This window comes from Anguilla rostrata, chromosome 14, assembly GCF_018555375.3.
Source record: "Anguilla rostrata isolate EN2019 chromosome 14, ASM1855537v3, whole genome shotgun sequence".
In the NCBI taxonomy this organism is placed as follows: domain Eukaryota; kingdom Metazoa; phylum Chordata; class Actinopteri; order Anguilliformes; family Anguillidae; genus Anguilla; species Anguilla rostrata.
The window spans coordinates 18501265-18573353 of record NC_057946.1 but is presented as its reverse complement, the minus strand read 5'-3'; the positions used below and the strand labels follow the sequence as shown (position 1 = coordinate 18573353).

The window sequence follows — 72089 nt, the reverse complement described above, 5'->3', positions numbered from 1 at the left end:
TGCTGGATCCAGCCAGTTTGTTCCTCAGTGGTACAGAGTGAGGGGGGGGGGGGGGGGGGGGAGACAGAGAGAGGGCGAGGGAGAGAGATGGAGAGAGAACATGGTGAAGCAATGCAAAATCCACTTAACTCAACTTGGTGCTGTGCATCTGTACAGGACTAAGAGAGGAGGGAGATGTGCACAGCTCTGTATTTGTATGCACGTGTGCAGTGTGGAGTGCAGGCTTGCAGTACTCTGGCTGTAAGGTTCAAGCGTATGAACGAGTGGTGGGAGAAATTCTCAAGCCAACCCAGTGTGGTCAGCGAAACGCTGACCCAGCACCAATGCAGTGACCCAGCGGAGGTCCCCCCTTAAACACACACCCCTGCACACCAATAGAGGGACTCTTCTTTGTTATCGGTGACTTGTTTTGCTATGAGCTGCCCGTTCAACTCCAGCACACACTATTGTTTGTTCATTCTTTTCATACGCTCCAGCCTCTCTCCCTCTCTCTCTCACACACACATACACACACTCACACCATTACCATCAGAAAAAACCATTGTGATGTCATCAAGATCGCTAATTAAACAAAGGCTCATTTGTCACGATTTCAATTGTTGAGACCAGACAAGGTTGATGATGATGGTCATCTCGCTGACATTTAAAAAAAAAAACAGAAGGGTTGCGGCTTTGGTGTACCGAGTCTTTGAAGCCCCATGGCTACATCCAGATTCTGCTAGCCGCTGCCGCTACAGTGGGTCCTGGCAGCCATTTCTGATGTAGCCACAGGAATGGTGCGCTCATGATGCGGAGGAGGCGCTGACGCTCACATGACGGGTCAACGTGACGCCATACTCGTGGGCTCCCCCTCACCCGCAGCCCGGGAAGGACCGTCTCTCCGGCGCTCCGACTCCATTTTGAACACTCGGAAACGGAGCGTTCCTCACAAGCAAGGGGAATTTTAACATTTTAACTATGATGCAGGCGGTTAAAGGTCTTTGGAGATATGTACTGCCACAAGATGGGGTTTAAGGGGTTTATGATGTGTATATATGTATATATGCATACACATATGTGTGTGTTTGTGTATGAGAATATGTGTGCTTGCTTGTGTATGCGTGCATATGAGTATAAATGTGCTTGTGTGCGTGTGTGAGTATACATGTGCTTGTGTGCGTGTGTATGAGTACACGTGCTCATGAGCATGCGTGCATGCGTGTGTGTGAGCGTGTGTGAGTACACGGGTGCTCATGTGTGTGTGTGTGTGTGTGCGTGTGTGTGTGTATTAAATCTCAATGCTAACCGAGGCAGCACAGGATCTTTCTATATGTGCAACTGCACGTAGAGGGAGGGCTATTCCAGACCACTAGGGGAGAAACTGTGTTTCATAAACAGAGCTGCTTACATCACTCCAGCCGGGCGATTCTCAAAATGGAGTCACTGTGCACAAAGAGAGCCCAGACGCAGGGGAATGGCACACAAGGCATGCGGTACGTACTGAGGCTAAAACGCTGCGTTCTCCATGTAACCACTGGAGGTGGTCACATGTGGGATACGTGTGGCAGTAACCCATCCGTGGTTCGGGTCTATTTCTAAAGGGACGTCAGAGACGCTGTCTCAGGTTAATTGGATGGTTGTCAAGCTCTTCTCTTCTGTAACGATCGCCCTCGCTCCCAGCAGCCGAGACAGTTCCCTCCAAACCTATAAAGAAGAATGATGCTCACTTCTGTGTGGTGCAAAGCAATTAATATTGACTTACACAATGACAGGGCTAAAAACAGAAGCAATCACTCCGGATTCTTCATTTCCGTATGTAGTAACTTCCACACACAAGTCAGGCTGCAGATATCCCTTCTAAGAGCTACGAGGCAGAGAAAGGTTCTCCCTTTGTGCCATTCCACTGTGACGTCCTGCAAGGCTGATGTGGGTGGGGCAGAGAGAGAGTGCGTCACTCTCGCCCGGTGCATGCTGGGATAGTTCTGCGTGGGAGGGAGTGTGTCTGCGCAGTGACTCAAAAGCACTCCTTTTTGCATTATTATCATCGTCTGCATTATTTGTGGGGAACCAAGTCATTCATCTTCCTGAGGTTCCGAGCGGGAACGTTTCTATGGCGTGGGGGGTGGGCACATTTCAGTGATGGGGGTCTGGCCGGGTCATCAATCACTTGGAGGTTGAAATGAAAGGCTGGGACTATGGCAGGGATTATTTCTGGACTCCCATGTCACCCCTAACCCACGGAGGGTAACGGCCCAAACCCCTCGCACCCCTGGTCACTTGTTCACGATTGACCGCGGGGTCCAGCGGTCCTTCAAGGTCGTCCACTGCACCCCATTCTGTGCCCCTCCCCACATTCCCACCATCGGTCACCTTTTGTGCTCAGGTCGCCGTGGAGACTCCACTGCCACAAAGGCGACCCCCTTTGTTGCGTGCGGTGGTTTCACTGAGGTCAGCGCTGAAGCTAAAATAACACATATCACTCACTACTGCCAACTGGAGACTGCATAACTCAAGCACCTCCACACACACAGGCATATACGCACACACACACGCACACGTGTACACACACACACACACACGCACACGTGTACACACACACACACACACACGCACACGTGTACACACACACACAAATACGCACAAACACACATGTACACACGCACACACACGCAGGCATATATGCACACACACACACGCACACGTGTACACAAACACACACACGCGTACACACACACGCACACGTGAACACACATACACACACACACACAAATACGCACAAACACACATGTACGCACGCACACACACGCACGCGCACACACACACACACACACACAACCAGCACGCATGTGCAATACGAAGAAACACAAAACACACACACCAGACCTCCATCTGTCATACGCACGTACGTAGGAGCATATCACCCAGGCAGCGCTAAAGGCTAAGGCTAAGCCGGGCAGAGAGAGAAGCACGGGGCTCTAAAATGGAGGGGGAGCCACAGACAGGCCGAGTGCCTGTACACAGCCATCCCCCCCCGCTTTATGCTCTGTGTTTATCAGCCAATATAAACTGCGGAACAAGGCTGTAAAAAAACAGATGTCACATTTGTCTTGTGCAGCCATTGAGACTGGCGGGAGTGTGGGTCTGGCTACAGAGCCTGGTGCTGGTCGTGATCCGTCTCTCACCGAAAACCGCCCCGGTGCTCCCCGAGCGGCAAAAATGAGCCCGCCGCTCCCCCGGCCCCCGTCTGCACCGCACGGGCCAGTGTGTGCGCGTCGCACAGTCCAGCACAGGCTGCTCTGACTGTGCTGCTACAGTCGCACAGTAAAGGCCTGCTCCTTCAGCAGCCACACACAGGCGAGCCCAAACACAGGAGGTGGGGTGCTAAACACAGGGTACGGACTGCCATATAAATAACGCCAGAATGTTCACAAATATTCACAAAAATGGCTCCATTAATGAATTCATACTTTGCTACAAGATAAATTGAGAGTTTGCACTGGTGTTAATATAATCCACTCAAAAAAAGAAAACGTTTAGTTAACAGTCAACCACTGGGGAATGGGCTAAAGAGAAAATGGGTCAACGGTCCAGCCATTCGAGAATTGGGAAACTCTGATGTGGACTGAAAACAGCAGATAGAGAATGTGAGTTAAAAAGTACACCCATCTGCCGAGGTTGGATGCCCTGGCCCAGATTGTTCTACATATTATTAAACATCTTAACTGTATCTCAAACACCTGGCCGTGTTGCATCAGGCTTTCTGTGCTCTGATATGCAGATGGGAGCTCAAGGAGAGAGTCAGAAGGGTTTCCCTGTTCTTCACAGATGTGATGCCAGAGCGGCGTGCTTCACAGAGGGAGCGGCGCAGACTGAGGGACCAGCGGAGAGAAGGGTCGCCCGGCAGCGGATGGAGCCCAGGGGAGCCCGCGGAAGCCTGGGGGACTCGTTTGCTGGGCCCAGCCGCACTTCCAGCCCACGTCCCGCCCGGAGGGTGCAGGAATGCGAGCTGCAGGGAGAGTCGTTTGTCCCGCCAACCGTCCAAAATGATCGCACACAAAAAGGATTTAACTCTTTGTCGCGATTGTCCCCCTGCTTCCCCCCACACCCCCCCCAACCCCTACCTTTCCTCTGACCCTGGTGCTGTGGATAAAAGACCCATCAACAGTATCACTAGCTGCATTTACAAGTGAAAGGGGGGCAATAATGGAGCAGTTAGAAGAAGAATGGGGAGGCAGAGGGGCGCTCACAGATGTTGGGTGTGGGGGGGCCGCAGCCCATTGTCAGAGCGGGGTGAGTGGAGGAAGGGGGGCCCGGTGCTTTTTTAAACCCGATTTGTGACGGAGCGGCAGAGCTGGCCGAACAGAGGAGCGAGGGCCGTGCGGCTCAACAGCTGTCCGGGGGAGCGTGTGAACACCGGCTCTCAGGGGTCAAACAGAAAGTGGCAGAGGGGACAGAGGAGGGCCCGGGCGGCCGGGGGGGGGCGGGGGGGGCAGGTTGGGCTGGGGGCACGGAGACGGAGGGGGGCAGGATTCTTCGGCTATGATTTGCGCTACTTTTTGTCCCCTGAAATTGCAATGCAGAAAAGCCTTCCTTTCGGCTCCAGATGGGGTGAAGAGGCCACTGAGAGCACTGCCCCCCCGTCAGCTTCCTCACACAGAGAAAGAGCCTGCAGATGCAGCTCTCTAATGAAGCCATCACCGGCCTGTCTGCCCAACGCCACTCCGCACCACAGACGCAAGCCATAACTTTCTAAAGTTCTGCGGGAGGGGGCCGTGAGTATCCATCAGAAAGCCCAGGAGTTCAGCACCTCACACAACACTCTGCTCTCTCTGGCCTGCACTACATGTCCCAGCCGCCGTTATCTGTACCTGAACCCAATTCAACCGCCCCAGTTAAAAATGGCAGTTTGTATTCAGATTGACTTTGCCTCTACTTTCACTTCACGTTGTAAATGCCTTGGTATTTTGCACTTGACTACTATGCAGACTAGAACAAGTACTGTCTAGGATATGGCCACATAGGTTACCCTCTGTCTCACTGAATGCAAACACAAATTTTGCAATGTATCTGAAACTTCAAGCAGCGATACAAATGATTAATGTAAATGTTAATATAAATAGGCAGTTGTAATCGAATGCACTGCAAAATACAGAAAATAATAACAAGTTTCCATTCATTAATGTTTTCAGGCAATTCGCTGTAAAAACCTAAGCATAGATCCACAGCAGGGACGTTTTGACTCCGAAAAGTGTATCATGTTATATCAAAGGCATTTGAAACAACCCAACATGGTTTATTAAGCAAATTGCAGTATGTCTGCTATATTGTTATGAGTTCAAGGGCTTCATTGATACAGCCTTAACATTGAACAAATAAATGTAAATTTTCAGTGAAGTATTAAATATATTTATGTTCAATGTTTGGGCTGTATCATTGAAGCACCATAACTTGTTTTGACAAAAACCACAGCGCCATTTCACTAATTTAAAAACAGCATAATATAGGCTAACATTAGGCTACATTTTCCAGAACATGTCATGATTAATGACAAGTACACTGACAAGTATTATGTTGATGTATTACACATATTTTAATAAAATGTTATTTGTACAATACATTTTCTGAAAAATAACATCAATTCATTTTTGTTTAAGAAACATATAAGATCATATATTTGAAATGTAATACTTTTATCGAGCACACTAGAAATTTACATTCAACCCAAATAAGTGACTACTGCTTCTCTGCCTGTCTGATGTTCTGACAACATTACATTACATTACAGGCAACTACTCATTTTGTAGAGTGCAGCGTCTCATTTCTAGTACAGAAATTGTAACGGACATATAAAAATAAATAAAACACATCAGATCAAGCTAATTTTTCTAGTGCTTCAACATGGTGCATTCACTGTAGCGCACTCAGCTACTCACATTGGCATTCACAAACTATAATGTTTTTAATAACACAAGCGTAAATGCAGATTTGTTTTGAAAAAGCGTAGGTGAGAACATGAACACGAGAACACAGCTGTGATATGAAATGATATTTATTCATGTTTACTCACAGGGCTGTGATTGGCTGGGCAGTGTCACCTGGTGATCCTTCACACCGTCAAAGAGAAGCTCCGCCCCTCCTCTAAGAAAGAAAGGCAGAGGCATCTCACACCACTGCACCACATTACATAAATAACACAAAAGGTTTCAGTCGGGAAAAACAGGGGTTCCCTCCCCACCAGGTGACCTGGTCCTAAAGTCACCCACAAAGCGCGAGTGCAACAGAGCCTGGCAGCGCTGGATAAACGCTGCTGGAAAAGGCTGTAAGGAAGCGAGATGCTTGCAGAGCACAAACTGGCCACGGGCTCCAGCAGACCTGGCTGTGCAGAGCACAGGCTCTGGCACGCAGGCAGCCCCTACTCTCAACTCGATTGTGAAGAATGCACAGAATCAGCTGCTGCCCATTTCCGATTTACAAAGGTACACGGAAGGCCCCTGCTTGTACTTTTTTAAAGGCCGAATCCATTTCAGTTGTTCTTTTTTTCAAAATCAACTACCTCATGTTTATTAACATAACATAATTATTCGAAAAGGCACCCAAGGAGGTGACAAGAAAATAAAACAATTTATAAATCAGCCGTTTATTTGCTGTTTTTAATATGTTTAGCAAAATAATTTCCCTGCAGTTCATTTTAAAATACCTATTGACTTTTCTCTTATTTCTTAAGAAGAAATTCCTATTAAATATTTATGTAAAATGAAATAAAGTACTGTAAAAAGTACATGGACTCCAGTGATATTACTGTTTACAACACAAACCTTACTCCATTATGAGGTTCCAAATTCCACACAAAAACAGAAGTACTTTAACACTCACTGGCAAATTTGGTTTTCAAAGGTCAATTCTGTGATCATGTCTGTAGTTTGAAAAAATGGAACACCAGAAAACTGAAATGGAGTAAGGGCAGTATACAGATATCACAAGATCCATTTCTGAAACAGTCTTTATTTCTTTACTGATTAATCAAAAACAAGTTGGACACAGCTCAACAGCATATAGGCTATAAACTATCATCTTAGATATTCAAGTTCAAAATTACAATAACAGCATCAAATATAATTCATACAATAATGACATATATTCGAGAGGAATTCTGAGAAAAGGATAATACTTGAATAATGAATCAGCCACCTATTCCTTTTAACAAAAGTTTACATAAAATATTTTTCATGGAATAAATGGTTAGACTAATTTCTGGACAGGAATGACCAACAACTGAAGAGACACAGGTTGATTCATTGATTCAATCAGGCAGTTTTTGGAAAGTACAGGACCTGAATGGTCCCACTGAGTATAGGAAGTTCACCTGTACCAAATGTTGTATTAGATCCACAGATACGACCAAACTAAGATACCAGACACTTAGGAGATCTCTTCAACTGTCATCACAAATAGAAAAAACGTTTTACATACCCGATTCAAATATCTAAATCTAAATCGCTCTTCTATGTTTTTGGTGATGAAGACTCAGACTTGCTGGGGTGGGGGCTAAAAATGAATGAAGTTTTGAGTACTGCTGACCCCCTGAATTGTCGGTCATTCAGGCCCAGAAACCACCATCAAACCATTTCTCTCATGGTCAAACATTTATGGAAACATGCATGTTGAAATAAAAAGGACCAAGCTCAACAGGTGATTGATGAGAATAAATAACCCAGTCTGCAGACATGCATGATATAGCTAAAGAGTTAGCGCCCTCAATGCTGAAACATACAGGGCCTAGCTTTCCCATGGTGGTCTGAGGGGCATCTGCATCTGTGAGGAGACTCAGTTTGTGCTATGATCTGACATACCCGCATGAATACATGGGAGAAGGTCAGGGTGCTGCCCCCTCCCTCTCAAAAAAACCTAATCTTCCCCTGGACGATGACCTTTGGCATTGCCCGTTTGCAATGTGGAGACACCCCGCAGAGATCTGTGTCCCGGGAGGGCTTAGCTATCCAGCTTGGGCATAGGGGGATAATCTCCACTGAGGTGCATGGAGCAGGATATAAAGATTAGGATTCAAGAGGAGTGAAGGAACGAGGAACGGACAACGAGGAGGAAACAGGCCAGCAGGATTTCTAGGGACAAATCTGAATGACCCACCCTCTTTACCCCTCCTTAGTATGATCTGAGTCCTTTATTGGCCTTGCCGTGTGAAGCCTTTTCATCCCTGTCCTGATATTACACTGAGAGAGGGTGCCATTTTGTCTGTTATTCCGACCGCATCACAAATACGCCCTTTCATTCGCCCAGGTTCCAACAGAAAAACTGACTGAAGTGCTGTGAACTTTGACCCTCACACCTCAGTCAGGGCTGGGGGTCGGACGTGAAGGACCGCGCTGTCCCTCGGTCAGCCGCAGCACGAGGAGGAGCAGGAGGGTGGTACAGCAGCCCCGCAGCGGGGAGCGCGGAGGGTTGGGATGATGGCACCGCACAGATGCTCATCCTCCACACAGTAAACAGACCGGCGTTATTTAGCCAGACTCCCACAGTCACACAGGCATTAGTGACAGAGAGAGGGAGTGTGAGGCGGCGGCAGCAGCAGGTGCGAGGGCCATAAAGGGGCCTCACATCGCGGGGAGAATGTGCAGTTGTATTCCAGACATTCCCCTGCTGGCCTTCTGCCCGCGCTCTATCTGCACACAGACCGGCCGCTGCACTGGACCTCAGCTCTGGACTGGTCCATGTGCTGAAGCAGACCCCTCTACCTCTCTCCCTCTCTCCTGCAATCTCTCTCTCTCACGCACACACAGAAGCAGGCCTCTCTCTCTCTCTCGCACACTGTCTCAGAAGCAGCCCTTCTCTCTCTCTCTCACACACACACATAGAAGCACATCCCTCTCATACTCTTTCATCTCTCTCTCACATACACACATCCCTGTCTCTGTATACCCGCTTCTGTTCAGGTGTCAGTGAGGTCAACCAGTACACAGTCAATGAGACATGAGATTCACTCAAATCTATACAAGAGGGACACACAGAATGCAGGCCAGAAAGACCCTACACAATCTAATCAATACGCCGTGTAATATATTACACTGAGATAAAGCAATCGTTCAGGGCCAGTAAAACTGCTTAAGCAAGCAGCACCATTTTCTTTTTTCTATTACTCCTGACTCCTGGTCCTTTTTATGTCAACACTATCACTAACATTTGGAGACAGATTCTTCTTTATTCCCTTGCATTTTAGAATACATCCTCCAAGAATCTGGATTTCCTCTTTGTTCTCAACTGGTTAGACCTGATAGAAAAAGATCTGTGCTGAACTCTCATTTTATTCAACTTTTTACTTTATTCCAGGAGGTTATTATAGCTGTCTGATAGTCATTTTTCCGAAGAAGAAGAAAAAAATCTAATTATGATAACTGAATTTTTCACCACAAACCAATGACAAAGATGAGTGTATTTTTTTCATGCTGCCTGTAAAACACATTCTGCCAGTGTTTTCTTTTGAAATGGTATCGCAAACAACAAAGCTGCAGTATGAAATGTTCTACTGCCTGAAACTTGTGATGTCAACCTGAAGAAACCCGGAAAGTTTCCATAACGGCTGCAATAATTTCTTCATCTTTAACATCTGTTCTTTCAGAGACAGAGTCTCATTTTATTTCTTCTGAAAATGTAACTGGGCACAATAAAGGCATTATATTACACTCCCTGGGAATGTCTAAGTATGGATCAAGGTTAATGACCACATTTATTCCAATCTGGTCCCCTGCTATCCACTCCCCACAGTAAACAATCACTTGTGTGGTCAGAGATTAAAGAGAGGCAGAAGCATCAAAGAGGCCTGACAATGGAACAAGCTTCAGCATCATCAAACCATACCCGTGCACAGCTTATATTCAGGACTGAAAATCAGCAGCTTTAGCTCAATGCATAGCCTACCACTTAGACAAAAGTATGCAAAGGAAGTTAAGCAACACCAAATATAGCCTACATTTTAGTTTAATTTTGATGTGCTAACACCATGAGGCCAATAACACTTTAAACACAAGAATGCAAAAGCATTTAGCCCCAAGAATAGATTAGACAATTCAGCTCAGCAAGGCTTGTCATAGAACCAAAAGACTATTCAGTACCGTTTTCCCGTAGAATAGCCAGTCTCTGCTTCTACTTTGAGTCCTAGTAAGTTAGCTCTCTGAAAAATATGTCCTTGAATCAGTACAAATTTTACCCTTAACTATTTCTGATGCATACCCTAATACCCTGCAGTCAATCTGAAGAAGCTCCTGTAACGCACAGTATGAAATTCTGTCTCTCTTCTAGACAACATGAGGGACCAAGGGAGCAGTCATCAGTACCTGACAGTGGCGTAGGTTTTGTTTGTACATTGGGGGGGGCACATAAAGCGGGGAGTCTGGGGGTCCTCCCCCAGGAAATTCTGAGCGTCAAACACTTCATTTCCTGCATTCTGGTGAATTTTAATGCACCAATTTGTGCCTTTTCTGCATCAATTTAAAAGTCCTCTCCTTCTTTCATGATTTTATTGGGAGGGACAAATGCACTAAATATTGAGGGGGACGTATCCCCTGCGTCCCCCTGAAATCCACGTCTATGGTACCTGACCATGACATCTGCCTTAAAAACAAACAAACTATCATACAGCTAGCTACTTAATACAGAACTGTTAACTGTTAATGACAACAGAGAATCACAATAACCAATTATAAATAATTATTTGATGCATTATATTAATACAATTCAGTCCACCTTTGATAGGCAATGTCTGTAAACTACAAGCATTGTTTCTCCTGATTAATTTTCCTGTTGAACTCAATGAATAAAATATTCAGGAGAAACAATGCTTGTAGTATCTACTGCATACCTGGCAGCAGCACAGTGGTTTGAGGCTCATTGGATACCTTGGACCCTTGATGACTTAAAGCCATTTAGCCAACAAATGTGTTCCATACTGTATCAGCATAATTTACAACTGAATCTAGTCCCACCCCCCAATTCCCATAGAGATCAATTCAAATGCAAAGAGTTTTTGTATCGCTTGTAGGACAACCTGACAATAAGATATCCAGACTCTGATGATGTTGAGAGGAAGTCAGGAAGTCATGGCATGCAAAGGATATGCAACCAAATACAAAACATGACTCTTTTATTTGACATTATGTTAATTTGTCTAAAACACTGAAATGAAAAAACTATATATATATATATATATATATATATATATATATATATATGCTAGCAGTGAAGTCATAGTCTCCATTTTCATCCACACATAGGCCTCAATAGGAAATTACCAATCTGAATGTCAAATGTTCTGTCAAATAAGTATGTTGATGCTAATCTGCTGAAGTATTAATATCATGCCTAGCGAACTCTAAGAGCCTGTCACCACAATTTCAACATTCACGCTTGCACTTTTTAGACCTATCTCTGTACAACTAAAGCATTAGGACAAATGTGAGCGAAGAAAAGGCTCATTTGTTCTCAACTAAAGTGGCAAAAATGAGGCTAGAATGTATATGGCTGGCAAAAAGACAGGTCAAGATTATCTTTCTGGTGAAGAAATCCTGCCAAAAATTGGCAGGACGTTTTTAATAGCCTACCAAAAAAACCCTAGCAGCTCCATTTCGGGATGAGCTGACATGAAAAACATATTCTGTAAGAATATACCATTTCATATTTTAAACAGATTCTACCTGTGGAAATATTACATGAAAAACTATTATAGTTGAAACTTGGATAGACTACATTCTAATAATGAAAACTCATTTTCACATATCATTAATATTGCTCTTAAATTTGCTCATCCATACCTTGGCATAATGCTTAGCCTATTTCTTATAGAAGTGTCCAACTTGTTCTTCTTGGGAATAAAGAACTATTTCAAGGACAGATGATTGCCACAAATATGGACTTTACTGACACATTTCACTGACGTTAGTATAAGGTTATTTGTGTTCACTAAACTAGTGAACTGAAAAAAATGCGTTGTTTCTGTACAAAAAATACTCTCCAATCTCCGGAATGTGAACGCTCCATCAGCTTCAGTATGTTGCTCTTTGTTGCGTTCACATTCTCAGCTATTGTAGCGGCAGTTGCCTGGTTTTACCTTGTCCGTCCAATAACTACTTGAACAAACTCCCCACCCTCTTCCCCTGCCGGCGATACCCAATTTCCGTCTGATACCGGTGTTCTCAAAACACTCATACACACACAGCTGCTTATCTAAATAGCAAACAATAACCAACCACGAGTTTAAAAAATAATTAATTAAACTGAAAAAACGCAACGCTGTTGATAAGATTACTGGATTCCCAAGACAGCTATAAAGCACAGGTGGCAAACACTTTAAAAGTTGACGATAGCTACCTAGCTAACCATTAAGGCTGAGTACGATATTTGCTCCAGTGTCGACAGTTGTAAGCAAGCATGTGCTGGCGTGTCATTTCACGAAGGAATAACGTTAGCTCGAATTACTGTCAATGACAACAAAGGCAGAAATCTTTATCACCAGTACACTGATCTCAAAATTACCCACCCGAACTCCAGGTGCAACGTTATGGGCGCCGCCATATTGATCCAGGAAAACGGAAGTAATCACCATATCACCGGAAATAGCAGTGCGCAGCTACCACACAGTTCTATGGGGGCTACCGTTCATGGGCTGTTCTCATGCCCCTACAAATCAGCGTGACGCCGGGAAAACCACCAAATCTTAAGGGAGCGTCACATGAGAAAAAAAAAACATAGGAATCTTGCCATTTCCACTGATCAGCGATGGAATGAAATTACATTTTAAATCTGCTATAAATTTAACCAAGCAGCACGGATGAAATAAGTTGCATGAATGTCATTTTGATTGAATTAATGATTTTTTTTTTTTTTTTTGGAAAAACATACGAAGAATTCGAACTGCACTTTAGGTTAAGCACCTATTCAAGACATCGTTGAAAAGAACAGTATCCAACCATCCATAATTCAGGCATACATGCTACACAAAGTAAAACAGCAGCCTGCGCCTGAGGTATGGGGGATGTTGAGGCGATGGCTGCTTTGCTCGGCTTGGCCCCCTCCCCCTTCCCCTCTGTCAGGTCGGTGACAGCCCTGTCCCGAGTGGGGGGCAGATTGAATTGCAAATCTGCAGCCTTCTGTCGGCGTCCGAGTTTGCAGTGGCCCTTCCTAGGCATCCATTCATGTGGTAATGGGGTGTTGGGGTGGGGGGTATAGAGGCCATGGGGTGTCAGGGGTTGAGGGAGCGCCGGCCAAAGAGCGTCGGCCAGGGGAAACTGTCAACAGAAAGTATAAGGGGGCTTTAGAGCCGTGACCAGAAGAATTGAACACTGGACTACATCCCCAATCACCCCCCTCACCCCTCCTCCAACCACTGGAGCCATTGGGGCATTGACTCAGAATTATATCCTAATTCAATTAAAAGGAGCCACAGGCAACATGCAGTAGTCCCCCATCGCCCATGGATTCAGAAGCATTGATCTTATGGTTAAAATTTAGTTGGTAAAAATGAATGCTATTTTCAATTTAAGATTAACCAAATGATGTGTAATTGGACAAGAGTAACGTTACTCTGTAGTAAAATTGAAAAACGTTCATTTTAGTTCTCTGTGAATTACCATTACGGTAATACTACATTCAGGCTTTACACCAGATTTCATCATACTCTGCTCTGTAATAAATAAAAATAAGTATTATGTCCTTGCCAGTATGTGAAATGGGTGACGCTGGCCGTTCGCTTGCTGCCTCCTCTCTCTCGTTCTGGGAGCAGATGAGTTAGGAGAAGCTGCTGCACGCGGCCAGTGCGGCGAGGCCGTGAGCGTTCACCGTCAGCAGTTTCATTTGGGACGCAGCTTCCTGAAACTGTCATCACCTGTCAGCCCAGGCATTAGAGTGTCTATTTCCTCTATAGAGCTCTGTCATTTCACAAAGTACCAGACTGCGTGAACTCGCGCCTGTTTTGCAGTTGCAGTGCAGAGCTGGTACAGTCACTCCAGGCACGCACACCGAGGCGCGGGGTGAGAAGTGGGTGTAGCCTCGCGAGTCAAGACAGACGGACGGAAGAGAGACATGGCAGATTGAAATGTGAATCAAGGCTGCTGAACGGAGGTGGGTGGGTGGGTGTGTGGGTGCAGGGGGGTGTCACACGGAGAGGGTGGCGATGCTGTTCAATAAGCCCCCAGGATTTAGACAACAAAGTGTTAGACCACTGGGACATGTCGCCCAGTCACTTCACATTTGCTAAGCTCACCAGAATACGACACGCTGTTCTTCTCCTGCCCCGGGCTCACCAGAGAACACCACACTGTCCATGGTCTGGTGTCTCCTCTCACCAGAACATGTCAAAGTCCCATTTTTAACACAAGAACATGTCATTTCCTCCATTCCCTCACCAGAACATTCTATGTGATTGTCTTGTTATCAGAACACAGCACACTGCCCTTCTCTGACCAGGATATACCACACTACCCTCCTGCCATCACAACCTGCCATGCTACTGTTCTCTCACCAGAACATGCCACAATACAGTTGCATTATAGTACAGTTAGACATTTAGCAGATGGTCTTATTCAAGGTAACATACAAAACTGCCCACAAAAAAGGTTAAGAAAGGAGCAGAGATCATACCAAATTATCAGTGTCACAACTGAGTGTGTTATTACATAAACCTACAACATAAAGTTAACTGCCATATTAGGTATAACAGGGAGACTGAGGATATATTACTGTGGATTTGAGGGTAAAGTGTTAAATGTAGAAAGGATTTTCAACAGTGATTTAGTGTTCTTGACTGTTGTGGAGTGCTTCTTCCACCACTGGGGGGTAGGGGAATCAGAAACAGACACTAATCCAAAGAGGGACCCTTTCAGTAATGGATGGCGACCAGGTTGTGGACAGCAGTCGTCTGGGTCTGGGAGTAGGGTTCGATAATGGATGGCAGGTGAGAGGGTGCAGTTCCTCTTGCTAACCATAGGCTAGGACAGGGGTATTTGTTTTATTGTGGGCATGACAGTTAACCAGTGGAGGGAGATGAAGAGAGGCCTGACATGACACTAGAGTATCCCTCCGGACAGCACAAGGGCCCTGGACAATGAGCTGGATAGCACACACACTGATTGTGTACATATCACAGAGAAAGAATCAACATGTCCGTATAACTTAGCAATGTTCTCTGTGAGCTTGTTACGCAGAACTAAACCAAGATTTTTTTTTGACAGTTATGTTATCAGGGGTAATAGAGAGAGCCTTAAGGGGGAAGGATGTAGGAGGTAGACTCATTTTCAGGCTGTAGCTTTTATGCAACAGAATATGCCACCTTGCTATCCCACACTGCGGCTCTCTCAGCTGAACATGCCAAAGTACTATCGTCTCACCAGAACGCACCAGTCTCATTATGTCACCAGAACGCACCAGTCTCATTATGTCACCAGAACGCACCAGTCTCATTATGTCACCAGAACGCACCAGTCTCATTATGTCACCAGAACGCACCAGTCTCATTATGTCACCAGAACGCACCAGTCTCATTATGTCACCAGAACGCACCAGTCTCATTATGTCACCAGAACGCACCTTTCCTGCCTCACAAGGACACACAACAGCACAACAGGCTCTGAGCTAAGCTCACACGCACTGCTCAGCCACTACAGCACATATAAGCCAGAATAATAAAAATGGCTGCTGCTCTCAGACAATTGTTTGGTTCAGGAGCCCAATGGAATATTAATCTCTTTTAAAGAAGAGAGAAGATAGAAAAAAAACTTTGCTCATTAAAACAAAGGCCAAGTTCAATTCAGCATCAGGATAGGATGAGCAAAGGTTTAATATGTTACCCCGACAATAAAGGAAATGTTTCTATGTTGAAAGATGCATAATTGTACTGGAGAATCTGGTCCAGCGACAATTGCATATATCATGTAGGTTTCATATAAATACCTTTTTAAAAAACTCAAGGATTGAATTAAAAGGTACATAGGGTTCTAAATGAATTGATGAGGGCCTTTGTTTTTAAATAATGTATTATCTGTATCAAGTACGCAAGTATCAAGTATCAAGACATTGACATTTAAATAAAAACTACATCCCAAATAAATGCAATGATTACGCTTTATTCTATGCTTTATTTATTTGCTATATTTAGATATATTTAGATTCTTATGTAGATGACCTTACATACTTTGCATACAATCCATTTATACAGATGGATATTTACTGAAGTAATTCAGGTTAAATACCTTGTTCAGGGCAACAACGGCAATGGTCCATCTGGGAATCACACCTCATAGTAACAAACCCTGTTATGCTACACTGCTATCTGTGCATACAGCACATAAGCTTGCCGTTATCTAATGTTCGAACATGACAACTATTAATACTTCAAAGAAACAATAGTTTCATAGATTTTTGACAACCAGTTCTCTAACAACAGTACCCACTGTGCATCTCTGAATGAAGCTTCACCTCTGAAATGTCTGAAACAGAGGGGTGTAAATGCATGATGGGGCACTGTTGTGCCAGCTTCCTGTGGCACCCAGGGACATTCTGCGCCCGCACCGCCGTAGGACGTCCTGTTTAAAGTCATCAGTTTAAAGACTGAAGATGCCTGTGTTTGCCAGAGCAGCAGAGCGGACCTCTCTCGGACTGGCACACAGCTGTCCTGCACATCTGTCTGACCCCAATCCTCCCCGCCCATTACGCACTTTGCAACCCTCTCGGCCTTGGTACATCTCTCACCCCCCCACCCCCCTGCCACTCTGCCTGACACTCTCATTCCAGCAACGCCCACTGTCGCAATGGGCATGCTCAGTGACTCACAGCTATGGACACAGAGAGCGCTGTCAGGGAGGAAAGATATCACACTACCAACTGTAGTGCATGGAGGCTGCTTGATTCTAAAATTACATAAATATAGGTGGGGATACGATACAGTGCAGCAGGCATTCACACCAGTATGGTCAATTTTAATATGTGTCCGATTACAAAATCAGCATTTACACAAAATATCTATTAATTCCAAATTCCTTTTCTAAATGAAAAATACTAAGATAATCCTGAAAAAAGTAAGTCAAATGCGTACAGGGGTAAAACTGCGGTCTGAAACCAGCGTTTCTGTCATTCTTACGCTGAGGTTTAACCCTTTGACTCCAACAATTCAAGGGTGGAAAATGGCGACTCGGCGCATTGTCCAGCAGAAAGAAAGATGCACCTCCTATTGCCGCAATTGTCCAGTCTCGAAACCTTCCTTGTGTTCATTTATAAATTAAAGCACTACTCTGACAACTTATTGAGAACATTTTGAAAAGATGAAGCAGTTTGTGCGAAGCAAGGACAACCACTGGTTCTCAATAGAAGTATCTTCTCATTTGTATTCTCTTCTTGGTGTCCTTAAGTGATTTTCTTTAGCAGTGCTGCCACCTGCTGGGTGAGTTCTGTAGTTCTAGCTACAGGCACATTGTCGCTCACAACATTTTGAAGTATTTAACTAATTTCCATTAGCACAAGGAAAGGAAAGCTCAGTTGTGATACAGGCAGCTGGAAGGATGTGCAATAACATTTTCAATAGCTGCTTCCACTTCTTCAGTTTTAATGTAGAAATGATGTTAAGCACAGGGAACATGTACCTATTTACTGTCATTTCTGGCCATATAAATTAATTTGAGAATACTCTCTTCAATACTCTCTTCATATGGAGAGAATAATGTTTTTCCACAAACGCTACTTCTAACATTAAGCAAAAACCAATGAAACTTGTAAAACTGTTTTGTGCTTAGAATGCATAACTGAGAATAAGCTTCTCAATGGCTCAAGACACCCACAAATCCTTTATGTGAATGCAGTATAAAATGATTCTCTTAGTTCTCTGATCTATTTAACTAAGAATAGTACATATTTTCAGCACCGGATCTGACTCTTTTGTTTCATTCAATTACTGCATATGCGAAAAATGCGTAGAGCACGTAGTAGCCTTGTCCCTGGGCCTACTATATATATGGACAGTACTATATATCAATTTCAGGTTAAATAAGGCATTCTTGTTGCAAAATCTTCTGTTGGTAAACACAACATATGTTAGTGGATTAAAAATTAGAAATGGTTTTGCCATACTCTGGCAATAAAACTGATAACTAAAAGCTGAATTGTGCTTTCTGCATGTCTTTAATCATTGGTGGTCATCTAGGCATGTCGATATTTGAGAGATTATTGAGTGTGTTCCCTCTGTGGCATGAACTCAAGCTTAGCATATACATTTAAAACCGGAACCTACAAATCTCAAAAACAGGCTATAACTGGAGATAATCCTTCAACTTTTAAGTGACCTCAGATTTAAATGTTTCCAGAAGTATAGACAGAGATATGCTGACTCATGCTAACTAAACAATTTGAGCTGTAGAGGAGAGACCTTCTGGGTCAGTGGGGTCAGGAAGTTTGGCAGACGACAGTGGGCCTCACTTACGACAGCGGCCACGAAGAAACCTGTTCCATCTCAGTGAAGTGCTCAATAAACTGTGCCTTCAGCTAATCGTTGTCTAAATTAACCCAGGTAAGAACACAACCCAAACAATCATTAAAATGAGAAAAAGGGGAGAGGGTCATGTAGGCTATGCCCTGCTCACACCTTACCTAAAGAAGGACTGAAAAGTGTCTCCGCCTTTTCCCTTGGGCACCCCCACATTTCTGTATAGCCGTGATTCTTCTTTTCTGTCAAGGTGTTTTTTTTTTTTTTGTATTTATAGTGGCCTTAAGTGAGATATGGGGTCCATCTGGTGGTCATTTGTAGTACTACATGCTGCTGATACAATCTTGCATTACGTTGTTCTAAAATGTTGCTCATGAAGTCTTGGTAAAGATCTCCCTGTTAATTAACCTCTTATAATTTACGTTATTAACATTTAGATTTTATATATTTGTGTGACTGTTTTGCAAACTGTAGGTAATAACACCGTTCAGCCTTAAACAAAACCTTCCTTGTGTTCATTTACAAATCAAAGCACTGCTCAGACAATTTATTGAGGACATTTTCAAAAGATCAAGGTTGTAGAGGGTTCAACAATATTATTAGCCAGTTTAATTTCAGGCTGCATGGATTTATTCCCCCTTCATATTGTAGGCCATATGCAAACATGCATTGTTATAATGGAAGTTAAGTTCACTAAATATATTAAGTTAAATAAATTTCTGCATGGATTTTGTATGTTCTCCCCATGTCTGTCTAGGTTTCCTCCAGGTACTCTGGCTTCATTTCACAATCCAATGACATGCAGGTTAGGCTACCTTGCTGAAAATTCCATGTAAGACAAACTGACTGGCACTCCAAGCTGGTCATGGCTGGTCAGAGTTGGGATGTGGCTGGTCGTAGCAGATTAAAGCTGGTTAAAATGGCAGAGTAAATTGATGGTCAATCTGGGGGACTAGCTGCCTATAGGCTGGTCAGCTGGTCAACCACCTAAAAACAGCTAGAAGTGTTGAAAACAGCTTAGGCTGGGTTAAACTGGAATTTTCAGCAGGGTACTTGGTAGGGCATTAACAGGGTGTTGTGTAAAGGAGCATGTGTGCTCAGTCAAACTATCCTGTATAAATTAAGATTCATAAATAAATGTCAATTTATGAAAGCTCTAGATCATGGCTTCTAAGTCCAAAGTTTGGAAAGACACAAAATAACTTATGTGTATTTAAGACAAACTAGAACTAAACAAGCGGACATATCCACCATTCTGTAGTACTTGAATTAATCAAGGTTATAGTTAACTGCTTACTTAGTCAAATCTACAGATAATAATAAAAATAATTCTTTTAAAATGCCTGTTCTTGGGGTGATTTTTATTTATTCTTTATTCTACAGAGTAAATCCGCTTGGTTTGAAATAGTTATGGAAACTACTACTACTTTGGTTGAGGAATTTGAGGGAGACTTGCCACTTGCCACTCGACCACTAATAAATTGTAACACCTACCTGGATGATAAATGGGAGCATTTTGCATGAAAACATTTACTACACATATCAGCTGAAGAAGTGGAATCACTAAGAAGAAATAAATAGGCAGATGATTAAATAAATGGCTAGAATGACATGGCCTAGACCCATGGGTTTTAACAATTAGAATCAACTGGAGGACACATTAATAGAAAACTTTTCACTGCAGTGAAGATTACATAAGAGAATAATACTGGATTTTTCCCAATTTGTATATATTTATTTAATTTTGCACTAAATAGTTGTGGTACCAATTACAACCTCAGTCGATGTACATCATAGCCTGAGGCAGCAATACGTGCCTAAACTGGTAGGGACCGCTTGTCTTGAAGCCTATGGTGTGAACTACCAATAGCTGCTCGGACCCTGATTCCTTTAAATGTGACATTTTCATGTCAGTGGTGTAAACAGTCACACAACAACATGTAGAAGTTTAGAGTCCTGCTTACCGGTGAAGAGAAAGTGAGGTGTCTGTATGTTTCCCCCATATGAAACAGATTTATGCAAGGCAGTTTTATAACTGGACGTATACACTTTCCAAAGGCAAGACGTTTGCACCTGGCACAACTCAACTGGCTTAGAAAATCAGATTAGATTGTGTAATATTCAAAGTCATAATTCCACAACCAAATTGAAAATGATAGGAAGGGAATTAAGTTAATGTAATTTAAATGTATGGACATGAAAAACAAAATATTATATGGGCAAAATAATCAACAAGATCTCAGTCTCATGAAACCAACAAAAAAATAAATTAATAAATCACACACTGGAATAAAGCATCCACTCATTACTATATTTTATTTCTTGGAAAAACAATTGAAAAAAATATGACATATGTACATAAGAAACTCATGTGTTCATGTATTGGTTTTGTCATTTTTTTGTTTACAAGTACGAAATTATTCAGTAATGACTATATACAACAGGAAATAAGCACTCAGAATTCTGTACAACAAAAAGTGAAGCTAAGAATATCATCCTCTTCTAGACCAGCAATCTTTGCTTTAAAACACTCCCAGAGACCAGTCTTGTCGGTCTCTGTCGCTGCATGGACACATACTAAAAGGGCTGTGAGCAAACGTCAGACACGTGAGGGTGTGTTGGACATCCAGCTGAGACAGTCAGACAGTGACGGAGGAGTTCTCCCATAATGCCCAGTTACATAATGAAATCCATCAGGGAGAGACAGAGCTGCTTGCAGAGGCTGGCGATACAGAAGCCTGTGCTGTTATCATGTTCTATTGCTACAACTGCAGCCAGGCCACAACCAGTCCAGACTAACAACCAACAGTAAAAACGAGAGACACCCCAGCACAGTTGAAATTAAAGCGAAGAAGATCCATGTCACATATTTGTTTTTTTTCAAACAAATTACTCGACAGAAATAATAAACTGAATTCCTGAAATTTTGGACTGATCTTTTTATAAAAAGCTCCACATTTGTGAACATGGCTTTTCAATTCCAGAAGTAAATCAGGAAATAGGGACTGCTAAAGACAATTTGGCTGAAATCATTTCTTGAAATTGTGGATAAAAGGTGACAAGAACTGTTGGTAAAAACTGTTGGTCCTGTTGCATTCGTAGCAAGAAAATGCAGTCTTTGTCTCAGCTGAACTCCTGAGTTTCACAGACAGGGGCATTGTGGGTACAGGCTCACCTGTGCAAACCTGTAGGACTGGATACCCATGCAGCTGGAATGGATCTTAGCAATGGTGTATAAAATGGATGTTTGGTGATAAAGCATATACGGTATGTGTTAATATCTTTGTTTTAAAAATCCTTAAAATATCAACCGCTAAAACAGTCATGTTTCAATATGCACATTCACATTAAGATCAGGGAAACAGAGACAAAACCTTTGAGAGGAGAATATTGTTTTGAGTGGTGAAGAGTGAGTGACACTGTAGCCAGACATTGTACCCACCATTCTAAAAATGCTCCCCCGCTTCACCGCAGGAATAAACCACTGATGTTTTAATAAACCATTTACCACCGGCATTTTCGCCACAAGTGAACAGTCTGTATTATGCACCAATCACTGGGTCAGTGACCACCACTGTCTGGGAAAGCAAATGTGCAGTGTGAAATGCATGCCCTGTCATTTCTGTAGGCTAACTGCATGACCAGTCCCAAAAACAAACTACACACAAAAAAACTCATTCACAGATCAATTCAACTCATCTCAATTCAGCCTGGGGGGAAAAAAAGAAAAACACTTACACAATTTCAGCAAGAATCATATTAACCTGGACACCACGGCAACAGCAAAATCTCACACAAAAAAAACAACAGCTCTTGGGGTTGGAATTTAGTGAGGATTGGACGACGTCCAAAAAACAAATGTGCTTGCAAATGGGATTGCAACGGAACAAATTAAATACTTTAAACTGTACAGTCATTTACACGCAAGCTAGAGTGCTCATTATCATGCTAGCAGTAGCTTCTCTTGCAGTCATGAGGAAACGTGTTGGCGGCAGGGTGATCTGAGGAATCACGACACCAGCAACATTCGGTTGTGCAATTCCCTGTTCTTCCATGCTGTTTATACAGTGGGAAACTGGGACAGGGCCGGGCTGAAAAGAACAGATCTGGGCTGAGGCTTGTTCATTTGGACAGAAATGTGTGAGAAGTGGAATACTGCGGGAAACAAGCTGGGAGACCTGAGGATGAGGGGGCGAGCGAATGCGGAGCGTCTGTGAAGCGGGGTCCCCGCAAGGCTCGAGGGGACAAGACAATCGCCACGCTCTGGAGCCGAGAGAGTGAGGACGATGACGGAGCATGTGCAGGAAACACGCGCCGTCCTGTGGCATTGGTTTGGCAACATACATTCAAACGTTTTCCAGTCTCTGTGTGAGAGATGTGGTTAAGCGGCAGGGCGCGGCACGGCTCGGACCGCGGGCTGACCTTCCCTGGCACTGTCGTGGGCGGAGGAGCATGGTGAACGTGGCCTGTGCCCGTGCCCGTGCGCTCCTGGGACAGAGCAGCGCCGTCTCTCCGTTCAAGCTGAGATGATGATTCTGCAGCCGTGAGTTCTATTGATTGTTTCAGAAGTGCTTGACATAGCAGCAGGTGAAACTGGGGGGGGGGGGGGGGCAGCGACACCGCAGGAGTGCGCAGGTAAGTGGAGGAAACAGGGAGGGCGTGGCTAATCAGGGGCTGCAGGCCGAGTGATCGGCGGATGGATCTGAAAGACGCTTGATGGCAGAAATATTTACACTCCTCCCGGGCTCTTTCTGCAGGGCAGGTAAAGGACCTCCTCCATTCAGGTTCCTCTGGAGTCACGCGGCACCTCCTCTCCCGGCTCCTCCTCCTGGCAGGGCGGCCGCTAGGCGAGAGGGTCTGTTAAGCCCCGCCCCTAGTGCCTATTACCAGTCCAAAGCTGCTCTCTCCTTTCTCAGCGCTGCGTGCGTTTTCTGAACGCCGCTGCCCCGTTCTCTCTCGCTCGTCCCACCCGCGCAGGACGGGGGCGGGCGCTATAGTTCGCTCTGCCGGATGGGGGGCTCCAGCTTGTTGGACAGGGCCGTCAGAACCTTGTCGAACTTCTCGTAGCGCTCGGCCTGGCTCCCCTCTGCTCCCCGGCTGCCCCACAGCAGACGCATCTGGAACTCGGTGTGGAAGAGCTCCAGCACCTCCTCCCTCTCCTGGAAGTCTGCAGGGACACAGGACCGCGCTGAGTGTGGAAACATGGCCGCCCAGCCCTCTTGCATTTTAACAGCACTGACATTACATTGCAGTGCGTACATTAGTTTCCTTTCTCAACAGTGGCTTTACATCGATCCAGCCATTCATTTATCCTCTATTTCACACCATGTTTATTGCCTTAAGTTGATTTAGATAATTTTTCTTTCAAATTATGTAATTATTCTGAATGAGTTTTTAAAATATAACAATGTTAAATTGAATTGTTCTGAAAATAGAGCATCGCGTAGTTCTGGCAGGTCACGAGAGTCAAGCGCTCCGGCCGAATCAGCTGATGGCTCAGCTGAGTGATGTTAGCCTATCACAGTACATTCACTAACAGGGCGGTCTACTTAAACAGCCTCCCTCTACTCCATGCTGCTCCTCCATCCAGCGCTGCACGTTGTTCGTAACCCCTCCACCCCCCAGCCCTTCCCCAGGCGGCACGCATATTCATTCTGCCACTCCATTGTTGAGAAGCATGCTCCATAACTTTGTTAGAAGTTGTATGCTCCATCTTTGTCGTGAACATTGCAATTGCTCGGATCGTGTGTAAAAACTCTTCTCTGGATCTGCGGGACACAGCCGCCTAGGGGGAAATGGCTGCCGCCTCTGCCTTTTACACACGCAGTCATTGCGTGGTTTGCAGGGTAACTCCAGACTAATCCATTTACCAGTTTGTGCCTTAATACAGATAACTCATGATTGCTATTATTGTGATTAAAGTTAACTGAATTGATGACAATGATGTTCTGAAAGTATTCTTTAAAGGTTTTCTGCTTTAAAATAATGATGTCAGCAATAACCAGTCTCAGTCTTTAAATCACAACTGAAAACATACTTTTTTAAGGTCTTTCATTGAGCTTTGTTTTGTTTATATTTTTGTTTTATTTCTTTTTAGCTATATTTTTGTGCTTATGCAGTTTTATTGATTTACTGTATTTTACTTTTTTGGGGGGGGATTATTTCTGTTTATATTATATTACTTTGTTTCTGTAAAGCACTTTGTTTTGCAGCCATAGATGAAAGGTGCATTATAAATGAAGTTAGTTATTATCATAACCCCCCACCCCCTTACCCTGTAGCTTGGTCTCTGCATTGGTGCGGTAGATCCCCCCGTGGTGTGCAATGGTACGTGCCGCCTCCAGGTGACTCATCACCACGTCAACCCCCGACTCCATACTCTCCCATGGCTCCACCGCCTCGCCAATGGCCACACCCCTCTCCAGCAGCGACAGCAGTGGCACCACATGTGGGAAGGACGTGTTTGACAGCACACAGCTCTCTGTGACAGAGAAAGAGATCGAGAAACATAGACGGGGAGACGGATGAGAGCTTCCATTTTGTACACAGAACAGCCTGAATGCAGTGAGTCTTCCTCAAATGTGACTCATCGCAGGACAAAAGACAATGCGCCACCTTGTCCGTCGTTCATGGTCTTCATGAAGGGCTTCAGCTTCTTCTCGTACAAGATGGCACCCTCCGTGTGTCTCTGACGCAGCGTCATCCAGGTCTGCTCCAGCCGAGAGATCTGTGAGAGAGAAGAAGCACACCAGTCGCTTATTACCGGCTCTGTACGTTACTATGACCACCACCCCTGCACCCTCTCCATTCTCCCAGCATTCCCTCAGGAGGCGGGGCCTACCTGCGGCAGCTCCAGAGCCCTCATGACGGCGGCGAATCCAAACATGTTGCCGAGGTTGCTCTTGAGTTCGGCCGCCAGCTGGATGGTCTTGTGCAGCAGGGCGGCCCTCTCCTCTGTGCTGCCTGTACAGCCCAGCAGGTCCACGGCCATCATGATGGACATGGTGTAAAACCTGGAGGCGGAGCCAAGGGGGCGGAGTGTTACGGCTGGGCCCAGGTGACATCACAAGGGACTTTCTGACACTGGCTGACTTGGGGCAGGTGACATCATGGCGGGTGTAACCTGACACTAATCATCAACATTACAGCAAAAGTACGTATTCTTATACATGAGTAATACAGTGCATACAATTCCCTTCATCGGAGAGGAGAGCAGTGTGCTGCAGGGAGAGAGTGCTGTGCTGGATTAATGCTGCATCCCCCACCACTCACCTTTCCAGCAGGTCCAGACGGAGCTGGTGTCCGTGCGGCAGAGTCAGCAGCTCCAGCCCAGAGCCAACTCCCATCATCCTCTGCATCTCCTTGGTAACACCCAGTATCCTAGCAACCTGCGGACCACACGGGGAGGACAGGTTGAGCCGTTTTTCTCCGGCGGTCACCGCGAAGACCGGTTAATTGGCTTTTAATTTGCGCTCTGTCAAATAATTATGGCAATAAATACTGGCGTGTACGGCGTGTCATCTGCGGCATTAGCTGCAGCCGCCCGCGCCGGCCGCCTCCGCTTCGGGAGTTAATTGAGTGGAGCTGTGCGATGCAGCTGCCGCTCTGACACCCGAGAGTTACCGCCACCGTCACGTGGCGGCATCCATCAGAGCGCCGCTCCTCCGCGACCCGGCGGAGGTCAGGGGTGGCCCCACAATGCCCCATCAATAAAAGCAGAAACGCACAGAGGCCTCATTTGGAGCGATCGGCGCTACGCTTTGCAGCGGCTCTGTGAAATCCCCTCGTACCTGCAGCGCAGCCGCTGTAGCTTAAATATCTGGGCCAGCAGAGGTGCGTGCCGTTGTTTTCCAGGAGGTTCTGCGATGGGCTGCCGCTCCAGCCCAACACGGTTCACGCTCCAACAATACGCAACACAGCCTTGTTAATGTCAGCCGCTGTAAGCTAATAGGCCTCGGATGTCCGGGCGAGGGTCGATCGGTATTGAATCAGCGAAACTGTTTTCGCCACAGAACAGATTCGACAATCTTGTTAGAGCAGATTGTCTTTGGCAAGGATTACAGGAGGTGCACGCGTGTGTGTGTGTGTGTGTGTGTGTGTGTGAGCACGTGCGTCTGCGCTGGTAATGCGATGCGGAGCTTCCGGGGGGCTGCTTCCAGCTCGGGGCCTTACCGTGCAGTCAGCCTTGGTCATGTGCTTGGCGGCGGTCTTAGCGTCCACTTCAGCCAGCAGCTCCTTCACCCTCTTCAGGATGCTCATCTCCAGGGGCTTGTTCTCCGCGGGCATGAGCGGGGACTGGTACGTTCCGGGCCGGAAGGAGGAGGCGGTCTCCACCAGGGGGGCCACGAAAACCTCCCCGCCGTCCTCCCTGCCCGGGGGCGCGCCCCGCCCCTCCTCCGCGCGAAGGCGCTCCACGTAGCTCTTGGCGGGCGTGGCCGGGGCCGGGGCGGGGTTGGGGCCCAGCTCGCAGTAGCTGCCCCCGGCCCCCTCAGGGTAGCCGTGCGCGGGGGTGGAGCGGGCGCTGGGGTTCAGTTCGGAGAAGGGCACGTTGTTATTGGACGAGGGACTGAGCTGCGGCTCGCTGGAGCGCCGGAGGACTGGAGAGGAGGGGATCACACTCAACACCCGCCCCCCTGAAGGGCTGCGATGCCGAGTGACTGAACACACAAACACACGCACGCATATACACACATACACACACACACGCATATACACACACACACACACATGCACACGCGCACACACGCACACACAGACACACACACGCACACACACACAGACAGGTACACAAACACATAATGATAACTTGTTAGATCCAGCATCTTTCATTTTACATATAAAAATATTTATTTAACTCGTACAAGTCAACTTAAAATAGGTGCTTGTGTACTCAATCACAACATGCATAATTCTGTCTGAAGGAAGGGATGAAAGACAGTCGAGAGGGTTTCAGTTGTGGTAAATATATTTAGGTAATGCCGAACTGCATGTTTGTGTGAAGCGTGTAGATAAGTGACTCACTGGAGCTATATGCTGGAGAGAGAGGAGTCTCTCCTACTGGAGACAGGGGGCAGCGAAACTCCTGAATCTGATCCATGCTGAGGGCACAGTTCCTCATCGCCTCCTTGTGGTGAACAGTGGAAGGGCTGTGAACACACCACACATACATCAGTCAACAAGAGCACAATATACTCTGCATTCTTCACTGCTGCTTCACTACACTCATACTACTCTAATACCCTTGAATAAATCAATTCTAACAACAACAAAAAAAGATTATTTTTTTATTATTATAAAAAAACAAAAATGTAACAATTGTGACTGCCCTATTGAATAATTGTATTTCAGCTGTTACAAACCACTCAACCCTACCAAAAGTGCAATTTACTTCCAGGTGACTATAAGGGGAATTTTGTGGGGAGGGGAGGGGGGTCTTGAGGTGTGCACACAGGCATGCTTTGGGTAGAGAGCAGTGTGCAGTCAGGGGAACAGTGACACAGTGATCCATGCTGGACTATCACGTCTCAGTGAATCAGCAGAAGGCCTGTAGGTGAGGGACCCGTGCTTTTCACAACACTGATGTGCCAGACCCAAGCAGGCTCACAGCACCTGTGCCCCAGGTCCACCTCCAGACCTGTCCACGGCAGTGACTCTGCTGCTCCGCTCACCTCCACGTCACTGAGCACACAAGACTCCCTATGTGAACAAGAAGCACCCATAACGCTCTCAGACACTCGCACTCCCTGTGCTCTCAGGCCCATCCTGGAACTCAGAGAACCTTCACACGAGGCCCTTGCTAAATCGGCTGTGCGTGATCCCGGCTCCATTTTGCATAGCTGGAAACGGCAGTACTGTGGAGTGCAGCGTGTTCAGCTTGCATTAACATGGGAAATACCTCCCTTCAAATTGGCTGTGGGCTCAGCACTTTCATAGTGTTAAAAAGACTGATGATAAGAATGCAAGGAGTGCATTTATTTTTGGCACTCAGTATGGCAAATTAAATCAGAATTAGAAATGCACTCATTCACACCTGAAACACACCCTTCACACCAGAAACCTTCTCAGCCAGGGAAGGCAAGAATGATTTTTTTTGTTAAGCAATGCACTAATGCAGCAGCGCCTCACAACAGAATGTATTGCTGTGGGCTTTGGGGACTCTGCTGGGCCCAGCCTGAGCCCTCTGTAACGACATCAGCTTGCGCCTCGCAGCCGCAGCCGAGGGCCGGGAGCTCATCTGGCCGTGCGGCTCACCTGTGAGGCATCATCTTCTCCGTGGTCAGCCCGTCCGTCATGGTGACGCTCCGCCTCTTGATGTAAGCCCCTCTGTGACAGGTCGGCGAGTGGACGAGGCCGTGCCTGCCGTTGGCCAGGGCGAAGGTGGCCTCCAGGTAGCGCAGGGGGAGGGTGCGGTTGATGGGGCAGTAGATCTGAGCGCCGCTCTGCTGCGAGACCGGCCGCCGGTTGCTCACGTAGAAGCGGACGAGGGCGGGGACCGAGTCGAAGCTCTCGCGCTCCAGCACGTACTGCACCCGCGACTCGGTGGACTTCACCAGCACCTTGCTGATCTTGAAGTGCAGCACCTCGTGGGTCCAGCGGCTGGTCAGCACGTAGTCGCCCGCGCTGGTGAGCGAGTCGCGGACCAGGAAGTCCCCGTTCCGCAGCACCAGCGTCTCCGACACCTGCGAACCAGCGACAGGGTCAGGCGGTCAGGCCGCGCGCCTCACACGTTCCGCAAACATTCAGTCACCTGCTCCAACCAACATCTGCTCTCTGCCTGAGCGACTGCTGATAACTGCACAGAACTACTGCTTCCTTTAGATACCACTGGAGAAGCGTTTTCCATTGTACAGAGCCCAGTAAAGGGGTTTACAGTGTAAATCCAGAGTTCAATCCCCTCTGTACCATTCGCTCATCTCCCAGCACAACAAAATGTTTTTAAAATGAGTTACACACTTACACAACTGACTCTGAATAACTGCATCAGTCAGCAAGTACAGTACCAACTCAGTTATTAATGTATTCACTGTTGCTGCATAGCTGTGTGGAAAAAGACCACGCAACTGAGATCGGGTGTCCACATACATTTCAAAGAATCTGTATGTGAATCTATGTATTAACTAATAGATAAATTCACATATATAAGTATAGATAAGTGTACTCAAGGCATTTTGTGAGATGGTAGCAGTTATAAAAAGGGAACTGTGGACTGAGGCCAAGGTAAACTAAACCAAATCTTATTTTAAACCAGTGACAACACAGAAGCTGGTATTTAAGCTCATGGAGCTATAATTAGATCAGTTTGCTCTGAGCTTTAGCATGTTTAACAGAATATGGCCGTGCATCCCAAAGCAGTTTAGTTAGAGAAAAAACGTCAAATGCAAAAATCAAAAAAGACAAAGATGAACTGACAGAACAGTGCACTAGGAAAAGGCTTACAGTGACACAGCTGACCCAGAAACAACCTGAAATAAATACTATTTCATTGTACTCTTTCAGAAGATCAAATCACCATTTAAAATCAACCAGGAGTCTTGCAGATGACCATTACAAGATAAAGCGCTATGGCTAATCAATTTTATGTTTTTACATGTACAGCGTTTCTACTGAACTATCTTATAATTAGTACAGTACAGTGTTGCTGAGATTTTGAGAAGGTTGTTATGAGGGGAAAATTTTTACTGAATGATGCCAACTGGATTATGCTGGATTAAATTCAATTCCATCCTAATTCCATCCATCCATTATTCATTTTAATATAGCTTTTCATTTTTAGCACTGCATTCACATAGGTATACTACGATACAATAAACACCTTCAGAGAAGGAGCTGAAAACCAGAAGCCATTGTTTCCTCTGGGGAAACAAAGAACCACATAAAAAAGCTATTCTGACTCGGCAGCTAACCAGTTCAGCTCGGTGTACTGCTTAGACCACACACTGGGGCTATTTCCTAAATGTATTTGGGGCTGCGCATGATGGGAGAAAAACATCAGAAATTCCGATGCTGGGACTCATTTGTGGGTTGAGCTCACCGCAGCAGGTGGCCACAGGGGGACAGAAAATGGTCGTTGTCCGCTGCTACCATTAGCTAGTTTGAAAGCGTACTAGAAGCATGGCATAATGTCAGCTTGCAGTAAATTCACCTAGTCAGCAAGGCTAGAACACTTACTGAGCATTAGTGGAACTAATGAAACATTAGTGGATTCTAAATGCCTTTTGAACCTTCAGCTAACAATGATCAGCAGTGAATTAAAGCCATTTCAGAAACCACCTGCAGATTAAAGAACCAAAATCAGAGCAAGGGTAAAGAACCAGTTTCCAAATATTTGTGAGCAATACTAAATCTGAACACAACCAGAGTATAAAATTCACAGCCATGTGTAAACCCTTAGCACAACACAAAAATATGTGTCTGGAAGTATGAAGTATTGGTCTGAAGTTCCTCTATTCACCAGTGGGAGGAGCTGTTACTGCAAATCAGAAGAGCCTGCCTTGTTTCCCACAGCCATGGGAACAGAACAGGGTCTTAATGAGGAGGACCAGGGGTTCCCTCTCCTCTGTGCAAGGAGCATGAATTCATTATACTAATGTGAAGCTGAAGCCTCACGGGGGGGGGGGGGGGGGATGAAGCCACCAGAGCCTCGGGACGAGACCCAGGCCGTCTCTCGGCCTGATGCTGGGGTGGAGGAATAGCAAGTGTGCCCAGGCACAGACCTGTGACGGGGAATTATACACAGGAAAGAACTACTCTGGAGTCCATCTAGAGAAGTGGTGAAACAATCAAGCATTCAATGTTTCTCTGTGAAACGTAAGTTACGTGGTTAAGCTGGTGAATTTCAAGTACGATCGTTTGTTGACTTGATTTCCTGCCTGTGCACTCTCGCTGTTACAGTTGTGAAAGTACCTCACACCACAGCAGACCAAGATTTATAAGAAGTGAGGGAGGAACGCTTCACCATTACAGTAACTCAAATGCATGCACACACTTAAAAAATGCTTACGGTTAGGTTTCCTGTAGCTAGGCAGTTATTACTCAAAGAACCACCTGAGCTCCTGAGCATGGCTATGACCAATCTATGTAGTTAGCTAGCCTACAATCTGTAGCCTAACCTATGCATCACACAACCTACATTGGTGTTTGTTAGTCAAGTCTGAATAATTGGTCTTATTAATCATTGATAAATATCTGTATAAATGACAAAGCTGTGTTTCCAATAGTATCACAATCAGGGCCTAATGATTAATGAGTTTAAATATGTGTAATAAAAACAAAAGCAAGGAACATAAGCAGATTCTAAAAAAGGGGGGGGGGGCATCATTAAAGGGACCCTACAGTAAAACTTTTCTGTTTTTTTTTTAAACTTCTTTTCATATTAAATAATGTACAGTCAATGCTCACATACTCACATGTTTTAGGCTCAAAGGGGTAAAAAGTAAAAAAAAAAAAAGAAACGTTAAAAAAAACTGGAGCAGTCACATTGTGTAAAAAGCGAAAAATGTTTCAAAACAGTACTGCTGATCCTGACAAAAAGGCTGAACTAATACAAGGGCAAGAGGGTCAGAGCTGACTTCATCAAGCATCTTCCGAAAAATAACATAATAACATTATGCATGCAATAATAAAACAGAACAAAGAATAACATTTACATAATAATATGCCTATCTGCTTAATGCATATTAATATTGACTACTTCTTCTGCATTGTTATTGATTTTATTAATGGAACCCTGGCTTCATTATCCCACTTGTTTGTACTTTGACAGAAACTGAAGAAGCAATATTTCTTTTTCAGGGGCATTACAGAATTGTTGAAAGGTGATCCTTGGAGCTCAAACATAGTTTTCCTGCTAGTACTGAAAAGCAAAAATACGGCTAAAAATACATATTAAAAAACCATTTATGGCACTACCATACTTAGTATTTAGACAAATGAAAGCTTCATAGACTGCAGGAGTTACCTCCTGAAGAGAGAGAGAGGGGAATGCATTTTATTATAGTCACTGCTTCAGGGTAATAACAGCATGTGAGATTTTGTAATGGCAAGGAGGAACATTTTGTGATAGCAGTGCCATTTTACACTGCAAGTGACTATCTTGTGTGATGTCTGTGACATCAGCTGCTCATCCAGTAATAATATGGAGAGATAAAGCAGGTAATTTTCCTGTCCTGGGTTTCCTCTGTCAGCTAGCTAGCTGATTCTCCTTGTAATCTCCCCAGATTGCTCGCCTAACCAGAAAGAATGATGGGTATGGAAAATGAATGTCTAAATATGTTAAATATGCTAAATATACAATTTAAAAACTGGAAACTCTACGAGATACATAGTGATATGTTAAGATACCGAATCTTAAAATTTCACAGGATTTAAATTGATATGTGTACCTTTCCAATTGCCCTTTGAAAAACAAAGTATTTGTTTTAATTATGCAACATCTTATAGAAATTGTATAGCCCTAAGAGAGTGATATATATTCCTGTTTAATTCAGATCTAATAATGTGCCACAGATATCTTTGGTGATGTGCTGGTTTTCCACCCTCCCTTTACCTGGGAGTCAGGTGTGAAGACAGTCTGGCCAGCAAGCCAAGAGACCCCGGATGGGGACAGGCCACCAACAGGGGTAACTCGAGCAGTGAACACTGCCATTCACGGTGACTGAATCCCACCCATACATCCTTTGGGGGCTGCCGGCCACAGTCGGCACTGGCACAGGCACAGGCCAGATTCGATCTGAGACCACGGTGCTCGCTCACTTGCCGCAGGCAGTGCATTTACCGAGTGAGCTACCCAGCAGCCCGTACAACAGAAGTGAAAAAATCAGTAGTTGTTTGGCAGGATAGATAATCACCAGGCCAAAAATTTGTCAGTTGACTTGAAGATTCCACACACAGTTTCTGTGTGTGTGAGTGTGTGTGTACATTTATGTGATTGGACACAGCAGAAACTGACCTCTCTGGGGATGTGGCCATGGTACCAGCCATGACTGCGTATGTCACTGCTGCTCAGCTTCAGCTCCTCCTCCAGCTCCTTCCGAAGCTTCTCAGGTGGGGAGTCCAGCAGGTACTTCTCCTTGGAGAACTGAGGGATTCAATGAAACATGCGTGAGTAAGACGCGCAGGCTCCTTAATGTCACACCACTGCATTTTAAAGCCATTCACAGTTTAATTTATATTAAAAACGGCTCAGATTGCATGATTCTTACTGTATACTGTAAGTCATTGAACACCAAAAGAGAGAAAATTATAACAATAAGCATAATATGTTATTCACACTGAAATGTACCTGGCATTAATTCCATGAAAAGCTAACTACCTATTACCGCATCACCACCTACTGAGTGGAAATTTAGAGGAAAGATAGACATAAGAAAAGCAGAAGATACTAGAATGTATCAGTATGCAGTATGTGAGGTATCTTCAGGACCTGAATGTAACCAGCCATCTTTTACTCACTAATCCTATACAGCAACATAAACCAAGGACCCACATTTGTGTACAGCTTTTAGACAAATCCTACCGATTAGTCTGAGAACTATCTGACATCTGTCCTGCCCTGGTCGGCCTTGCTCTTGGCATAGAGAAGCAACAGATGATTCAAAGCTAATCAGCGGTTTGAGAAGATCCCTCATTGAACGTAGCAGTAATGGAGTTCACAGCATTAGAGACATCAACACAGAGGGTCAAAAGGCCAAAGGCTAAGACCTTATCTGAGACCAAGACCCTTTGATATGGAACCCAATATGAAGCGGCACACCACTGTTCCCGATACGTCTGCGCACCAGCGCAAAAGAACAAGGGCCAGTCTGAGATAAAGATCAGTGGGGTTTTATTTGGGTCGAGGCCAAATCTATTTTTCGAAACAGGGGCCAAGGCTGAACCTGAGGACGGCCTTGTGGGAAATGAGCAGGTTATGAGCGGGAGGTTAAGGAGTGAGGAGACCCCGCCGGGCCGGTGTCTGGCTCCCAGAGAGCGTGTGAGCAGGGCGGGAGGAGGGGGATCAATGGCCGGGCCGCGGGTCACTCTGCACCGCTCACTCCTCTCCACTGCAAGGGCACATTGATTAAGTCCGGGCCTCGCTCTGCTCCTCGGGGGGGATGGGGGATGATACTGCGGCGGCCGCCGCTGCCCGGATCGTGTTCGACGCGCGCGTAGCCTGACAGCCGCGTGTAACAGAGCCACGTCCGGACGGCGACTGGAGCTATCGCGTTCTCCTGGCTCCTCAGAGTAGGTCACACGGGAGGACGTTCATGCCTGTTCCCCCACACCTGGGCAGGGCTGACGTGCCCAGACTGAGCCCCACTTCCGTGGCGGAATTCAAGCACACAAATTGCCAGCAGAGGGTACAGCGATACTGGTTTGTTTTCCGATAACCTTCACATGAAATACTGAATAGATGACTGCAGACCTCCCTTATATGTATGACACGACAGATGAACAGATAAATCTCTCTATCGTCATGGAGATCAGAGTTAAGCGTGGAAACCGGCATGTAGGCAGTTCTCAAAACACCAAATCTGTCACACATGGGGGAAAATGAAACAAAACCCAGGGCAGTCAGATAATGAATTCAGTTTTGTGAATACCTCATATACTCTGCAGCTCTGTGCACAGGAATGATCCCTTACAAACAGTTATTGTAATATTAATAATAACTGCATATCCCAATTTGAATCTTTCGTGTTCACATACATGCTGCGTGCAGTCGCACATGCTGTTGCATTGTCTCAGAGCGGAACCTGCTCTGTCACTCGGAAGGTAAGGGTCAAAATGAGCATGATAAAGAGGTCAGTGGAGAGTAAGCAATGATCCAGTGTACTTGCACTGAGAGAGAGGGCCAAACTGACCAGAGTGCCACTTACTTCTATAAATAACCTCACTGAGAACCTACACCCATCTTAAAGATGCTTTGGTGGGGAGAGAGAGAAAGAGCGAGAGATACAGATACAGATACAGTGTGTGTGTGTGTGTGTGTGTGTGTGTGTGAGAGAGAGAGAGAGAGAGAGAGAGGGAAGAGACAGATAAAGAGAGATAGCCATTCACACACCTCCATTATACAAGACTGCAGCCTTGGGAGGTTGCCATGGTAATGCCTCCTGGTGTGTGAGCTGGCCCGGCACCAGCTCAATGTACAAGAGAGTGTTCAGAGTTCCACCAGCCCAGGCCATGCCACAGACCGTTCACACTCTACAACGGCAGAAATCTAGCTATTAACGCATCTATTTATCTTTATGGACCCGTGGGTATTTCTTTTCTGCAGGGCAAGAAACCAACACAACAGTACTAAATTAAGATGCCATTATGTATTTTAAACATACATTCTCACAAGCATTAATTAAACCTCGCACACTCCGACAAGCAACTCACACTCGGTCATAAACCATTTCATAAACAGAAGTCTGTTCCTCAGCAGTAAATCACTACTGCTGGGCAGAACAGTCTGTGTGGTTCACTCTTTGAGCTCCATTCTACACAGACAGAGAGAGAGGGAGAGGGGGGGAGAGAGAGAGAGAGAGAGAGAGAGAGGGAGAGGGAGAGACAGAGGGAGAGAGAGAGAAAGAAAGAGAGAGAGAGAGAGAGACCATGAGGGACCATGACATCATGGCTCACAGAGGAAACGGTAATGGCAACAACACACAGCTTGGCCATGAATATTAATGAACCGGATACTAAGAGGGATGAATAATGACATAACTGCACCTGATTCTCTCTGAAGACCTCAGTTTCCCCAGCCTCACCCGACCACCTACCTCCCTACATACATACAGAAAACAATTAAATCAATCAGTCACACAGTTAATTTGTCCTTTTATTTAATATACTCTAGTGGTTCTCACAATGAAACTGCTGCAAGGCAATTAGCAGAAATAGCTGCTATAGAAGAGTGACTGCAATATAATTCTTATGAAAGACAAACATACAGATTACCATGAAGAAATTACCAAAGGTGTCAAAATGCAAGCCACACTGCCTCGCATTATTTAATTCCCTTGCCGTTGCCATAGCAATAGCCTCAAACTGAAGAAGCCCCCTCCCCTTTGGCTATGCGGGGGGGATTCCACTTCTGTAGTTCCCCTTTGGGAACCTATTTCCACCTGCAGGACACCCCTCGTTTAGTGTCTTGGATTAGTGTCTAAGCCTCACAGATCCCCCTATCTAGTCTGGGCCTGAACCCCCAGATGCCCTTCATCACCAGCTCTGCTCCTCCCCCACCTCCCCCACTCCACACCCACGCCCCCGCCCCCCCACCACCCACCCCAAACCTCCCCCACTCCACACCCACGCCCACCCTCACCCCGCGCCAGGGCCTCACCACCACCAGCGGCAGCAGGGCAGCATGCATATTCCGGGAGTTAGAGGCACAGTCTCTCCCCCCCCCCTCCCCCGGGCATTACTGTGAGACAATGACAGAGCCCTCAGCAGAAAGCCCCCGCTGCTCTGTGCCTCGGTCCCGCCTGGCATATCAGTTCTGAGTGATGTCACACAGGATCATCTCACAGCTCTCGGCCTGCTGCGCGGTGGCTGGCCCGTCGCGTGCGCCCAGCCTACAGACCTGCAGGGAGTTCTGACATCACCCTGCCATTTTCACTGCTAATCAGGCCTTTAAATAATAAATATCCAGCGTTCAGGCGTGAGTGTGTGTGTGTGTGTGTGTGTGTTATGTGTACAGTATGTGTGTGTCTGCATGTGTGTGTGTGTGTGTGTGTGTGTGTCTCCTCGCTGGGTGGAACTGTACCACTCAATCACTGTCAGGAGTGGAATAATCAGAGGGAGCAATGAACAGGAGGGCTGCCATCCAACCCCAAAAACACACAATCCTCCACATCCACCTCCATCTGCTCTCAAACACAGCCAGCCCCCCAAACCATCAGAGGCTCCCGCAGAGAGAAGCTGAGACGTGCTCAGGTCTAATGGTTCCTGACTACAGCGATTGGGGGGGGGGTCCACTCTTCGTCCCCAGCACTCTCCAGCCCGCGTGAACAGGGCTGACGGAGCCTGGAGGAAGCTCGCGCTCCAGAGAGGAGCATGGGCACAGATCAGAGCAGAGCCCCGCGGCCGCCACACAGAGCTGGAGCAGCGTTAGCTCTCAGGGTCTGACTCCTGCCTCACCCTCATCTCACTCGCAGCCTCCAGGGGGCCAGAGCAAGGAACACGCAGTGCCGAGGAAGAAAGGTAGGACTGCTGCTGCAGGTTTGCCCAGTGCATCAGGATGTACTGCAGCCCTTCGCTAAAATGCAGCTTGCCTGACGTCTCAAATAATAGCGGACAGCTGATTTTCTTATGCCGAGACAGAAAGCATTAGCGCTGCAAACTGATGAAACCTTCACAATTAGCTGATAGGATAAAGAGCAAAAATAATTGTGTGAAGAATAGAACAAAAAAAAACCGGCAGATGAGAAATTTTATCTTTTTGAGGTCTTTTATTATCATTTACTTGTAAACAAATCAACCACTTCATATATTTTATGTCCTGAGGGATGGCTAGTTCTGCAGCAGAAGAATATTTAAAAACAGTTTAAGAATGGATAACTACTGTTTAAGAATGGATAACTACTGTTTAAGAATGGATAACTACTGTTATCCAACTCCCCCAAAGATCCTTAGTCTCGGATGTCTCGAGAATGAACCTTAAAACTACAGAGGATAACACTATGCCTCTAGAGAACGTAATACACTGTATCAACTCCAAATCCGTCTGACTAACTACACCAGCCACACACGTCGTTGCATACACACACACACACACATATACACACACACACTAGCACCCAGGCACAGTCCACTGTCCTCCAGAGAAGCTGCTGTTGCTGAGAAGTAGGTCAACTTAAGTCACTTCTGAGTTTGGAAGCTCTTATGGCCCATTAAAAATGAAGGAGCCCAGTTTGCATTATGACAAGTTCATCACAAGAACATTTCTGTCAGATGTAATTTATAACCACCCTGAAAACCCTGCTTTGGGGTACGTTTACTTCCCTCTCCCCACCCCAGGGGTCAAACAGGTCATGAATATTAATGAGGTCAGACAGCAGAGAGGCTGGGGCTGGGTCAGGAGCCTGCAAAGGGCTCCTGCAACAACCCCTCTCATCACAACCAACCAGGTCGCACCTCAGGATGCCATTTCCATAGCAACCCCCGCCCCCCAGCCGGTGGACGTTGGGAGTGGGCTGAATTTCTAATTTACTCGAGCACAGCCTGAGGGGTCGGCGGTTGGGGGTGGGGGGAGAGAGCTACGAGCTCGATGGCGTCCAATCCCTCCCGCCCCGTCGACCACCCTCCCCCCACCTCTTGGAGATTCCCGCTGGAGCGCGGGGTGCCCTGCAGGGCGAGAGCGGACGCCAGTCTCGCGCGGTCGCTGGCTGGCTGGCTGCCTGTCTGTCACCGGCAGTGCGCTGTGACTCAGAGCTCCATCACAGTGACAGAGCCTCAGCACCCCACTGACTGCTGATCAGCCTGGGGACTCAGGGTGAGAAACAGAGTCACAGACCTGAAGGGCACGCTGCCGGTAAACAGCACAGGAATCCAAACACGCCCTGCTTCCTGCTTCCACTTCTTAAAGGGACAGTTCACCCCAAATACATGTCAATGCCTTTTTTTTTAGGCGATAAAATAGATTTGTTTTTTAATGTGGTTCCATGTGGTTCCTTTGGAAGTTGTTGCATTCCAATATTTTGGAAGCACATAGTTCACAAAAACAGACTTGTGCCAGTGTGTCCTTCAGCATAATGCTTTTCTAAGCTAATAATAGAGTATCATCTATTTACATGTCCAACTTACAGGTGAACCACTGGAATGATATTTACATTGATTTTGGGTCATTTTAAGGCTGGCTCCTCTTAACTCAGCCCTGCCCTGTTCCTGTTACTTAAAGCTATGAGACTGGATTCACTCAAACCCAGACCTGTCTGTAAGTCACTGAATTTACAGTACAGTTGAATTAGGTCAGAAATCCCTAATATGCTTAGTATTGTATTGACTGTTGTTGATAGTTAAATTGCAGCAGTGACTGGGAAATATGTTGCTGTACTTGCATTTTCTTAATTGTGTTTGTACTGCACTCTTGTATCTACTAATGGGCTCTAAGTTGCCCTGGGGAAGGGCGCCAGCCAAATAAATGAATGATTCATTCTAAGTGTGGCCCAGGAGCCTGGAATAGGGCTGGAAATGCATCGGGCATGGATAGTGATGAAGTGGCTGGGTTGAGCGGGATGTGGATGGGGTGGGATGAGTGAGATATGGATAAGGTGGGATGAGTGGGATATGGATGGAGTGGGATTAGTGAGATATGGATAGGGCGGGATGAGCGGGATAAGGAGTGGGTGGGATGAGTGGGATATGGATAGGGTAGGATTAGTGGCATATAGAGTAGGTGGGTTGAGTGGCATAAGGACAGGGTGGGATAAGCAGAAAAGGGAGAGGGTGAGGTGAGAAAGTGATAGCAGGTGGAGATGGTGGTGATGGAAAAGCACAAGCTAGATGAGGAATCTCAGCTCTGATTTCCCCTCCCCCCTCTCAGTGTGAAAGGATGCCCCTTTAATGGCCAATTTGAGGCGGGGGGTGAGGTCAAGGGTCACCACTCTGATGGATTGCAGGTCCAGAGTGCACATCAATACTGATCTTCAGCCAACCATGGAGCAAGAGGACGGGACAGTTTGTTTCCACGGTGACAGCTGTGAATGTATATGAATGAGCAATGACTTCTCCCGGGCCAGCGCACCAGCACACAGAGACACTGCCCCATTCACACCTCCGAGGAGGCAGCCGCACCAGGGCAGGGGGGCCCAGGAGGAAGGCTGGAGCTGTGCTCCAGACGCACTGAATTGATTAATCAATAGACGCCGGTGGTTGATTAATTGTGCGCTCTCAGAGACACACCGAGCCGAGGTATGAACCCACTGGATGGCTCAGCTCTGAAACACAGACCAGTCTTCGTGGTGAAATCTGTGGCACATGGAGACGCACGGCGGAGAGAACTGAGATTACTCAGGCGGGTCCTTTATCACACGCAGCAGCCCACTGCGGCGCCATTAGCACAGGGGCTCCACCGGCACAAACAGCCACATGCTGCGCACCGCGGCGGCCATAACTAGCACGACTGCTGCCGTTCGCTCCACTCCTGCGTCTCATGTGTCACTTGGGCCGGTTACATGCGCACCGAGTCAAAGCCTTTCCTCTTAAAAACTCAACAGCGCAGAGCGGCGATCGCAATCTCAGCGCGCAGCAGAGAAGGCATTTTCAGTGTGAAACTGCACACTGAAACAAAGCATTCTGCCACCAGAGCCCGTTTTGGTGTGTAAATGCAGCAGGGCCAATCACACGGACTGCTGTTCATTGTATTTTTTTCTCATTTTTTCCTGAACAGTTTCAGTTAAAGTATAAAATATAAGGCCGTGGGATCCTTTTATTGCAACCACTTAAAAAAGGACATCAATTACGGATTCGAACAAAGGTTAACGCTCTCTGTTTTTAAAAACAGACGCATGCTCCAAACTCCCAGACTCTCTCTCTCTCCCTCTCTGAGAGCCAGCCTGCATTTATAAACATTAGGCCCTTACATTATCACTCCTGGTGACTGGGCCCATCTCCGGGTCCTCCAAACAGGATTTATTCTGGGAAATGCGAGACGTTCATTGGTCTGGCGCTGAAATCGGATGGGAAGCAGGGCATGGATCTTCGTGCTCCCGGACCGCCAGACACGGGCAGTCACTCTGTCCATCCCGCTGCAATCCAGTCACATTACCGAGGCGGCGCACCCCGCCTCCCTGCGATCGATGTCCACGCGCTGACAGGGTGCACTCAGCGGCCGAGACGCACGCAGCCCCGGCGGAGAAGAGGTGCGTCCACGTCTGATCAATACGCCGACCCCCCCGTGATTCATGCACGTCCACACCCACCCACACGCGTGCCGGGTGCGGACACGGATTGATCAGACGCACGCTTGGCTACACACTGAAGACAGAAGAAAACAGTCGACGCATGCGGCCAGCTGCTTTAACACAGACGGCCGGCGGTAGAGACGCACGCCACAAAGCCTGATTGAGAAGGATGAAAGCAAGCAGCACTCAGGCCTAGTTCTGTGTTCTGTGCCATGGAAGCACTGAGAAGAGAAGGAGAAAAAAACACACATCTGGAAAAATAGGTCCTGAGGAACACACAAATACACATTCGGTGTGAACCGCAGTCTCTGAACGGTGTCTGCTGTTGGCAGATATGAAGAGATGAGAGAGGGGCAGCTCCAGCGGGCTGCTCCTCTCCATCTCGCGCTCTCAGATGAGACAGACGGAGGAAGCAGGCCGGCTGAATCCCGGCTGGCTGGCGGAGCTCTCCCTATCAGATCTCTCGCTGTGAGACACCTGGCCACGGCGTCAGGTGACCGCTCGCGCTGCGCCTTTGAAGCCCCTGCGTTTGAAGTCCCGTTCCTGTGTCCCATTTACATCAGAGGAGATACATTAGTCCTGTTTCCAGCTCTCCTCCTCCCTCTCCTCTCCTCTCCTCTCCTCTCTCTCCCTCCCACCCACCCTCCCACCCTCCCTCCCTCCCTCCTCTCTGTCAAGGCTGCAGCACGATGCCATTGGCTGGCGGTGATGTCACTGCTTTCAGCCTTCGGCATGGCTGCACGCCATTGGCTGCCAGGGCAGATGCTATCAGAGAGCTGAGATATCAGTTTCATTCATGCAGAGCTGTGCATTGTGCAGCTGGGGCACTGGCAGAGCTCCACGCTGCCTGGCAGGGCGGGGCCACTGCTGACAGTAACCCTTTGAAGGCAGGAAGGAAAGAAAAGACATTAACCCCTCCCCTCTCAGCCTGTTCTGCACCGTGACTGGCTGGAACACACAAGCCACCATGGGTACCCAGGGGACAGTTATGGTACGGAAAATTGCAGACTGGCATTGCAAGTGTGATCACAGAGGACCGATGACCCTGTATGCTGGTTACCATGGATATGTGCAGACGCAGCTGTCTCTGTCTTAACTCTCACTTTTAAGGAGCAAGGGGGTCGCCCCATGACAGGGACGCGCCCCTTTAAACCGGCTCCATCACCATGAAGATAAAATTAAGTCTAGCTTTCAAAATCCTGAAACAATACTGAATTAACTAGACAGCAACTGTGAGAAGACTTATCAGCAGTTCCACTCTCCACACAATTTGTTAGCAAGTAAACAAACACTGAGTTAATCTCCCAGGAGAAATACTGGTCCTGGTGCTCTGTGTTATTTCAGGAAATGCTCATGGGAATGATCTTAAAACACCAACAGTGATGTCACCCTCTTTCATTCAACCACACTACATGATGTCACTGTTTTATGTTATTGCTGCAAGCTGCATAAAACATGCTGTTTTATTTCTGACCAATGTGAACCAGAACTAATGCTCACTAAGTTACAACCTCTGGCCCCAACCAGCCAGGATGCCATTTCAAGGGCCTCCTTATTGGAGGGAGATCTTTGGAGATGTATGTTTCTGTATAAAAGGGCATATGCTCTCATTCTGCAATATTGTTTCTCACATCAGTTTAAACTGATCTAATGTTAAGTAAATACAACCATTAATGAGTCCTTAAACTGTATTCAATCTGACTGACGAATCCCCATTAATTCACTGATATCTACTAATTAATTCATGTTTTAATTTGATTTAAATGTTTACATTGATTATTCAAATAACCGCTATAAATAATTTAATAAATGGAATGTCTATCTTATCCTCCTGGCTGAGCTATCTTTTCAATATTTGGCTAAAATTATTTAACAATTACATTTATTGTCATCTTCAGCTCTGAATATGAAATATTTAGTGACAAAATTGAAGATGGCTCACAGAAACAGAAACGTAAAGGCATGCAGACTTTGGAAAGCGACAGCCTGATCTAACTTCTTCCTTGAATTGCTCCTTGATCTCTTTTCACATGAGGAGAAGGAACCCTCTTGAACTCTGAGGTCAGGAAGGGTCAGAGGTGAAGTGAGAACACAGCAGGACCCTTCCTGCCCCAAACTGACCTTATCTCAGCACAACCGTCAACACATACCACAGAGAGCCAGGGTAGCCCAAATAGTCCTGTCCAGCGACCGTCCACCTACACCAGTTACAATCCCCTTGTGTGTGCAGTCCAAAATATTCTTCAGGTACAGTAGACACTGCCCAACACCACAATAAGACAATCAGTGAAACTATTATTCACTTGGGCTTAACAAAAGGTCTTATACTTCTGTATTTGATCTGCCTGAAATTCTCTGAAATGTACATTTCAAAGTCTTCAACTGTTGGGACCTGAATGGTCAAGAGATCACTATCTCTCCTGCACTCAGACACTGTGGAGCTGGTCTCAGAGATCCAGCCTGGGGACAGTGTAATGCACAGGGAACATGGCCACTGCCTTAATGGACGCCATTCTGTGCCATTTTAGAGGGCATTTCTCTGGCCTCTCATCCTCTTCCGCCACCATGTCTCCCTCTCTAATGCAAAACATTACCATCCACGTTTAAAAATAAAGATGATGTCAACATCCTTCTGCTCCAGAGCTGAAACGAAGCCTCCTGCGGCCCGGAGCGCGTCTTCACGGAGACGACGCACGAAAGCGGCTGCGTGCAGAGGGAGAGATGCACAGTACTCAGCCCTTTCTGCACCTGTGAAGGACGCGACTGTTTGGCTACCCGAAACGGCCACAGATTCACCTGGGATCCGTCCGTCTTCTTTTAGATCATAGCATAGTCAGGTAATACAGCCTGCGAGGGTGGAGGAGCGGATCATCCACACCACAGACAAGCTTCTGTCAAAGAGCCCAAATCCTTCACTTTAAGCAATATTATCACCATTACTATCTGCCAAAGGCAATACTCTCTATTTAAAATAGCAAGAGTGTTGATTTTAGACAATATAAGCCAGAGATAGTTCTGCTAATTGAAAACCACTTTTATAATGACAACAGATTTTCCCCACAAATCCTAGAATAATTACTAGCCTGACTCCACAATGTGTTCAGAAAATTAACTTGACCAACCATCTTGAACCTGTTATAACTAAAATAGCAGTATGTTAGCTGACTTTTGGCTCAGATGTACAGTAGAGTGCACTTGCTTTCAAATAATCAGTGTTAGAGATGATTAAAACTGTAATTGGGTTACACTGGCTGTACAGGCAGGGTTTCCTCTTTCACCAGAGTTAAGCAGATTGTTAAGTGTGGAAACCTCGGAGAAAGGGACAACACCAAAGAGGATTTGCAGCGGAAAGCCCAGAGAAACGCGCGCGCGAGTGTGGATTACATCCCGCACATTTCCAAGGAAGTCGTGAGGATCACCTCACCCAATAAGAGAGAACGGCCATCACTGTGATTGCACACAGCGTTCGCGGGTACAGAGCTGGGCTGTGCTGAGCCTGAGGCAGACATGTGTGCAGAACGGGGACTGACCCAGTCTGCCCTCAGACTCTGGGAGACGGGAGACATGGCGGGCTCGGGGGAGAGGTCCGATGGGACGCCGGGAGAGAGGCTGGCAGGCCCACATATGCTACTGGGAGACAGGGGAGGAGGATTGTGGGACGCTGGCAGGCAGATAAAGGGCGGATTAAGACCCCCAAACAATCAAAGTGAAACTGCAGAGGGGCAGATGGGAGGATTTCGGGTTAATTCGCTCCCCTAAACAACGTGCACAACAATGGCGCGGTTAGAGACAGATAGGGGAAATCCCTGGTCTTAATGGACAAACAATGTCGGCTAGGCCACAGTGCAAGCCATGAAAACCCCGCGGCAGTCTGGGGCATGGGTCATCGCCGAACTCTCTCACACATGGCTAATCTCTCGCTGCAAAGTTTCACACCAGAAAAAAAACCTTCCACACGCTGGCAACGCTGCAGCCTCTCCCAGTGCTTTCCTTGGTTGTTTGATCTAAATTCGCACACAAATAACCCCAAATGGCGGACCCCTGGGTTCTGGCTGATCCAGTGCTGGCGTAGCGGACTTACAAACCCAGGAAGGGGACAACATCCACATCAGTCAGTGACAGCTCACAAAGGCAAACAGCACAGAATGTGCATCAGTTGCACTCATTACCGCTGTAAAGCAATGACCTGTCACTGAGAGAGCGCAAAAGCCTATTTTCTCAGCTGCAGATCACAGGAATATTGCCGCTCAGCTGTATGTGTGTGTGGTTAATGAGCTGCTGGACTTTAACAGGGCAAGGTGCCGCTCAGTGTTCAGGCAGGGCCATGGTGGAGTGTAGTGTTACACCTGGCAGGAGCCCTTTGATCAGGACCAAGCCACAGAAATAAAGCACCTGTACTTTCAAGAACAGTGTGTTTTTTAGACTTGATCTAATGACAGGGTTTTCACTCCTGGAGACTTGTTATAAAACACAGTACAGTACTAAAACAGCTATGATCCAATAGTGTAACAGAATATGGCTAATCAGATTAGCCTGCTGCAGATAACAACTTGATCTGGAGATCTTAGTAAATACAGGTCAGACTAAAAAGCATTACACACACAAAACAGCAGCCATCACACAATACACATGCACATTACACGATATTAATGTAGGCAAATCACAAACACACACAGACACACACGCTCACTCATTCAGAACCACACACACTCTTACATGTGCACACACACACCCACACATACTCACAAGTGCAAAAACACATTCATGCATACAAATATACTTACTGTACATGTGCACACACATGCATGCACATGCACACACATATGTACACACACAGACACTCACAGACACACTATCACACACATACACACACACACACACACAGACACACTCACACACAGACACAGACACACACACACTCTCTCACACACACACACTCACACACACAGACACATGCACTCACACAGAGACACACAGACACACACTCACACAGAGACACACATACACACAGATGCACAGACACACACACACACAGACACATGCACTCACACATGCAGACACACAGACACACACACACACACACACTCACACAGACAGACACACACACTCACACAGTCACACTCACACATACACAGACACAACACACACTCTCTCACAACACACACTCACCACACACTGCATCAGAGACACACAGACACACACTCACACAGAACACACACATACACACAGATGCACAGACACACACACACACACAGACACATGCACTCACACATGCAGACACACACACACTCACACAGACACACACTCACACTCACACACACAGACACACACACACACTCACACAGGGCAGCGCCCGACTCCCCGCCCCCCGCCCCCCCTCACCTGCACCTGCATGAAGGAGCCCCTGTAGAAGCAGCAGGCGGCCGCAGACAATGCGCTCCACAGGCTACATCGCTCCGTCATGGCTCCGCACCGCCCTGAGGGGAGGGGGCGATCAGCGCGTTCCTCTCCGAAAGATCCGGCACCCCTAAAACCCCCGACTCATCCCTGAGAGGCCGACTGCTGCTCGTGCTCCAGGACCTGCTGCCGATTCTGTCATCCCAGCCCAGGGTCTGTGTTTCCTCCCTCTCCCTCTGCACTCACTCACTCTCACTCTCTCTCTCTCTCCCTCCCTCGCTCTCTAGCTCTATGCCTCACAAGGCTGGCTGGGATTACCTCATCCCTCTCTGATGAAAGAACGGGGGGAGGGCGGGGAGAGATGCTCGCAGGCACTGGTGGAGCACCGTCGAATGCAGGCAGACCCCACCCACCCCCTCCTCCATTCTCAGCAGTGCTGTCGGCTAGAGACAATACGAGGGGAGAGAGAGAGAGAGAGAGAGAGAGAGAGGGAAAGAGAGAGGGGGAGAGAGAGAAAGAGAGGGAGGAGATGTGCCTCATAGTTTCAACACCTTCTGAAAGGAATCTATCTTTTTATTCTGCTTTGAAAGGAACCAAAGCGGGGGAGGGGTTGTTCAGGGAAAAGAATCCACAAACAGACGGTGCAAAAGCTCTAGACCCTGTCAGTGGAAGGGAGCCTGTGTGTGTCTCTGAGGGGAAGCACTCCTGTAAGTCTGCGTTTACGCATCTCACATATCAGCGTGGGACTATGTGTGTATGATGACATGTTCCTGTATGTTTGAGAGAGCTGCTTAGACTCCACTCACTTCCCTCAGCTGCATGCATGTCATTCTAATGCAAGACAATATGGCAGTTTGCAGTGCAGCTGACACTAGTCCTACATGCTTGTGAAATGGAGAACACACCCATTTTGCTTGACCTGCCTGTGTCCTGGGTCGCCTGCTCTCATACTGCATCGGAGGCTTAGCCAACGTATTGTGGGCCCAGTTCAGTTTGACTCCGCCTCCCCAAAGGTACAGCAGACTGAGGTGTGTCTTTAGAAATGCACATAATGCATCTTTGTGTGGGTGTGCACACACATGCATTTTCTGTTTGAGCGTGTGTGTGCGTGCGTGTGTGTGCACATGCGCATGTGTGTGTATGTGCACGTGTGTGCGCATGTGTGTGAAAGCATACTTGTGCCAGTGTGTGTATAAGCAAAAGAGAACCATAACCATGGAGCAGCAGCAGCAGATACAGTTAATTTCAGATTGAAACTAATGTACTCTGGCCAAGAACACAATCACCAATATTCCAAATTTATGACAACCGCAAACCAAAAACAAGCTTTAAATAAAATAATAATATATAAATTATGTATACGACATAATCATAATGTCACTGACACAGTATTAGTCTACCATAAAAGAAATGAATCTTATGAATAATATATATGTATCCGCTAGGTATGTACACAGATTCAAGGGGATATGGAACGGGCATCCAGCCAAAGTGCTGGCCCTCAGTGAAGTGATGTGCTCTTTAATCCGGAGTCTAATCCGGACCATGCCGCAGGGCTATACCCGGAGTCTGCAGTCTGTCTGCAGCAGCTGCACATAAACTGCACTCCTCCAGTGACTGCGCAGCCCGTCTGCACGTCTGCAGAGAATGGGCTGTTATTAAAAATGAAGTGGTGCTTTGAAATAATGCGCTCTGGAGAAGAGTTGCAGTAATGAGGCGGACCTAGAGATGTGAAATATGAATGGGGCCAAACAGAAAAAAAATCATTTGTTTTAAAAAAACAAACAAGGCATAAATTAAGCCTTGTTTGTTTTTAAACAACAAGGCTTAATGTGTGTGTGCGTGTGTGTGTGCATGCGTGTGCGTGCGTGTGTGTGTGAGCGTGCGTGTGTGTGGTGCGTGTGTGTGAGCGTGCGTGTGTGTGCATGCGTGTGCGTGTGTGTGTGTGTGAGCGTGCATATGCATGTGTGATAAAGATATAGATGAGGATTAAGCCCAAACCAATATCAGCCGCATAACCCAATCCGGGGCTCTAGGGGGTGTGTTCTGCCGCTCACTGAGCCGTGCCACTGCATCTGCCCTGTCCATCACGTCTCAGCTGACAGACGGGAGCGTCATCCCAGGAGCCCGTCTCCAAGTCTCCCTTAATCAGAGAGCCCCAGAAACACAGCTGCATACGGAAGTCACGGCCGGTTTTACAACTCCAAATGACTTCAGATCACCACCCTGACCACAGGGCACTGATCACGTTCTTTTGGGGGATGGGGGGGGGGGGTGGGTGGGCATGCGTGACTCAATCGGTGATGAAATGAATGAATCAGCTAATCTCTACAGCGAATGCTGAACTACATAATCAGGGCAGGGACGCGAAGAAAGACCGGAGGAATTCATTAACGCCATGGCTCTTTCTTCAGAAAATCTCCCTGAAGCTCTTCCGTGGATTATGTGATGTTTGAGTGGGAATAATCCCATAAGGCTGGATGTGTTCCATCATCCTGATCCAGCAATGGGAACGGCAGAATGCCATCAGGCACACCGCTTCCCAGCAGGCCGATCAACACAAAACGCATGGATATGCTTGCAAGCAAATAATCCTGCATTTTTATTGTTGCTATAATGTGCATACAGAGTGCAGATAATTCCTTTTTGTTCTGGGAGGGCAGTTGTGTTAATATCATCACAGGGGTGTGGCCCACCGAATGTCCTTGAGCCCCCCCCCCCGAACCCACTCCCACTCACCCCTCACTCAGCTAATTCTGAGCCCAATGCACTGTTATGGGTTCCGAGCTACAGTATGCTCTCTCAGTCCCTCAGTCAGATCATTCTCTACTCTCTCTACACTTCTGCACTTTCATTTCTTTACGGTCCCCTTTCAGTTCTTCCTGTTTTCTGCTTTTTTCTCACACTCACCCCTCCCCAATCACACATCTTCACCACCACCCTTCCCCCTCCACCCCTCCTTCTCTCGCCTCCGCTCACGCTCACAATCTCTCCCTCCACTCTCTGTCTGACTATAATTAAAAATTAATTACTCAGTCCCCGTCCCGCAGGCAGCGTTAAGAACACAACGGAGTGAGATTAGAGTGCCTGCGAGCTCTGTGCAGGCACACCGACTATAATGAGAGTTCTGGGGCAAATCTGACACTGTTCGTCACGGCGATCTTCATCAGCACCCTTTTTTACCCTTAAATCTCCACATTAACTCCGAGCCGCAGTTTTCCCACAGGCTATTTATTCTACCGTCTCACTGCAAGTGATGAAGCAAACACGCGCTGCTCTGTGTGATGGTAAGAACACTGGACTCTGGAGCAGGAGTTCACGGGGCTGCATGCCCCGACATAATCTGCAAAATATGTAAAAAACAATTTAAGTCACCGTGATTAAGGGGTTCTGCTAAGTGTGTAATGTAACATAATTAACCTATTTAATCAGCAAATACCAGACCGAGGCGTGTTAGCAGATCCTGCTCGGTCAATTCCGGTCTCAATCAATGCAGGCTGGGTAATAATTTAATTTCCAGAAGGAAGCATAAACCAGGTTCCTGCCGCAGTGAGAGAGGGAAGCCTCCTGTGTGAAGGGTACCTCCTCACACCAGCTGGGTCCTGCTCTCTCCCCCCCACCCCCTCCACCCCGGGACAGGCAAGTTTTTACTGAGCAGCCAGTGAGCCGTGTACGAGACGCGCGTTAATTATCTCCAAATAAACCTGCCCCGCCCCCCTTCAATCCCACCCCCCTCTGCGCAGTATGTAGGTCAGTGGCAGACTCGCAGGGTGCCACTCCTTCCCCCCTCACCTACGCTCCGCTCTCCCTGCGACCCCACGCTCCTCCATGGAGACACATCCTCCTGTCCTTTCCCCCTCACCTACGCTCCGCTCTCCCTGCGACCCCACGCTCCCCCATAGAGACGCATCCTCCTGTCCTATCCCCATTAAGACCAGATCGGTCATAACGCCCAGTCCCCAGACAAGCTTCTTATAACACAAATGGCCTGCATACATAATCAGCGAGTGTTCAGTGAGAGATAACAGGAAAGTGATGTCAGAGGTGGAGCTGGGGCGGTGAAGGAGAGTTCAGCCCCAGTCTCACCCGACCAGTCATCAGTCCTACGTCCCCTAATGCCAAAGCACTATCTCAAAAGGAGGCAAGATGCAACAACATCATAATATTTTCACGTCTATCACATGGCTTTGCATTTATTTTGATATAGGAGCCAATAATTGTTTTTACACATGCACATATGCATTTATAGCTGTGTATTCGATAGATGGAATGCTATGATGAATTATAAACATGTACTCTAGTACTATAGATGAAAGTAAGAATGATCACTAGACATTTTTTTTTAAAATATGCAGTAAAAAAATGGCTTTCTGAAATGCATTATTTCTGGTTTCAGAGTACACCGCCTTTGTGACCGAGCTCCCTCTGGAGTCTGATTATTGGTGATGATCTTTCGGTTCTTGCGGATACAACACTATGCCTCACATGGGTGCGATCTCTTCCCTGTCAGAGGCACAGTGACAGGCTACACAGGATTCATTTGGATTTAAAACCCCACCTCTACCGCTACTGCAGGAAATCAAGGAATACAGCCCCATCTAGTGGAAAATTTGAACAGTGCATGACCACCGAATCTGCTGCATACAGCTAGGGATTTCCCACATTACTGAAATAATGGCAATAAAAGCTCAGAGACTGCCAAAAACTACACATCATTTGAATTACAACACTTTTCTTTTTTTGAAGTCTTGTTGCGAAAAGACTTTCAACTTTCCGCTGTCATATCTATTTCACTAAAAACTTGGTCTCGGTGGCGTCAAAAACAGCTATTTATTTATTCTCTCAGGAAATATGCACAGCTGTAGCTGACAACATACAAAATGACAGTTTACTACACAGACTTCCAGCTTCCAGGTGATTGACAGTCGGCTACTAAACCCTATGCACCACAGAATGAAACAGATAAATGCTTAAATGTACCACTAGAGAAAACAAAAAAACTGAAGAGACGTTTGGTTTCTGTGGAGCAGCACAGAGAGGCTGAAGAATCGGGCGGCATAAGCATCAATCTGGCAGTGAAGCGCCAGGCTGAGATCATTCTGCCCTTTTCCTTTCAGAGCCAGATCGGGAGGTCGGCTCAATTGTGTCTAACCTTTAAGGCATTAAAACCTCCAGGGTTTTAGGGAACTGCATTGTACGTTTCTATGGTAACCTCAAACTAACACCCCCTCTAACCCGCCACAAAAAAACAGCCTGATGCAGGAGGAAGAGGTTCCATCGGCGTGCAGGAGTGCAGGAGGTGCTCTGCACTAAGGGTGCCATTCAGACAGACAGACAAGCACACAGACAGGCAGACAGCAGGGGCAGGCCTCTCAGAGCAACACACCCAGAGCCTCACACAAACCCCTGTGAATATATGGGCCCTTCTTCCTACTCACTACGCCCCCTGTTAGGCAGCCCAGGAACAGCCCCCCTCCCCGGCCCGTTCCCCCTCCAGTCCGCTCCTCCCATCTCTGAGTGGTAGCCAGTGAAAAACACAAGAGGGGACAAAGGGCCCTTGTCCCCCCCTGAGCTTCAGCGGGGTACACTCAAATGGAAGTGACAAAGGGCTGCCTGTCCCTCAGTACAGACTGCTGTCTCAGAGCCCCTCTCCAGACCCGGACGTGAGCACGCGCTGCATTACAGGCCCAGGGAAGACGTACCCCTTCTTTTTAACAATACCCTGAGCAAAGTATCGTTTCCAACCCCACAACCTGCGTCTGTTTCCTCAGTGCAAGCAGGACTGGTTTAAGAACTCCGCTGTTGTGTTCTTCTCGTTTTTCCGATGCTGCGATAAAGCAAGTCTGCGGAGCTCGGCTCCAGGTGCCTGGAGGTCACTCTGTTTCAGTTCTTCTTTGTTTACCGCAGAATGGGGCCAGTTGTCCCCGGTTACGCAGCCGGCGCAGAACTACCCCAGCGGAATGGGCGTAAATCCCGGCTCCTTTATGCCACCGGCCCTAATTGAGTTACAGCTCAGCCACCGCGCTCTCAGGAACACTGCCACAATCTCCTAGTTTCATATTAACCCAAAAGAAGACATTCACAGTCGTTCAAGTGCCTGATTCCCTGCTGGTTTTGTGCTACTGAAGCATGGACGATATCTCCATTTTTAACTGTACCTCAGCTGAGAAATCATGAAAGGATAGTCTGTGTCGCTATCCAGACCACTGTCCATCAGGATGTGAGAAAGACTTACCTTCACATATTCACCTCTGCTGTCCATGGAGTCCAAGTCACTATAAAGAGAAAAATCATAACAGCATTAAACAGGAGGCACCAATAAACCAGTCAACACACAATAAATACCATACTCACTGTATGAAAGATTTTTTGAATTTGCTTCTATTTTTCAGGAATAATTATCCTCAAAGATGTATCCAAGGATACATTTTTGTGTGTGTGTGTGTGTGAGTGTGTTTGTGCGCGAGTGTACGCGTGTGTTTGCATATGCGTGCATCAGAATCAGAATCAGAATCAGAATCGGGTTTATTGCCAAGTAGGTTTACACATACAAGGAATTTGTTTTGGTCAGGTGGTGCGTAACAGTGAACATAAAATAAGATAAATAGAGTAAGAAAAAAAAAAAAAATGAACAATAGTGCAGTAAAAAACATAACAGACATAACATAACATAACATAAACATAGTGCAAAACAATAACAATAGTGCAAGGGGATCTGCGTGTATGCATGAGCATGTGTGTGTGTGTGTGTGTGTGTGTGTGAGTGAATGTGTGCATAAGGATGTGTGCTTGTGCAAGTGTGTTTGTGTGGGTGTGTGTCTGCACTTGTGTATGGGCATGTGTGTTTGCATGTTATTTCATACCCACAAGCCTTGTGACAGATTACAGGCTTAACTGAGGGGTATAGAGACACAAGATAAACTAAACAGGAAGTAACACCTCAGTTTACACCAAACCACAGAAATATGAGTTCCAGGACGTGACTGTCATTTCTTCATAAAGCAACACATAGAAACCGCAGACAAAAAATGTCACTCCCATCTAAACTCTAAACCCTCTATGTGAAAAACCCACATTTCCGGCACTGACCCAAGTGCCTCAAATGTATATTTGAGTTAAAACTCTTTAGGTTAATAGCATAACTAATAGCAGAAACTCAGTTCAGTTGCACACTAAGCACTGAGGCCCAGCTGTTCCCAAAGACACATACCATTCCATGCGATCCACAGATCGACATAAGTGACTCCGAGTGACCTCCCTCCTCACAGTGTGCTTCTCACACAGACTTGTGCAGATGTACGCACACATGCGCGCACGCCCACACACACACACACACACACAGACACATACAATCCTTCAGCTTCAATCAGGAGACAACGAGGACAGCTGTAAATTAAGAAATGCAATATCCCATGCGCTCAAGGTCAGGGCTGAGGTTCACTTAATGTGCCAAACGGCAAGATTAACACTGCGTATTAACACCGCGTTCCCAAAGCAGGAGACGCAGGCTCTGCGGTCTGTGATCTGCCGGAGGTCTGGGCTGTCTGTCAAAGGTCTGGCCCCAGGAGAGGCCATTTCCATCTCTCAGTAAACAGACCCACGCAAAGTGTGGTCCTACATCACAGACAGAGCGAAACCCGCCCCGCCGGGGGGGTCTGTGCTCAGCGACTGACCCACAGCAGCGGAGGGGTCTCGTACGGCGAACGCCCCCACACACCTCACACGATCGGCAGGGCTGAATCCCACGGCTTGTCCCCAGGAAGGGATGGGGAGAAGAGCACACATCTTCACAGCAGAACTGAACTACACATCCAAGGCACAATAATGGAGCTGGACTGTAACAGTGGGGAGGAACCCGGAGGCCCGAGGCCAGCCCTGAAGACCCAGGGAAAAGCTGCACTCGACGTCAGAGCAGTGAGGTGCCGTGTTTGAGGAAACTCAGGCTTCCCACAGCAGCTCTGCATTCCAGCCTGGATTCCTCCTGCTAAATAGGAGCTTTCCCAGCTGGCGTTCATCTGTACTGGGGTGTCCCCTAATGCAATGCTCTCACTGTAGCTACATCTCTCACAGACATCACACACACACACACACACACACGCTCACACGCAGATAAGCACACACACGCTCACACACAGATAAGCACACACACACACACACACATATGCTCACACACACGCTCACACACAGATAAGCACACACACACATGCTCACACACACGCTCACACACACACACACACATGCTCACATACACGCATACGCACATGAACACACACAGGCACACGCACATAAGCACACACACACGCATGATCGCACACACACACACAAACCTGCTCACACACGCTCATACACACTTCCAAATGCTCACACACACACACACACACACACACACACACATGCTCACAGTGTATTTTCTGCTGTCATAACCCTGCCTCGCTGAAATAACCATCAGCCTTCCCCTCCACTTCCTGTCTCTTCCATTTGTTTTATAAACTCAGCCCTTCGGTCACAGATCATGGCCGGATCCCAGAGCTTCACAGCACAGCTATTTTATTACGCTGTTCCCAGCTGGGGGCGAGACCGGCGTGAAAAATTAGCAGCGAAAAAGGCAACAACAATGCAATTCGCAGTTCAGAGCTCAGTTTAGCCTTGTACACAGTTTGTTCTTCACACATAAGGCTCTTTCACTAACACAAAGCAGGGTTCCCGGTATTGTGCTCAGGATTGAGGACCGTTTGTTTGACTTTCCAGAATGGTAACAGAATGGTGAGTTGGGACAGAAAGGTACTTCACTTGGATTGAACCATTTTGCCTGACAAACAATCCTTTCTCCTGAGAGTGTAAATACTGAGTATTTCTAAGACAGCAGTTAATTTTACAGAAACTTAACTGATATTGCCAAAGGAAAATTTCACTGCTCCTGTCTGCAATCTCACAAACAAAAGCCCAGCAGGTCCAGAAATAGTCATTAAGGACAGATGGTAAAAACAAAAAAGTTATGGAAGCTAATAAGAGCCAGGCCAGGACAGTACCGTCAACTCAGTGGTTTTGGCTGGTTCCGCTGGTTTCTCTGCTTTAACATTTCAAACAGAGGATACAGAGAGAAAGAGAGAGAGGAGGAGGAGGAGGAGAGTGGCTCCAGAAATTTGTTTCTCTCCTTGTCTGAGGAATCTATAATCTTATCAAAGCCACGTGAAAATGATGTACTGTGAGATTTTCAAATGCATACATTTCATTTCTGAGTATAATTTAAATGTATGATGATTAGGAGAGCCTGTTGGAATCACTTTACATGAAAGTTAGGAAACTCCTGTCTGTGGCCCTGAGTCTAGTGCGCTCTGGATGATCAACCATTTCCAGCCTCTGCAGGCTCCTCACAGTGCAGCCCACCTCATCTGTCAGCTTCAAAAGCTGAGCTAACAGCCCAAGCACCTCTACCCTCCCAGTGACCCAGAAGGAACATGCCATTAAGTGAGCTGTGCTCTCATTCACACCAGCATTGCTGTTTGGGAAAGGAAGTATATCTTAAGGGAAAAAGGAAGAGATCCAAATTCATTAAGTGACGACCAGACTGCACCCCACCCTGTTTCCAGGCTATTAGTCTACTCTCTCTCTCCTAGAAGCACAGCTGCTAGCAAGAGTTTTACTGTGTATATATAGCAACTCACTTTATCCAGATAATGGTGGCAATATGTTAATGCTTTCCTGGAGACTTCATTTTGTTAACAAAGTTGCCATGTCTCTTTTTCTTGTGTGAGCAAGTTTTTTAAGAAAGTTTCAATGACTATATATATATATACAATTGATGGACTGCAGTATCTGAAATATATGCCAGAATGACTTCAAACAGCTTGTTCAGTTCTATTCCACACTTGCCATGCCACATGCTAATAAAACAATGTTTCAACACAGAAGCGTAATCATAAATAGGACTTTATTTAATTATTTAAACTTTTATATTTAGTTTAAAGCAGCGCAGTTTTAACCTGTCCGTTCTCCTTCAGTTTTCAAATGCAACGTATTGCCTTAACTAAAGCATCAAGGGATCGTCTCACCTCACGCCCATGGTCCACAGACGGAGAACAAAATTTCCAACGCCAGCATATTTGCCCTTTTCCCGATCCTAATGCGGTTTCTTCCACAAGATACTGTCGCGACACGACGGTTCTACACTCGCTCTTCTGCGAAAGTATTTTCCGTGGACCTTCTGATACAATTGAAAGAGCGCGTTGGAGCAGGGGAGGGACTTCGAACAAGTCCATAGAGTGCCAAGTATGAGCACAGCCGGCAACATTTAACTCACTTGCGTCCGTTCTAATCATAGATACTATACATTATAACGTGGGGGAAATGTGGCCTATTCACACTTTTTGCATATCCACCGGGAAGTAATATTCAGCATTTGATGTGCGAAAATAATTATTGCTGTTTGAGGCTTTAAGTTAACGCAATCAGTGGCGATCCTACTGAGCCTGCTCAGTGAAACCGGGACCCGTGGTGATTAGACAAATTCTGCATACATCAAAAGGGAACCCCTGCCCCATTTACAGGATTTTCGTTAATCTGAGATAGCGTGAAGAATTTGGATCAAGTGACTCATAAAGCATTTTATTAATCTTACATTTAAGCCTTTATGCTTTTCTTGAATTGATGTGAATCACTGCTGATTATTCAATTACCACTTGTAAATCCTCTTCTGTTACGTAGTCTTGATCATAATTACATTTTGACATGCTACAGAAGTGATATTTAACCGTTTAGTCACATACTACTCATCTCCTCTCCTCTCCTCTCTCCAGTAAGTTACTTTTCCTCAACTGCACGCGCATATTTTCCGCTGAGTCGCAATGATGTAATACCAACCTTTCTGTATTTTCAGCATGTCCTCTTCCACATCCCAGGAGAGATTGTGACTGTGACATTCTAACAGATGTTCATATGTGAGACTTTTTCCTCCTTTATATGGTCAAAGGCAACCAGAGTAGCAGTGCCCTACTGGTCATCTCGATGCCAGGCAGAGGAAACTGAATCATCATCCTGCCCATATTGTTTTTGTAAGGCCTGCTACCTCACTTACTGATCTTCAACTTTGCATTGTGGGAAAGGCAAGGAAAAACGTACACACTGTAAATATCTATTTCATATCTCATAACAATGTCTAGCTCGGTGTCCCTTTAGAAATATAAAATCTAAATCTTACATTAGAACTGCAATAACAAGCTGTTCCCACTGAGAGGTAGAAGAAACTGCCAGAATGTTCAAATTAAAAAAAAAAAATTTATTGGCACTGGAGAAGAAAGCAAGGAAGTTCACCCACAATGCCCTGCTCATCTTGCCAGGACCTCAGGGTTTATTTACATAATTTAAGGAGGCAGATATTCAAGCTCTGTATCTTACCTGGTCTCAGGCTCTGTCTTCAGGTCTTTATCTCGCAGCTGTTCCTGCTTTGCTGTGTCTGAGTGCTCTTCCTCTCTCTGTCCAGGGCAGGTCGTCTTGGGTGGTGCTGCTGGATGACTATTAGCTGGTAGGTCTTCATTTGGACCCTGGGAGAGGCTACCCTCACTAGGTGCTTTCACTGAGTTAGGATGAGAGGTCAGGATGGTAGGTGCTGTCGGGGTGGGGGCAGACATTGGCAGACTGGTCAGTTGTGATTGTTTCCCTGGCATTTCTGGTTTACCAGGAGGATCAGGATTGAGCGGAGTCTGTGATTGTGTGATGGCCAGCTGCTTCTCTGCTGGCGAGTCCACTTTCAGGTCAGTGTCTGTTGGTGGCTTTTCAGTCGGCACGCAGGGAAGAGGCCTGTCAGGCATGGGGTGGGGTTGAGGGGGTCCCTCAAGGGTTTGCGTCCGCTGTGCGGATAAAGCCATGAGCAGGGGCGAGTCACAGACATAGTCCCCTGTCTGTTTTTGGCTCTGTGTCCTGCTCAGCTCAGTCTTGCCTTTAGCCTTCTTAGATCCTCTGATGCTCTTTTCTTTCTTCTTCAGTGAGGGGCGGGGCATGGTGCCCATGTGAGTGTACATGTCACTGGACCGGGCATAACTGGCAGTGTGGGGACAGAGGTCCATGTCATCCGCTGACTTCTCCTCCACTGGAGCTTCACTCAAACTCCCATGGTGCTTCAGGGCAGACTTGGAGTCTCCTTTGTCTGAAGAGCGACGGAAGGAGAGGTTGGAAAGGCTCCCGAACCATTTAAAGCCTGCAAAGAGAAGACATACAGTAGGCTAGATTTTATCATGTGACAAGCATTGTCCTTCCTAAAAGATGACACCCATTATTTAGTGCATTACTCCTAAAAAAAATCATGAATCCTGAAGACATTTTGGTGCACTTTGTTGTTGAAAAGAGATTGGTGTCATTTATCCAAGAAGACATATTACTAGATGACCTGGGTTTAAATATGTATGTCCAGTACTGTAGCCATCATACAGTACAGCTGCACAATGTTTGCAGAATTTCAGCATTAATCATTAAGGTTCTGATATGCAACTGAACTCAATTAAATCATAATAGGCTATATATTTTCCTGTGCTTATATCTCTCAATTGGCTCTGGCAATTATTATTATTTTATTTTATTTTTTTTAATTAATTTTAAATCATTATTCTGCAGAACAGAAACTTGTAGCTGGCCTACTACTTTTGGCCTGTACTACACACAGACGGGTGACAAATTAAAGGAAAAACCTTAATAAATGCGTGGAGAAACACGCATTTGTCTGGATTTAATCCAATGCCATGAGGCTCATCTATTCACCAGAATGTGATTGAAGGCTAATTGGTTTTGCTTTAGACCACAGACACTGAAATGCCCTGGTATCTCCCGTTGTAAAGTCGAATAGTCATCAAAACATCTGTAAGCACTTAAAATATTCTTCATCACACAAAAACTGGGCCATTTAAAACAATATGTAAAACTGAAATTATATTTTTAAAGAACCCCAAAAAGTGAGCTGCTTCTCAGAACATCACAGGTCACTGACTTTGTTCACCGTAAGGGGGCGATAGCCAGTCGTTTTTGCTCATCTCAAGCGGGATTTTGGTCCACAGTTGGAGACCGTGATCTTATGCTTCTTGTCACTGCATTGCAGATATGAGGTAGGCATAATTTTACCATGCAGCTGCATACTAACTACAGAATCAACTTTAAGAAGATTGTCAGCAGCTCATAGTTCACTGCGGTGGGTCCACAGTGACCTTCCTCTAACCAGCTATTCAGGTCAGCCTTCTTATAGCATGTTGTGCATCCGCTTCACAGACACACCTTTGCAAAAGAAATCAATTCGCAGCCTGGACGGTACTTCCTGTGTTGCAGTGTATTTCTGAGTTTGGCTCAAGTTGCTTTGCGCATTCAGCCTCTTTGCCTTGGCACTGCAGAGGTTGAGAAAGACTAACCACCTCACTCAGCAGATAAGAGCTGCGGAAGCCTGGTCACATGACTTTCAGAGTGGCAGAGCATCTATGTCTGCCGAGCAAAGCAAAGATTTGTCAACTTGTACTACATGTCGTAACAGAATAGAAGATCCCTGTGTGTACCCGACTGCCAGATGTAAAGCCCTTAGAATCTGAATGTATAGAAAAACTCCCCCGATGACCATAGCACAGCGTTGTAGAGCAGTAGTTATCATTTCTAAGCAATCTAAACTATGCCAAAATATTGATTTAGCAACCTCTAGTGTGTGGCAGGTCTTAGCTTTGATTTTTTTTTTTAAGGAATTCTTCCTTGAGGTATGAACTTCTGTAGCTACCTCCAGCCCGCCGAGCGAGTCGCTGAGCCGTGAAAGCGTTAATTCACATGGTCACCACAGAGGTGCCACGCTGAGAGGTGCACACGAGCGCCGACGGAAAGGACGCAGGCGCCGGAGCCAACGGAAAACTTACTCAGCTTGCGCTTTATCATGATGTCCGGAGAGGAAGGCTGGATCTGCTGGCGGTTCTGAGCGTCAGTTTCGGATGCTGTCCTCACTCTGGGCAGAAACCGCTCTCTGAATCACACTTCCGCAGCACAGAGGTATGAAACGCTGGCAGGCAGCTTGCGCTGATGCCTCAATAGATATCATGACTTCCTGTGCTGAAAGAGGGCGGAGGTGTGTCACACAGCGGCTGAAGAAAACATCGCTGCTGCCTGAGGACAACGCTATTGGTGACAGAAAGAGGTCTATATATATATATTCCTGAATGTAATCATTTTAAACCTTGAAGATATGCTTTCTAGCACTGAGCTCAAGGCCATTAGTTCAACAGGCCTGATCTCTTGTAAAATCTTTCATTATCATGTTCACATCTTTTATGTTGCCTGACATCTTCATGAAATAGTGTATGCAACATTTTGGCCACCCATAGTCAAAGTACTACAGATTCAAAATAATAAACTAAAGTGAAAATGGCAGATGCAAAAGTTCTGGCACCCTGTAATTTAGTCAGTTGCACCTCTAAACATTTCCTTTAGCCTTTCTGTTCTTGCTTTTGCATTTCCCCACGCTTAACCACATACCTTTTTTCGCTCTGGACTGTTTGTAGGTGTTGAATTAACAACACAGACATATCTTTAAAGTGTATTTTAAGGGCGGTAAAACATAAATCGCATGACATGATTCTTAAGGACACAGATAAGGCCCACCTACCCTCCTGTGATTTCATCTCTTTAAATTGGCTCTTGCCTGATAAGCAGCTCCTATCACTGTTTATGTAACCTCGAGCTGGGTGTAGTGGGGGGTGGGGGTGTTTGCGATTAATGTCTTTGAGCAGCATGCCAGCACCAAAGAGAGACAAACAAATTTGTAAGTTCAAAAATAAGTGTTTCTCATCTCCCGTTTGTCAGCCAGTGCTAAACATGAAATATGAGTATTTCCAATCTCTACCACATCCATGATTCTGGGAGCGATACAATGAGATGAGAAACCTCTCAGGAAGCGTTGAGACAGAGTATATCCACATTGGTTGAATGCATGTGACAAAAGCTCTGGGATTGTGGTGGGGTTTAATTCCAGGTAGAGCTGTTGATTCAGTTGGTTAAATGCTTTATGTCAAATCCTCCTGTAAAAAGCGAAATAATTTTTTTTTTTTAAATGATGGGTATCAGAATGTATGTGACACAGAAGTATTTGTTTTCACAGGAAAATGGATCTTCAAAGCAGCGTCATTCTGTCCACACTGTCAACAAAACAACAGAAAATATGAATAAAAAGCACTCTGGGAGCATTACATTTGAAAATGAGAATTTATTTTGACGAATAATTGGGCCTCGTTGGGTGGGGATGTTTTCTTTCCGGGACACAAATGAAAGGGGAGGAAGATAAAAAAAGAGAAATTGCAAAATGATGAAGTGAATTTGCAAGCATGTTTCACTTCCTCCTTTCCGGTCCTGACTTCCTGCGTTATTGAAACCTGTCAGGGCAGGGTGGCGCTGAAAAGCTATTGAAATGTTTCACAAATTAGCAGCTGTAAGCGGTGAAATACCCCAGTATGAACGCATCATCATCTACTCTCTGACATGATGGTTCACACAGCCCTCATGGAGCCGCTGGTCTGCCTCGCTAAGCTCTCGCGGAGAGGCTGAGGGAGGCGCTGCCCTGGCCCGGCTGACTCTGCCCATTACAGGGCCTTGCGTGTGCCAAATACTCTGCGCCAAGAGCCGCTAATTGCTGAGCGTGACACAAACTGATGACCTCCCTGGCACACAATGGGCAAAGCTCCAGCAAAAGATGCACTGTCCTCTCTGCCATGGAACCCACATGACACCTCTGTGTGGCACTGTACCCATTGTCACGACGACGGCATGAGGAGGCACACGGCTGCAGACACTGAGGGAGTACTGTCTCCATAGAAATGTGATTACAAGGATGATTCTATAAGGGTGATTCTAAAACAACAGGCAGATTCATGCTAGCACAGGTGCGGGGCTGCTTGGTTTGGTCAAACGTGGATCTGAAAATGATCACAAATTCTCAGTTCTTTTGATCATAATGACCAAGACATTGTGAACTGTCTGTTCGAAAGAAACGTTTTTAGGGAATATATCACACCTGAAGAATGTGGTTACATTATGTGGGTCAAGTTGTTTTTCTTTATTAAACTCTTCCACTTTGCCAAAACAGCTCTTGTGAACCAGATGTATAGTACATGAATGTTGTCTGTATAGGAAAATAGCATTGCCATCTTTGACAATATAACAACAGCTGTTGTGAAATAAAAGTTGAATTTACATATAAGTCCTAAATACACTTTCAATTCTAATTTATAATTCTAATTTATAAAGTATAAGAGTACTGTACAATTAAACCAATAATGAGCTCCTAATGTTAACTGACCAGTAAACTATAAATGCAGGAACTGCATTCTATCAGTAATACAATGCCTGCTTACCATGGATAAAATATTACATCTAATATTGTTGCTCTGATTGTCTAGCACAATTGATTACTGCATTTCACAACTGCAGAAAATTACATCCCTCTGTCAAAACATACTTAAACAAATCCTGAATTAGTATACTGATTTCACTATTATATTACAAAACAAAAATAGCCGGAGAACATTCAGGAAAGCATCAATGCACTGTATTATTAAGCAATATTAATGCAATTGTGTCAGAAGAAAGCTTTCAATGGACAGATGTCCGTGTGAATGGAATCCTGTTTTCAACAAAGCAAGGCTATTCATGCTGTTTGTGCAAAACACTTGGCTTTATTGTGTATTTAATTTGGCTGTTGTTTGGATGTTCTAAAGATGTGAAAACATAGCTGGCCTGATGAGATATTTTCACTCCCCTTGTTAAAGTCAGACATTTTGACAGCAAGGTCCTCTCCTATTTGGAAGCTTCCTTGAGTGATTCTAGTTGTGATGCTTCATTGGGTCTTTTCAAGTCTAGGGTCTCTAACTGGCCTGGCCATTACTGTGGGAGCCACTTAGTCAGTGAGTGGAGTTAGTGGAGGACAATATTGACTGTTTATTTTCTTTTCTTTTCTTTTAGAAATTTGGCACCCAACACGGGGCTGTACATATCCACTTCCAGTCCTAATTCCAAACGTCCAATTACCTTCAGCCGCAGCAGCAGTGTTTGCACGCGATCCCCACTGCGATTCTGGAGAGCGCAGAGAGTTACGCTTTCCCTCCGAAACACGCAGTGTCATCAGCCGCTTCATTTCCCACTGCAGACTGCGGGTACTGTGAGCTCACAGAGAGCGGGGGCGGAGGAACAGCTCTCACGCGCAGCTTTAGCATGCAGTCCACGGGTGCCTGATCTGCCAGTGGGGGGTCACTACTGCTCATAGTAATGAAATGCAGACCCCTAACTGACTGAACCCACCCATACCCTGAGCAATGCCAATTGTGTTTCGCCCTATTTCTTACAGTCTTAGCCAGAAAAGTTGAAAAAATGCAGCATGAGCACAATGTAATGTGCCGCTAATATATTAGACATTCAATGATTAAATCAATGTGAACAATATCTGTAATACCCTTAAGCTGAATAATACTGGGCCAAAGTCACAGTTCAACATCAAATCCAAGTGGACCCAATGAAATGTTTTGATAATAACAGCTAGTGCAGTCAACCAGTGAAGGGTCACACATTGAGCCAAGCAGGCCCAGTGAAGGGTCACACATTGAGCCAAGCAGGCCCAGTGAAGGGTCACACATTGAGCCAAGCAGGCCCAGTGAAGGGTCACACATTGAGCCAAGCAGGCCCAGTGAAGGGTCACACATTGAGCCAAGCAGGCCCAGTGAAGGGTCACACATTGAGCCAAGCAGGCCCAGTGAAGGGTCACACATTGAGCCAAGCAGGCCCAGTGAAGGGTCACACATTGAGCCAAGCAGGCCCAGTGAAGGGTCACACATTGAGCCAAGCAGGCCCAGTGAAGGTTCAGTGTGTCATGGGCAGTCGAGTCGCACATGGCACAGGCAGGTAATCCATCTGCAATGGCGTGTGTTGTTTCAGAGCATTCATTAATCTCACGTGTCCCGCAATATTGACACAGCACAGGCAGAGAGGGAGCGAGGAGCTGGTGAGGATGGAGAAGAGCAGAAAGACAATAATTACCGCTGCTGCTTAGGATGCAGAAAAGCAGTTCACACTTACGCCGCAAGTCTAAAGGACAGATTTTTTATTGTTTTTTTTTTTTTAGCTGCTGATTAAATAAAATTCTGGTCAGTGGAGTGTAGTTATATCGTGGTGAAGTATATATCTTCTGCACTCTACAAATTTCATCACATATTTAAGACCCTGCTGCTTCCGTTCTCAGACACGCTGAGGCCGTGCTGGTATCTGCAGGCTTTATCAGTGTCAAATGTCAGTTAGAATGAAACTGACATTACATGTCAAATATGTAAATTTAAGTCCAAGGATTTTTTCTGGGATTTCCCAGCTCTAACCGACAGGCCTCCAGGCATGCCAGTCAGTCAGTTTGCAGATGAGTATTTTAAACACACAATATTTTCCCAGTAGGATGTTTTTAAAAAACTCAGCACAGCACATAATTAATTTCTGATTAAGCTAAATTTCTATTTCAATTTAATACTGTATATAGCAATGAACGCTGAATTTTTCCATTGCTTGAATTGCAATGTATCAAAATAATTAATTTTATTTAGAATAGTGACATCTGAATGGACAGGGATAGCAGTTATTTTAGAATCTGTGTATATATGTATTTATTTAAGACATTCTTTCCTTCATTTGTAATTACCTGTTGGGAAGGTAACTCATCCGGTTCGCTTCACCTTGCCAATACACAGGGTTATGTTCATTTTCCTGATTTAAAATCCATGTCTAAGTGATTGAAAGTTTAAAATAGTCTATTGCATTAATTACAGTGCTTGTTTGTTTCCTTACCCAGAGCAACTTGCAAAGCTTGCATTTCACATATTCCATTTACACAACTCAATACTTACTAAAGCAATTTGGGTTACTTTGCTCAAGGGTATAATGGCAATCTTTACGTTACACATCCAGCTCTTAAGCCATAATGCAACCCTGCTACCCCCTTGTGTAATATAAGTTCTTGTAATATTCTTCAATTTCTCTTCTTCATGGCTAGAGGGTGTCCGATTTTCAGTATATCTCAGCCAGGAAGAAAAATCAATTGTTTAATTGACTTTGTAAATGAATGTTCAGCCACTTCCCTTACTCTCATGGAGATCTAAAGATAACACAGTGCGGCAGTATTGCATGCCAGCACTGATGACGGCCACTGCTGAGCATCAGTCCTTCAGATGACTTACAATAACAATATCCACCACTAGATGGCATCATCAACATTCTAATCAGTCAAGCGATAGCTGCACAATTCTGTAAGACCATGTTGGTCCTGCAGCAGAGTTTTTGCTGTCCTCTGCTGTGGTTCAAAGTGTCTTTGAAATGAACCTTTTAAAAAATAATAAATAAAATAAACCCATGACTGGGAGCGGTGCCTTTATTTCCGCATTGATTGATTGAATAAAGTGCTTAAAGGCTCTGGTAGAAAAGAACCTTGCAGTCTTCCAGGAACATGACGGGGTAAGTCTGTCCCATATGCATCAACCGGGGCCACTGCAATGTTAGTAGACCAAGCCAATCGAATTTCATGCTAGTGCAGAGATTTTCTGAGCCTCTCTTCGCTTGCTGTCACTTTTACAATGAAACTACATTGTCAAATATTTTTAATAAATGCTGTAATACCTTGAATAATACATTTGAGTATGCATATTCACTCCAAATACATCATACAATACATGCTTAACATTTAATAATACATCCTGTTGGTTATATCCAGACATTTCTTACTAAGACCAAAGGTAACAATAACTGATATATTTATAATCTATTTCTGTGCATTATTCAGTGCATATTCTCAATTTGTTTTGATATGACAAGTAATAGTTAAAGTCGTTAACTCCTTAAACTGTTATAAGGACAGCCATTCGTTGCCACAAAAACGGACAAATCAATAATGCCGAAATATCTTCAGATATGAAAAAATGTTTGTTTTTTTTTGCATAAGAGCCTGTTACTGGGCAGGGGATTGAGACTTTTCTTTGAACCAGGAATAATGTGTGCAGAGTGAAGAGGATGACGGTGTCTGTCAGGCCGATGCGCTGACTGAAATAGTCTGGAGTGATGACCAGTGTGACAGGACTATGACGATCTGGAGCACAACGAAGCCATCAGCCACGTTCTGTGCGGTGGACAGAACACGTGAGTTACTCACACCGCCAGCGCCGTGCCAAACCGCCAAGCCCAGATCTCTGGGGGTGTCTGTGCTGGCAGAGAAATGATTTGTTAGCCATGCCTGTGCTCATGGAAGTATCTGCAAATGCCAGGGGACAGAGGTGACTGTTTGTACCAGGAGGAGGTGGGAATAATAAGGCGGGAGGCAGCAGTGACTATGCACACATCTCCTGGATATATATACTTCAGGGTGATGTGTTTGCTGGAATTTGGAAAGAGCTGAAAATGAAGATGAACCATCACAAATTATCACACAATAATGGAAAAGTAACCGTGCGGCTATTTATGAAGCTACTGTAACAAATCTTTCATACATTTCGAATAACGAAGTGGACATCTATTATTAAAAGATTATTCCATGAGATGACATCACTTTTATATGTTCATTCCTGTTGTGTTGTAGGGTCAGGCCAAGCTTGGAATGTATTTCAAAGCCTCTCTTCCCTTAATGGCATAATTAACTGCCAGGCTTTTTGACTGCTGATTATTTTTATAATATAGAAAATGATTGATGATTTATAGAACTGTAAAGGTGAGAGGTTGGCTCACACCGCATGCATTTCTTGCCCTGTGCCGCCATGAGAAACACAATCCTATATGATCCAGTAGAAGACTGCACTGATCCCTTTAGTGGGGCACAGCTCAACACGGGTATCAGTAGACTCTTATCCTGCGCATCCATCTACGGCAGGCTGCCAGTCCACTTTGGGGGGTCATTGGCCAGCCAGGATTTCTTCTCTTATCTTATCCTGAATTCACAGCACACAGACCACCAATGTGACCTTCATGGGCCGGCAGCCAGGGGAACCTGCAGATAGCGGAAGCTTCCTTCCGCATCACGCTATCACCCGTCATCGCCCGGCACGCCGAGCTGAGTTCATACAGTCCCTCTCTATGCCCCTTCTAACCCGCGATAAAACACGAGCCGCGCGATGATAGCTGGTGAGCGGCTTTTTATTAGCAGGCGATAAGTGAGGGCGGGGTCACGATTGGAGGAGGCGGCGTCGGCCGGAGCGGGGAACGCCACATTTTCACCTTGATCTGACCGCAGGGACAAGCCCGCGTCCTCTCAGAGGGCGGGGTGCTGGAAGCATCGCTGTGCCCGGCGCGCTGTTCTAATTTTCACTGAGGAAAACAACATGTCAATAATTTATTAGGCCTCTCTAACAAATCAAGGCATTTCATGGCCTGACAAATGGGCCCTTCCTCCTCCAGGCCTGGAGCTGCAGGCAGGGCTGGTGTAAAAGACACACAGAGGGATTCAGATGGACTCAGCAAAACAAGCTAAGCTATCATAGTCACCTTCCAATAATGCCCTTGGGGAGCTTATTTTACCCTTAGATGCTTTTCCAGCAGGTATATAGCGTACTTATTGCATCGAAGAGTTAATTTATACCCTCTGATTTAAGCGCAGTTTTTCATCTGTTTCTTTAATTTGTGTATCAGGGAGCATGCTATATTCATGTTTATATTCATATTCAACTGGAAAATATCCCCAGATCCAAGAATAGTGCTGGCTGCATCAAGCACACTTAAAGTAGACAGTCCTAATGCTGTTCATTTATGAAAAGCTTGGCACTTGAAAATATATAGCCACATGTAATTCATGCAATGAATGAAAAAACACAAGAAGCAGTGGTTTGGGTACTCTCTCCCCACCTTACTATCTCTTTAACAGTGTTGATCACTAACCTGCACATGCAGGCACATTCAGTCCTCTACATGCACACGCAATTACTCATGTATGATACATGCACCCACAAATGCACACGCAGGCGCTAAGAACCAGGCTTGGGATCGTTGTTGACACACTTGTGTGAGTGGAAAACATGCCTCCTGAGAGCGACAGAGAGCAAGCTATCCAAATGACGGCCTCTATTCATTTCTGCTCTGTTTGTTTTCTGATCTGATGGTCAAGTGCACCAAATGGGCACAACACTGCCAATGGAATCAATCTCCTCCGTCAATATGACGTTGTACACACAAAACGCCGTGTTTGCTCAGTCTGAACACCTCCCTTGGCTTATGTGTGCGTGTGCATGCTGATGAATGCTTAATTCATTTTTGCACAGAGCGCTGTACTCAGCCAGGAGCCAAAGGGAGGCAATGTCTGTGCGCTCAGCTGGGGCTCCGAATGGCCTCCAATTCAATATCAGCTCCGTTAATGGCCTGCTTGCCACGGGTTCCTGTTGGTCCCCCAAGTCAAAAGGCAAAAATGATTGCGGTTCCAAATTTTATTCTGAAACAAAACAAAATAAAAGATACACTGCGGTGCCTCAGGCCAATGTTCACGGGTCTGAGCATGCTCACAGTCCGCTCAAACCCCCTCCTTACGTCCACCAAGGGCGTTGGGGTGCAGTGGCGTGGGACGGGGGGAAGCTCTGGGTCAGAATTTAGAGCCAGATCCTGCGTCCGTTTCGGAGGGGAGGAGCCGCAGCAGCGAGGGCAAACAGGAAGCTCGGGGAGACCCTGCGTTGCTTTCCGCTCCCTCCCTCCCGGCACACAGCGACCTGCATCTTCACAACACAGCCGCCAAATATTTATGTTTCCCCAGGCCTGGGGGACTTAAATCACTAATGCTCACTAGTGCCGAGAAATCCACTTACGCTGACGCTTCCCTCTTCGACCAGGAGGGACGCGGCGCAGGATATCCGTCTTTGCGCCGGGGGACTGATGAACACCCCCCACGCAGGAGCGCGTGCGGGACTGGCGAAACGTGAGGACGGAAAACGGCGAGCGCACTGGCGCGGTCCGTCTGACGACTGCCAGCCCGCCCCAGCACCGCGTTTCAGGAGAGGATGAGTTACACTTAAGGGTCTGAGTCATGTTGCGTCACATTTAATTTTATCTCCTTACTGTCATGTTGCATAAAGGTTTTTTTTTCCCAGGGTTCCATTGCTCATCTGGCGGTGCGAGCGCTCCTTCGGATTTTATTAACGACAACATGTGATCCAGGATCGGGTCGCTGGTATAAATTTAGTCAACCCAATCATGATGCCAACCCCTATGTGAGAAAAGCCTTGAAGTGATCCATGGTGTGAGGCTTGTTTCAGAAGCTGTTGGGGTTAAATCTATTCCGTAGTGAGTCCCTGGGTTACCCCCTCCACAGAGCACACCGCTAAGAGGAGAGGCTGTCTGTGGGCAGTTCTGCATTAGTCTCATTGCATGGAGGATGAGGCACTACTGAGGACAATGTGGCACTATGATGACAATCTGCTGTTACAGCACATCCATCCCCCCCCCCACATGTTAAGCTGTGCCTAGCTGATGTGACATACTTGGCTTTCCTTCGTTGCCCGATGCAATTTTTGCATTAAATTGATTAATTCTCTCTGTGATATGGGAATTAATTTGAACAGAAGAGAGAACCAATCCTTACATACTAGCACACAAATTACCTGCAGTTAGTAGCATTTTGGTATTAATCTTTACGACAGTAATGAAATTGAATTTCCTGAGATTTTGATTTTGTAAATATTGACTGATATGGCTGTTAATATCACATGTCAGTACAGATAGAGACAGATGAAGATTTGAGTAAAAAAAGAAGAAGAAGAAAGGAGTGCACTGGAACATGTAGAAGACCAGAACATAGTGCAGATGAGGCCAGGAAGTTTCCGATCTCCAATAACTACAGTTCTCCAAATGATCTTACGTGAGCCAGTTTTATACAGAGCTGACACAGCAGTCATTAAACATTACAGTACATCAGCAGATGATTCTTTAGGTGATGTATATGCCAACCGTTATGAAATTCCCAGGTACATTTACTGTCAGCAATATCATTGTAAAAGGGATACCATATTCTGTCTCTGAAACAATGCTACTTGTTTATTATTATTATTATTAGTAGTATTATTATTATTAACAATTAAAACAATGAGGAAAACTGTGTAAAGAAAAATATTATAGGACAACCACCCAATCTGGGGTGACTCTTAAGTGCAAAGGAGAAAACAACAGAAGTGCGGAACAAAAAGTATAGTTTAAATACGGATGAGAGCGTACGAGGCCTGTAGGGCCCAATTGGGGCTCAGGGAGTACACAGATGAACTTACAGGAATGTGCAAAGTGCAGTTTACCAAGTGCTGCAAACAGCGCTGTAAGACTGCGCAGGAGCAGATTCTCGTGCCTGCGATGGAACGGAAAGGTAAAAGCAACACGTGCAATGGCAGCATGCAGACTGAGGGCCAAAACAAAATGCCTAGTATAAATAGAGCTGTCTTGTGGAAGGGAGGAGTAATGGGCCCGCAGGGCTGAAGCGAAGGAATGAATAAATAAAGCCGGGAGGTCTGGGCCCAAGCAGAGGGTGCTGGGGCATGCCCCATTGACTCTCTCAGGACCCCTCTTTAACCATAACATGATACAGCCCGGACACAAACAGCCTGCATTTTCCTGAGGGTTCGCTTTAAACAAACTTTCATCAAAAGTATTATATTTGTAAAAAAAAAAAAAGAAAATGAGTCACATAACACGCACATACTGTATATTATTATTATGCCAAGAAGCCATGAAGAAAATATTGGTTTTGCTCATTTTCAGGAAACAAAAACACTAGAAAGAGAAGCTATGTATTCTAAGTAGTTTAGGGAAAGCAACAAAGTTTTATAATATAGAGGAGATTGCTCTTTGGTGTTCAATTTAGATTTGTGTTTTTCCAAGAGCACGCTAAAAGTCAGTTTCTCAAACTGATAATGTTCAATAATATTATAGTAAAACACTAAAGCCATCCGTCACAATTCCCTATAATCTCTTGTATTACAATGACCCCATTGTAACACGTTATATTGGAGAATTTAATCCCGCAGTGAATTTTACCGCTCTTAGCAGTGAGTTGAAGCGAGATCTCAGTGCTGTGGTTTACTGGTTCTGGATGGCCCACACCAATACCTTGTTGCTGATATTAATCTTCCTGCGGCTGGCCGATCGCTCCTTTGTGGTCCAAAATGGCCCTCCAACAATTAGCGCGGAGCGTGATAATGGTCTGTCTGGGTGGATGGATGGCCCGAGTGCGCAGCGAATTAAGAGCTGTGTAGCCTCAGTCCCGCACCCCCCCTCGGCTCTCTCGATGATCGTCGCAGGAATGACTCATGGATTAGCGTGGGGTTTTTTCATCTGTGAAATAACTCGCTTCATTCATTTAATCCATGAACATTTATTCTGAAGGCCATTTG

General features: G+C 46.0%; 2 protein-coding genes and 1 long non-coding RNA gene across 13 annotated transcripts in view; 1 reads left to right on the top strand and 2 right to left on the bottom strand.

The window, feature by feature from the left end:
• Window positions 1-12675, bottom strand: part of urm1 (ubiquitin related modifier 1) — a 16691-nt gene extending 4016 nt beyond the window's left edge. The window contains exons 1-2 of the mRNA XM_064307009.1: window positions 12524-12675; window positions 6047-6117 (exon numbers count right to left, since the gene is read on the bottom strand). Of these exons, the coding sequence (XP_064163079.1) occupies window positions 6047-6117; window positions 12524-12558 (106 nt within the window). The 5' untranslated portion in view covers window positions 12559-12675. The remainder of the gene's footprint in view (window positions 1-6046; window positions 6118-12523) is intronic.
• An 8664-nt stretch (window positions 12676-21339) lies between these two features.
• Window positions 21340-60729, bottom strand: sh2d3ca (SH2 domain containing 3Ca). Of its 11 annotated transcripts, XM_064307086.1 has the most exons (14): window positions 60591-60729; window positions 58111-58909; window positions 52952-52991; window positions 36146-36199; window positions 33399-33527; window positions 28703-29130; window positions 28061-28147; window positions 27473-27597; window positions 26624-27108; window positions 25724-25839; window positions 25293-25464; window positions 25067-25178; window positions 24726-24932; window positions 21340-23618 (listed from the first exon to the last, which is right to left on the bottom strand). In XM_064307086.1, the coding sequence occupies exons 1-14, from the start codon at window positions 60607-60609 to the stop codon at window positions 23443-23445; spliced, it is 2949 nt and encodes a 982-aa protein (XP_064163156.1). In that variant the 5' UTR covers window positions 60610-60729; the 3' UTR covers window positions 21340-23442. The 11 variants fall into 11 exon arrangements, with proteins under 11 accessions (XP_064163156.1, XP_064163158.1, XP_064163157.1 ...); XM_064307088.1 differs by lacking the exon at window positions 28061-28147; XM_064307087.1 differs by lacking the exon at window positions 36146-36199.
• Window positions 60590-61910, top strand: LOC135238916 (uncharacterized). The gene is made up of 2 exons (XR_010325227.1): window positions 60590-60720; window positions 61826-61910. It is a non-coding gene; the product is annotated as an uncharacterized LOC135238916 (long non-coding RNA).
• Window positions 61911-72089: the final 10179 nt, after the last annotated feature.

Excerpts from the sequence above, each read along its gene's own strand:
- sh2d3ca (XM_064307086.1), bottom strand. Across the intron at positions 29,131-33,398 it reads ATGGCCACATCCCCAGAGAG|GTGTCGGAGACGCTGGTGCT; the intron begins GTCAGTTTCTGC and ends GCTGGTTCGCAG. Across the intron at positions 25,465-25,723 it reads CGTCTGGACCTGCTGGAAAG|GTTTTACACCATGTCCATCA; the intron begins GTGAGTGGTGGG and ends CTCCGCCTCCAG.